This window comes from Phodopus roborovskii, unplaced genomic scaffold (genome assembly GCF_943737965.1).
Source record: "Phodopus roborovskii unplaced genomic scaffold, PHOROB, whole genome shotgun sequence".
NCBI classification, from domain to species: domain Eukaryota; kingdom Metazoa; phylum Chordata; class Mammalia; order Rodentia; family Cricetidae; genus Phodopus; species Phodopus roborovskii.
Window position 1 is genome coordinate 349,970 of NW_026126599.1, and position 53,964 is coordinate 403,933.

The 53,964-nt window shown below is 52.0% G+C and overlaps 6 protein-coding genes across 12 annotated transcripts; 2 read left to right on the forward strand and 4 right to left on the reverse strand.

The window, feature by feature from the left end:
- Window positions 1–5,390: 5,390 nt before the first annotated feature.
- Window positions 5,391–8,902, reverse strand: Mospd3 (motile sperm domain containing 3). Of its 2 annotated transcripts, XM_051205245.1 has the most exons (6): window positions 8,802–8,902; window positions 8,127–8,399; window positions 7,833–7,908; window positions 7,436–7,665; window positions 5,706–5,870; window positions 5,391–5,615 (listed from the first exon to the last, which is right to left on the reverse strand). In XM_051205245.1, exons 2-6 carry the CDS (start codon window positions 8,329–8,331, stop codon window positions 5,584–5,586), a joined length of 708 nt encoding a protein of 235 aa, XP_051061202.1. In that variant the 5' UTR covers window positions 8,332–8,399; window positions 8,802–8,902; the 3' UTR covers window positions 5,391–5,583. The 2 variants fall into 2 exon arrangements, with proteins under 2 accessions (XP_051061202.1, XP_051061201.1); XM_051205244.1 differs by lacking the exon at window positions 8,802–8,902 and having other exon boundaries at window positions 8,127–8,424.
- Window positions 8,903–12,669: 3,767 nt separating this feature from the next.
- Pcolce (procollagen C-endopeptidase enhancer) lies at window positions 12,670–18,683 on the reverse strand. Of its 2 annotated transcripts, XM_051205193.1 has the most exons (10): window positions 18,505–18,683; window positions 17,647–17,755; window positions 16,231–16,489; window positions 15,957–16,031; window positions 15,294–15,418; window positions 14,615–14,751; window positions 14,044–14,324; window positions 13,281–13,358; window positions 13,013–13,183; window positions 12,670–12,894 (listed from the first exon to the last, which is right to left on the reverse strand). In XM_051205193.1, the coding sequence occupies exons 1-10, from the start codon at window positions 18,594–18,596 to the stop codon at window positions 12,740–12,742; spliced, it is 1,482 nt and encodes a 493-aa protein (XP_051061150.1). In that variant the 5' UTR covers window positions 18,597–18,683; the 3' UTR covers window positions 12,670–12,739. The 2 variants fall into 2 exon arrangements, with proteins under 2 accessions (XP_051061150.1, XP_051061149.1); XM_051205192.1 differs by lacking the exon at window positions 15,957–16,031 and having other exon boundaries at window positions 18,505–18,682.
- Window positions 18,684–19,998: 1,315 nt separating this feature from the next.
- Fbxo24 (F-box protein 24) lies at window positions 19,999–30,819 on the reverse strand. Of its 3 annotated transcripts, none has more exons than XM_051205307.1 (10): window positions 30,717–30,816; window positions 30,289–30,381; window positions 30,015–30,198; window positions 28,053–28,291; window positions 27,456–27,690; window positions 25,668–25,826; window positions 25,000–25,121; window positions 24,663–24,794; window positions 21,035–21,205; window positions 19,999–20,454 (listed from the first exon to the last, which is right to left on the reverse strand). In XM_051205307.1, exons 1-10 carry the CDS (start codon window positions 30,717–30,719, stop codon window positions 20,092–20,094), a joined length of 1,701 nt encoding a protein of 566 aa, XP_051061264.1. In that variant the 5' UTR covers window positions 30,720–30,816; the 3' UTR covers window positions 19,999–20,091. The 3 variants fall into 3 exon arrangements, with proteins under 3 accessions (XP_051061264.1, XP_051061265.1, XP_051061263.1); XM_051205306.1 differs by having other exon boundaries at window positions 20,000–20,454; window positions 30,648–30,819; XM_051205308.1 differs by lacking the exon at window positions 30,717–30,816 and having other exon boundaries at window positions 28,053–28,268.
- A 2,999-nt stretch (window positions 30,820–33,818) lies between these two features.
- Lrch4 (leucine rich repeats and calponin homology domain containing 4) lies at window positions 33,819–46,094 on the forward strand. 2 transcript variants are annotated; one of them, XM_051205523.1, is made up of 18 exons: window positions 33,819–34,204; window positions 38,364–38,508; window positions 38,641–38,767; window positions 38,958–39,063; window positions 41,904–42,040; window positions 42,157–42,269; window positions 42,387–42,486; window positions 42,688–42,787; window positions 42,879–42,955; window positions 43,049–43,110; window positions 43,208–43,336; window positions 43,422–43,484; window positions 43,558–43,661; window positions 43,780–43,857; window positions 44,223–44,308; window positions 44,490–44,627; window positions 44,714–44,791; window positions 45,956–46,094. In XM_051205523.1, exons 1-18 carry the CDS (start codon window positions 33,985–33,987, stop codon window positions 46,058–46,060), a joined length of 1,968 nt encoding a protein of 655 aa, XP_051061480.1. In that variant the 5' UTR covers window positions 33,819–33,984; the 3' UTR covers window positions 46,061–46,094. The 2 variants fall into 2 exon arrangements, with proteins under 2 accessions (XP_051061480.1, XP_051061479.1); XM_051205522.1 differs by lacking the exon at window positions 45,956–46,094 and adding an exon at window positions 45,089–45,665 and having other exon boundaries at window positions 33,820–34,204.
- A 131-nt stretch (window positions 46,095–46,225) lies between these two features.
- Window positions 46,226–48,000, forward strand: Sap25 (Sin3A associated protein 25). Of its 2 annotated transcripts, XM_051205524.1 has the most exons (6): window positions 46,226–46,717; window positions 46,861–46,955; window positions 47,038–47,141; window positions 47,226–47,364; window positions 47,470–47,567; window positions 47,650–47,996. In XM_051205524.1, the coding sequence occupies exons 1-6, from the start codon at window positions 46,587–46,589 to the stop codon at window positions 47,941–47,943; spliced, it is 861 nt and encodes a 286-aa protein (XP_051061481.1). In that variant the 5' UTR covers window positions 46,226–46,586; the 3' UTR covers window positions 47,944–47,996. The 2 variants fall into 2 exon arrangements, with proteins under 2 accessions (XP_051061481.1, XP_051061483.1); XM_051205526.1 differs by lacking the exon at window positions 46,226–46,717 and having other exon boundaries at window positions 46,757–46,955; window positions 47,650–48,000.
- A 786-nt stretch (window positions 48,001–48,786) lies between these two features.
- LOC127237201 (insulin receptor substrate 1) lies at window positions 48,787–50,484 on the reverse strand. Its single transcript, XM_051205312.1, has 2 exons — window positions 50,052–50,484; window positions 48,787–49,886 (listed from the first exon to the last, which is right to left on the reverse strand). Exons 1-2 carry the CDS (start codon window positions 50,479–50,481, stop codon window positions 48,835–48,837), a joined length of 1,482 nt encoding a protein of 493 aa, XP_051061269.1. The 5' UTR covers window positions 50,482–50,484; the 3' UTR covers window positions 48,787–48,834.
- Between the last annotated feature and the right edge of the window lie 3,480 nt (window positions 50,485–53,964).

The following is a 53,964-nucleotide window of genomic DNA, read 5'->3' on the forward strand; positions in this document are numbered from 1 at the left end:
GGACATTTTCTCTGGGATCCCCTATGGCCAACCTCTGTCCAGTGAGGGTGGAGACTTAAATGTGAGCTATAGTTTAGGAGATGCTAAGTGATGGTAGGTAGTTCTTTCTCTTTGTAATTAAAATTTTGCATTTATTATATTTTTATTTATTTCATGTGTGCATGCAAATGTCACAGCCTATAAGTGGAGGTCAGAGGATAACTTGTAGGAGGAGGCAGGTCTCTCTTCTGTCCTGTGGGGCTCTGGGATGGCAGTCAGGTCACTAGACTTGGCAGCAGGTGTCTCGACCAGCGCTTTCTCTTTAATCATGGCCTCAGAGCTGCAGCCTGGCTTTTACTTGCTTGGTAGTGGCATAAATGTAGCTGGCATCTCCTTGTTACTTTCTTGCCCATAGTATAGTCTGGGAGGTCTCACACAGCTCCTCCGGCACTGGGAAGTAGAGATCTCCTCATCTAGAGCTTGGGATGCTCCAGGTTCTGAAGCATCTTCTCTCTGCCACCAAAACTGACTTGCTAGGTTCGCAGGACCTTGGACCTGAACTGGGATCAGAAACCTCAACTGTTACCTTCCTTTATACATTTTTCAGTGGAGTTTTACAACCCTTCTTCCCCTCTTGTGCAGACAGAAGAATGACACTCACAAAGATGAAGATGCCCACATTATCATCCCCCCCCCATACAGGTCGATAAATGTCATCTGGTAGGCAGAATGGCTATGCAGTTGGGACTCAGGGTCTCTTTCCTCCTCCTCTTCCTTCTACTTCCTCCTCCTCACCCTCCTTTTTGTTTTTGAGGCAGAGCCTCATGTAGTTCAGGCTGCATGGAATTCTCCAAGGGGTTACCATGAACGTTTGAGTCCTCTGCCTCTTGCTTCTCAGATACTGGGATTAAAAGCATGTACTGCCGTGCCTGGCTAAGATTAAAGATCTGAATTGTGCTTGGAGTTCCCAAAGCCATCAACTGAAGCTTTGCCTCTCAACACTTCAGAATGTGACTACATGGATATAGGGATTTCTTTTTTAGACATGATTTTTCAGCATATCCCTGGCTGTACTGAAACTCATTTTAGAGACTAGGTGGGCCTTGAATTCAGGGATCTGCCCATCTCTTATCTCCCATCTGTGGGGATTAAATAAAGGAATGTGCCACTACCAGCCAGCTTCTTCTTTGGAAGACCAGGGCTCACTGTGTAGCCAAGCTGGCCTTGAACTCAAGATCCTAGGATCAGCCTCCTGAATGCTAGGATTACAGAGTATGTTAGGTATTGGACCTTTAGGGCTAAGTGAAAATGAAGAAGTAACCAATCATGGTAGCACCTACCTGTCAGGCAGAATGGGCTTCTTGTGCTATTTATACATTTTTAGAAGGTGTATTTGTTTGTTTTATTTGTATGAGTGCATGTATGTACATTCACCCAGTATATGCCTGGTGCCCAGAGATGCCAGGAGAGGATGACAGATCCCCTGGGACTGGAGTTATAGATGATTGTGAGCCACCATGGGAACCAGACCGTTATCTTCTGCAAGAGCGCCAAGAGCTGTTAACCACAAGGTGTGGTGGTGCAACCTTTTTTCTTTTTTTAATTTTTTTTTTTTTTTTTTTTTTTTTTTTGAGACAGGGTTTCTCTGTGTAGCTTCGGAGCCTGTCCTGGAACTCGCTCTGTAGACCAGGCTGGCCTTGAACTCACAGAGATCCACATATACTATTCTTCCAAAAGATGTGAATTAAATTTCCAGCACCCACATCAGGTGGCTTACAACTGCCCCTAACTCCAGCTGGTGGTTTGAAGTTGAGCTGGTTTCAGGTGTTTAAATACTCGATTCTTAGCTGGTAGTTGTTTGCCTTATTGGAAGAGATAGGCTGGGGTGGGCTTGGGTGAGCTTTGAGGTTTCTTTCAAAAGTCTAATTCCCAGTGTGCTCATGCTTGTGTTCAAGATGTGAGCTCCTGGGCTACTGCTCCAGCCCCATGCCGCCTGCTACCTTCACTCTGCCACAGTGAACTTTAACCCTCTGAAAGCATAAGCCCCAAAGCCCCCCACAGCCTAGCTGGGGAAACTGATAGCGTTCATCCATGTAACAGACTTACGTTATCTTGCTGACTCTTGGTTGTCAATCAACCATGTGTCTAGTGTCCCTAGCTCTCCCTTCTCCACCACACCCCTGCATCTGAAGGGGGGCCGTGAGACCAGAGGCTACCTTCTGAAGGCCCTGTTCTCTGGCTGTGTCAGTTTACCACTCAGTTAGAGTGAGGTCTGTCAGGCCGCCTATCTCAGTAGGGGCCTCGGGGTTTCTGATCCACGGGAGCTGAGGTCATAAAGAGGCACCAGCACGGGGCTGGAGAGATGGCTCAGCAATGAAGGGCTTTCACTGTTTGCAGAGGAGCAGGGTTCGGTTCCCAGCACCCACATCAGGCAGCTCACAACCACCTGTGACTCCAGTTCCAGGAGGTTCTGACATGATCTTCTGGCTTGCATGGGTGTCTGTTTGCACATGGTACACGTACGTGCACTCAGACTAACAGAATATATATATATATATATATATATATATATATATATAATTTTTTATTTAAGCCAAAAAACAAAAAAACAAAAAACAAGTCAGCCCAGCAATGAAAGAGGGCTGAGTACACAGCCCCATTGTCAGGTGCTTGGCCAGTGGGCACAGGATTCTGTTTCATCCCTAGCATAAATGGGGTGTGTAATGATGCATATTCCTAATCCCAACATTCAGGAGGGAGAAGCAGGGTTAGGGATTCAAGGTTTCCCTCCATGACATAACAAATAGAGGCTAGCCTGGGCTACATGAGATTCTGCCATGAAACAAAAGGTAATAAACAACATAGGTCTGGGGCTGTCAGTGATGGCTCAGTGAATAAAGATGGTTGCCACCAAGCCTGATGACCTGGTTTGATCTCTGGAACGCACCTGGTAGTAGTGGAGCTTGGAATTCCACAAAGTGCCCTTTGACCTTCACTTGAAGGCCATGGCATGCTTGTGTCAGTCCCCTCCTCCAAAAATAAATAAAAGTTAAAAAAAACAATGACAACAGCATAGGCTCAAAAAGCCTACTAAAAGAGGTAAGGCAGAGCTGGCCGGGCAGTCACGAAGTTAGCAAAGTCTCCTGGGGATGACCCGTGTGTGTGTGACCCAGCAAAGGGGCTCTGTCTGCTTAAAATCGGGGTGTTTAGTGTATTGGTCAGGGTTCTCTAAAAGGAACAGGATTGACAGAATGCATATCTGTATAAAAAGTGTGTGGGGGTGGGGATTTAGTGGAGTGGTTTACAGGCTGTGGTCTGGGTTAGTCCTGATGGCAGTCTCCTGATGGGAAGACCAAGGACCGGTCCCCGACACTGGAAGTCTCAGCACTCCTGGTCTGGTGCCGGAAGCCCGGAGGACTCCTGGGGAGCTGCTGGTCCTCAGCCTATGCTGGAGTCCCGAAGAAGCAGATTCTAACACAGCGAAGGAACGCCTCAGCAACAGGATAGATGAACTGGCCAGGAGAGTGAGGGCAAGCAGGCAATGAGCAAAAGCTTCCTTCTTCCTGGGATTTAGGATGGGCCTTCTGGACTCAAATTATCTAGTCAAGAAAACCTCACAGATGTTTGCTTTTAGACTAGGTATACTGGCTGAGGGGCAAAATTCTATTGTTCCAGTGAAGGGATTTTTTTCTTTTTATGCTTAATGGTGCTTAGGAAGGACAGCAAAGTCTTAGGCATGCTGACAACTGCTCAACTACAGAGCTGAAGCCCTAGTTCTAATGGTGTGTGGGGGGGCTGGTGGTCCTTTTTCTTCAGTAAAAGGAATTGAACCCAGGGACCACACCGGGCCAGTGCTCTGCTATTGAGCCACATCCTAACACTCTTTTGGTTTCTGCTATTGTTGTTTTGTTGTCTTCATATTTTTTTGAGACCGGGTTTCACTGAGTAGACCAGGCTGGCCTCAAATTCACAAAGATCTACTTGTCTCTGCCTGTGCCAGTGTGGCTTAGCCTGCTTTTGACTTTTTGAGACACCGTCTTACTAATTTGCCCTTTAACTTTCCCTGCATCCCTGGGAATGATAGTGGGAGGAACAAGAGACTATCTGGGTATCAGGAAAAGGGGTGGGGTGGTGGCACTGGAGACCAATGACTCAATGATTAGTTAAGAGCATCTCTTCCAGAGGACCCAGGTTTAGTTCCCAGAACCAACACAGTAATCCTCAGCCATCTGCAATTCTAGTTTCAGGGGATCTGACAGCCCTTTTGTCTATTATGTATTCAGTTTTCTGCTTGCATGCCAGAAGAGGGCATCAGATCTCATTATACATGGTTGTGAGCCACCATGTGGTTGTTGGGAATTGAATTTAGGACCTGTGGAAGAGCAGCCAGTGCTCTTAACCTCTGAGCCAGTCCCCAGCCCATGATCTCTGCAAGGCACCAGGCATGCATGTAGTTGCACACACATATGTGCAAGCAGAAACACTCATACACATAAGAAGAAATATGCATTAAAAATAAAAAATTATTTTATGGGCAATAGGGGCACACACCTTTAATCCTAGCACTTAAGAGGTAGAGGTCAGTCTGGTCTACAGAACAAGTTCCAGGACAGCTAAAGCTATACAGAGAAACCCTGTGTCGAAAAACCAAAATTAAAAAAAACTAAAATGATTTTACAAGGAAAAGAGTGGGGAGGGCAAGGGAGCTGGGTCAGTCACTACTACGCCTGCCATGCAAGCATGAGGACCTGAGTTCAGATCCCAGCACCCACGGTGTCTGTCTCTGTTCCTTTCCTGTTGCTCTGAAGAGTGGTTTCAGCTCCCAGTTCCAGTGCGGTCCATCATGGCAGGGAGTCAAAGCAGCTTCAAGTCAGCTGGTCACACTACACCTGTTTCCAGAGTGAGGCTGCAGCGCTCAGTTCCCTCTCCCTTCCATCCATCCCAGGGCTGACCTAGGAAATGGTGCAGCCCACACACCGGGTGGATATTCCCACCTCAGTGAACCTAATTAGGATCACCCTCTTGATGCTCAGCAGCCAGTCTCCCAGGTGAGTCTAGAAGCTATCAATTAACAGTGCAGCTGAGTGAATGTGTAACCTCAGCACTAGGAAGCGGAGGTAGAATTCACTAGTCAGGGAACCCAGCCCATCAGTGAGCTCCAGGTTCAGTGAGAGCCTCAAAAAATAAAATTCGGGGGCTGGCATAATGGCTCAGTGGGTAAAGGCACTTGCCACCAAGTCTGATGACCTGAGTTCAATGCCTTTTAATCTCTGTGCTTGCATGTGCACTCACGACGTAGAGACCTCTGTGCGAGCACGCATGCATGCATGCATGCATGCATACACCATTTAAATTAAAACAAACAAACAAAAAAGGGAGACACCAGGAACAAGCATCCAACATTTCCAATCTTGATTTTTAAAACTTATTTTATTCAATTTGGAAAATGAATATAAATCCCTGGGTGTTTGGTAGTGGGGACAGGATGACAACGGATGGATGGGCAGAAAAGAGGGAGAAGGGGCGAGGTGCAAACATCACAGTGGCTGCCTCAGGTCCCTGCCTTCGAAGGAGAGGGTGGGTGGGGTAGGTTCAGCTGATAGTTCAGGTCCGGAGGAACACCATGGTGAGGAGGCCTGGGGGTGGGAAAAGAAAGAGGTTGCATGCAGGAGCCTTCCTCCCCACCCTTCCTCTGGAAGTGGGCCCAAGTTCTCTACTATGCTCACCTAAGACATAAGCTGCCACCAGCTTCTGTCCCAGGGACACGTGCAGGACTTGAGGCAGCTGGCTGCCAAGCTCGTCCTGCAGTGGCAGTAGCAGGAAGGCCACAGAGATGATGCCTGTCAGCAAGAAGAGCAGGAAGGAGCTGGTGGCCAGCTGCTGGGGGGCATCTGCAAAAGGAAGGACATGAGCTCTGCTGGTCCAAGGTCTGCCAGGGATCAGGATGAACACAGGAGATGAAGTTACTCTGTTTGGGGTTTGCTCGTATATTGTTTGAGACAGGGACTCACATGTATGTAGTCTAGGATAGCCTCAAATTCATTAGGTAGCCAAGGATAGTCTTGAACTTCTGATCCTCCTGTCTCTACCTCCCAAGTTCTGGAATTACAGGTGTGCAATACCATATCTGGCTTTGGTTATCTTTCTTCAGTGTGTATAGATGTGAGTGGGTGGGTACATGTACACATGTGTGTTATGTACAGAGCCAACCTCAAGTTTGGTTCCTCGGGAACATTCCAGCTTGTTTTGGGGGGAATGAGGTCTCTCAATGGGACTTCTCTGTTAAACTGGTTGACTAGTTAGCCAGCCCCAAGGATCTGCCTGTCTCTGCCTCCTCAGAACTGGAATTTCAAAAATAATGTTACCATGTCATAGGTTCTGGGAACTGAACCCGGGTCCTTATTCTTTTGTAGCAAACACTTTACCAACTGAGGAATCTTCCCACTTCACCCCCATTTTTCAAAGCCTACTGTGTAGCCCAGGCTAGCTTGGAACCTGGATCCTTCCTTCCTTCCTTCTGATCCCCTAAATGGTGGCATCTCAGGCTTGTGCCATCATGCTGGCCTTTGTGTTTACATTTTATCGCCCTCCAAGGGTACCCTGGGATGTCCTCTCCTCCTTAGAGCCTCTGTTCTGAAGCTCTAAGAAGCTCTCTGTCCTCTGGTCCCTCCACGACTTCAGTACTGCGTACCTAGTGTTCTGGGCTGTGCCATGCCCAGCACAGAAGAGCATGACCGCTCAGTACAGGTTTCTTATTGAACTGGATGTAGCTGGCACCGTATAAGAGCCACTGCAGTTGGAGCAAGGGAAGAACTTGTCCCTCTGATTAGAAGTTGGAAACCAGGACAACTGTAAAGTCGTCATGTTCGCTCACCTGATAGAAACCCTCACCAAGAAACATCTACACATACACACACCCCTGAACCTAGAGACTTCTTCAAACCTCATTTAGTCAATTTTTAGGGTAATGCTACTACTTCTCTCCCTATAGAATTCAGGAGTCTCGTCCCCACTTCGGGGCTGGGGATACTGCTCAGTAGTAGAGTGTTTTCTTGGTATGACTAGGTACGGGTGCTACTAGGTAAAGTGCTACAGAAAACCAAGAACCATGGAGAGATGACTCAGTAAAAGGCTGACAGTGTAAATATTTGAGGACCTGAGTTCAGATCCCCAGAGCCCACGGAAAAACCTGGGTATGGCAGTGTGTGCCTATAAACCCAGTCTTTGGGTGGTGGAGACAGGCAGATACTAGATTCTAGCCAAATCAATGTGCTTTAGGTTCAGGGAGAAATTCTGTCTCAAAAAATAAAAGTGGAGAGAGGCTGAGTAAAATTAACCTTTGGCCTACACACACACACACACAGAGGCATGCACACACACATGAACCCATGTACCTACCCACACACAAGAACCCACATGCACAACACCACAAACACAAAGAATCTGTTCAACTCACTCTCTGGAAGGTGTCTGGCTGGGGTTGGTCCTGTCCACACAGGAGGCCCTGGGTTGGACGTTGGCTCAGAATGTCCCTGAAGCTCCAGGGGGTATGCTGGGGCCCGAAGAACAGAGGTGATGTCTTTTCGTCCAACCACACGTCCCTCAGCCCCCTCCTCTGATAGCTCAATTCGGAATCGGTCCTGGACATCATAGTGGCTGGGGACAGGGGCCACGTGCCGTATCACACTGGCTCATTGGGAGGAAGTAAGTGAGAAGCAACCAACCAAGTGAATCCAGATCTCCTCCCCCAGAAACTTTTCCCAGAGTGACTGTAGCCAACAGGTGAAAATGTCTCAGCCCAAAGGCAACAGGTGGCAGAGACGCCTGGCTGCTCCCCTACCCTCCCCACTCACATGTCAATGCAAGACTGAGGTTTCACATATCCTTCTGCATCGAATACCGTATATTTGGCGGGCGCTGTACACAGAACTGTGGGATAAAGATACACAAAGAGTCCTTAGGCAAATTTTGCTCATGGTGGGTCACCAGAGCCCCTTCTGTCAGCCACCCCAGAGACGAACATCATTTTTACAGATCCAAAGCTGGTCATCTTGCCTCTTACTTAACTAATTCCTCTAGCCCACACAATCCTTCCATACACTGCAACCAATCCCCAGAGCCCTAGATCTAGGCGCCCATCTCTTCACCTCGGAAGCGAAGCGCAGTTCCCGTGGGGTTGTAGAGGGTCAGCAGCTGTCGGGGTCCACTCCTTTGGTCCGCCCTGAATACTAGATCCGGAGGAAAGACGAGCACCGGGACAACGGGTCCTGAGGAAGAAGGGGAGCCCCGGGGCCCCCGCCCAGGGGCCCCCGGACCCACCAGCTCCTGGTCCTGGGGCGCCCCACGGCGCATGCAGGCTCTGGGCGGTCGGACATCCGAGGGCAGATCTCAGAAGGATAAGAGGGCCTTGGAGTCTAGGGCTAGTGGCGCGAAGGACGAAAAGATCGTGGCAGAGCGTGGCCTGGTGTCACAGCCGCCTCGGTACTCCGCTAGCTGTGGATCCTGCAGCCCCAAGCCCTAACCCCTGCCAGCTGGGCCCCAGGTTCCTATAGGTCCCGCCTCCAAACCGCACCGCAATGGCCACGCCCACTTGGCTAAAATCTGGCCCGCCCATTCGCTTCCCAATCCGGGTCTTCTGGTATGGTGCAGTAAGCCCCGCCCCTTCCGGGCGTTCCCGCTCCGGTCTCCTGACGGACTCTTTCCTCTTGAGCCTTCCTGATCTCCATGTCACCGGGCTGTGCCTCCGACCCATCTCCTTAAGCTCGGCCTGTGCCCTCTCCGGCATTGCGCCTCTGAATGGCCGCTCGTCCTACGATTATCACCTTGTAGTCAAAGTTTCCTCCAGTCAACTTGTCTCCAGGCTAAGGGCGCCATCTTCCCGAAAGTTCCTTAATGCATTTCCGCCGTACGGCCTCTCTCATTGGCCAATGCTGTCTCGCTTCCGCCCAACTGTACGCTGATTGGCCCTCTTCAAAGACCAAACAGTCTTCTCTCGGAGTTAATGATTGGCTGCATCTTGAGCTAGTATTTTACGGGTCCCGAGTTCCAACACTGGTGGGATAGTAACTCGGAGAGGAGGGGCTGGGCAACGAGCTGGAGTTTATTTTTCTGAGCTCAGCAGTTACTAGACTTTTTTTTTTCATTTCCCTTTTCTTTCCTTCCTGCTTGTGCCTGAGAAAACACGTGTGCACAATGACGTAAGGTTAATAGTCAGTAATCAATAAACAGAACCGGGTGAAGCAAGAGCCTCGACCAGCTTTGGTTACACTTTTAAAAAGGGTGGGGGAGGGGTGCTGAAGGCTTAGCTCCGCAGTTACAAGGACCCAGGTTCGGTTCCAGCATTCACTTAATGTTTCATAGCCACGTATAACTCCAGTTTCATGGGATCCGACGCCCTCATCTGACCCTCTAACGGTATGTCCTTCATATACATACAGACAAAACACTCGATGTACACGAATAAAGCTTTAAAACTTTTTTTTTTTTTTTGCATGTTTGCCTGCACACCAGAAGAGGGCATCAGATCTCATTGAGGATGGTGTGTGGTTGCTGGGAATTGAACTCAGGACCTCTGGAAGACCAGTTAACGCTCTTAACCTCTGAGGCATCTCTTGAGCCCTTTTGAAAAAGACTTTTTAAAAGAGTTGCTTACGATTTCCCGTCCCTATAGGTGGATAATGGTTGCTAGGAAGGGACATTTTCTTTCTTGGGATAACCACTATTACATTTTCTATGCTCTTGGAAGCAGCCCTAATAAAACTTACCAGTTCACCAAAACAAAACAAAACAAACAAAAAAAGAACCACTAAGAAGGCAGGAGAACTACTTGGGAAGAGAATCCACAGGAATGGGGCACAAGAGACATAGTGGTGGTGAATGTGATCAAATGTATAAAAATGCCATGGGAAGGTCATCATACTTCTAAAACTAGTTATCTGTAATTAATATGGTGGTTAGGAAAAAAGAAGCTGGCGGGGAATGGGGAGCTAGAGGCAAATACCTTTAACCCCAGCACTCGGGAGGCAGAGGCAGGTGGATCTCTGTGAGTTTGAGGCCAGCCTGGTCTACAGAGAAACCTTGCCTTGAAAACAAAGGGAAAAGAGGTAGTGGGGTTTGGGGGTGGAGTAGGCACTCACTTGCCATCCCAGTACTGGAGAAACAACTGCAAATTCAAGGCTAGCCTGGGCTACACAGTAAGCTGAAGACCGTGCAAGACAAGATAATGAAATACTATTTAAAACAATAACAAAAGAAAAGGGGGGGGGCTGGAGAAATGGCTCAGGGGTTAAGAGCACTGGCTGCTCTTCCATAGGTCCTGAGTTCAGTTCCCAGCAACAACATGGTGTGGCTCACAACCATCTGTAGTGAGATCTGGTGCCCTCTTCTGGCCTGCAGGGATACATGCCGGCAGGACAGTATACACATAATAAATAATCTTAAAAAAGAAAAAGGAAAGAGGAATGAATTGGGAACAGTGAGGTACCAGAGGAAACAGTATGTGATGAGGAAAAACTCTGGAGAGCAAAGGCCCACAGTGAAACTGGCTTCTATTTTGAGAACCATCCTTAGAATTTTAAAAATTAATTCATTTATTTATTAATACTTTATCTTTATGTGCACTGGTATTTTGTCTGCATATATGTCTGTGTGAAGGTGTCAGAAGCCCTGGAACTGGAGTTACAGACAGGTGTGAGCTGCATGTGGGTGCTTGGAATTGAACCTGGGTCCTCTGGAAGAGCAGCCAGTGCTCTTAACCACTGAGCCATCTCTGCAGCCTTGTTTATATTGTGTGTGTGTGTAAGGTGCATTTTAGAAATAGAGGACAACTTGCTGGAGTGGGTTCTGTCTTTCCACTGTGTGAGTCCTGAAGAGAGAACTCAGGTAGTCAGGCTCGGCAAGAAGCCACCTCAGTGACCACTTCTCACCTCTGGGAGCACTGGATGGCAATATCTAACTTAGATTCTTTTAACTTGTTTGCTTTTTGGGGATGAGGACAAGGTTTCTCTGTGTAGCCCTGGTAAACTGGGCTGGCTTCAAACTCAGAGATCCACCTGCTTCTTCCCCGAGTGCTGGGGTTAAAGGTGTGCACCACCATGACCTAGCCCTTCTAGCTTTTTTTTTTTTTGAGATGACCTTTGTGGGGAATTTTAACTTATTTTTATTTTGTGTGCATTGGTGTTGGGTCCCCTGGAACTGGAATCACAGAAAGGTTTGAGCTGCCATATAGGTGCTGGGAATTGAACCTGGGACCTCTGGAAGAACAGTTGGTACTCTTAACTGCTGAGCCCATCTCTCCAGCCCCCCTTCTAATGTCTTAAAGCATGACAATCTTGTATAGCTCAGATTTGACATCCAACTACTATGTAGCCCAGGCTGGACTTGAACTCATGATCATCTTGCCTCCACCTCCCACATATTGTGATTACAGGAGCACACATTCAGCTTTTACTTGGGATTTCTGGTGTGTGTGTGTGTGTGTGTGTGTGTGTGTGTGAGAGAGAGAGAGAGAGAGAGAGAGAGAGAGAGAGAGAGAGGAGAGAGAGAGAGGTGTTAAGGCTTATTCTTATGTGTATGAGTGCTTTGCCTGCATGTATGTCTGTGACCACTTGCACGCTGCTGCCTGCACAGGTCAAAACAAGATATTGAATCTCCTGGAACTGATTACAGAGCCACCATGTGGGTGCTGGGAACCAAACCCAGCTCAGGAATAGCTGCCAGAACTCTGATTAGCCATGTTTCCAGCCCTACATACTCAGCTTCTACTTTGTAGTTTTCATTTTGTATGTGGTGTGTGCACATAGTATGGTGTCCACAAGTCAACAGTGGGTGCTTTCCTAAGTTGCTCTTCACCTTATTACTTACTTTTAAGTAATACTTAAATTTCTCTTTTTGGTACATCATGTATGTTTGTGGGAACATATGTGCCATGATACACATCACACAGTGCACGTGTAGAAGTCAGAGAACAACTTGTTGAAGCTCATTCTCTTCCCACCATACAGGTTTCCTGATTGAATTCAGATCATCAGGCATAATGGCAAGTGCTTTTAGCCCTGCAACCATCTCATCAGTCAATCTTGTTTGGACACCTAAATAGAAGCTTGCTGGGCTAGATTGGCTAGCTACCAAGTCTCATGGATCCTCTTACCTCTGCCTGCCCAGAACTGGGGTCACAGGTGCGTCCTGCTGTGCCTGGTTACTTTCATGGGTGCTGGGAATCGCCATATGAGCACTTTACTAAGCAACTTCTCCTTTTGTTGTGTTTTATTAAAGTGTGTGTGCACACCTGCGTGTGCCACAGTGTATTTGTACCTCTACCCACTGAGCCAGCTTGCTGGCCCTTACTATATATTCTTTTGTTTGTTTGTTTGTTTTTGTGTTTTCAAGACAGGGTTTCTCTGTGTAGCACTGGATGTCCTGGAACTTGCTATGCAGACCAGGGTGGCCTTGAACTCAGATATCCACTTGCTTCCACCTCCTAAGGACTAGGATTAAAGGAATCCACCACCACCTGGCTCCCTACCATATGTAATTAGAAGAGTATTCTGAAGGTTGAAGATACAGTAGCATCTTCAGCTGTAGATTGAGCACTTGCCTAGCTTGTGTAAGCCCAGGTTCATCCTCAAACAAAAAAGTGTTCTGAAATGCAAGATACATACCCCCACATACAACCATAGAACTGATATATGATCCTTTCCTGAGTTAGGAACATTTATTTGGATGAGAGCACCATACACGGAGGTTGCATCTGGCTCGGACCTCAGGCAGCTGGCCTAGGTTGGGAGGGACACTTCCTCTTGCTTAGGTTATTGAGGATCTGGTCCTGGTTGGGCTTGTAGGGAACCACAAAGCTCTCTGGAGGGAGGATGGGCCCTCTGCTTTCTTCCACCTGACCCATCAGCAGATAACTGGCTCCTGGAGGGGAAGGGGGGATTGAGAGCTCAAGTTAGTAAGATTTGTGACAACTTGATCAGATCTTGCACCGTTATGATTACAGTGTGCTCAGTACCCACCCATTTCCCACGCCCCTTACCTTTCTTCATGGGGGGCATCTGCCTGCAGGGCACATAGAGCTTCAGAGAGGTGTCACTGGGTGGAGAGGGCAGGTCCAGTCCTCTGCTCTTGTAAACACCAAGGAGACTGATGGTGACAGTGAGTCCCTCCCCTGGGCCTCGGACCATGGTCTTGACTGTTCCAGTCACCACTGTGGAAGGACGGGGATGAGAGATAAGAGTCAAGTGGCTAGGGCTGGACTTGGATGAGGGTGTGGGGAGTCCGGAAGGCAGGATGGAGAGTCTTACCCAGACTACTGGCACAAAAGTTGCTCTGCAAGGTGCCTAGCCGCTTGTACTGCTTTGGACAGGTGACGCTGGGTGCATCTAGGAGAGACAGTGCTGCTTTGGGGGACAGACAGGACCATTTGCCTTGCCTATTTGTCCTGTTATTTGCAGTGCTAGCAATGGAGCCAGAGTCTGGTGTGTGCTAGGTACCCTACACCTGAGCCCCACCCTTTGGCCCTCCCTGGAGGATTCTAGACAAGCACCTGCCACTAGAGGATTCTGGGACAGATATTCTACAACTGAGCAGCACTTCCAGCCCATTATTGGGAGAATACTAGGAAAGACCTACCACTGAGCCATGCCTTCAGTCCTCACTGGGAGAGTCTTCGCAAACCCTGCCCTAGCTAGTCACCTCTGAAGTTGCAACAGCCGTATAGATGGAAACTCAGAGCTCCATACAACATTGCTTCCTTGCTCCAGTTCCAGACACTGACAGGAGGCAGGCATCAATGAGTGTTGAATGAATGAATGAATGAATGAATGAATGAATGAATGAATGCTGAGCCAAGGAAGAACTTAGTGCTTCCTTAATCCATGCCCCCTTCTTCCACTTTTTTATTTTATGTATATGGGTGTTTTGCCTGAATGTTATCTGGAATTACTGATGGTTGTCAGCTGCCACATGAGTGTTGGGAATCAAACCTGGGTCCCCTGAAAGAGCAGCCAGTGCTCTTAACCACTGACCCCTCTTCTCCAGCACCTCCTTCCACTTTTCCACACTCACCCGGGGCTGCTGGAGTCTCCTGGGTATCAGGGGAGACCTTGGGTTTCTCTGCAGGTTGGGATTTAGGCTTGCTGGGTGGTTTGACTTTGGGCCCAGTTCCTGTGTTTGGGTCAGAGCGGGACTGGGAACCAAGCCTCACATCCTCCCCTGGCCTTGGAGCTAGCTCCTTTTCCACGGCATCCCGTGGCAGGGTCTTGTAGGAAGCCGAGAAGCCATCTGCGGTGACACTGAGATCCGATACAAATTGGACCAAGAGCTCATTCCCTTCAGAAGAGATGGGGCTGCAGTGGGCAGAGGAGAACTGGCTGAGGAAGACTGTGAGGCCTGTTCTGTCCCCAGTGGCCAACCTTAAATTAGTCCTCTGACACCCCAGGCCCTTGAGGCTCTGTAGACACCAGAAGACACTAAACTTTTGCCAGCTCCTATACTTGTTCAGACCAATGGTTTGGAACCCTGGAGCTCAGATCTTGCCCAGTCAGCTGAGCCTCTCCACAACCCTGCATGCCCTTGACAGCTATTCACTTAGGGATGAGTTAGCCCCAACAGTGCCCAGCAAGGATCCATCCCTCACCTAGGGGCCTTGTCTCCACAAAATTTCCCCAGCCTCTTCGAGTCATCACTCACAGCTCCGTTGAACACGCTGACAGAGTCATAGCGGCAGTACGTGTCAGGCTCCACATCGAACTTCCCAAAGGTTAGCATGATCACCTGGTAGAGGCATTGGCTGCGTAGCAGGACAGGCCAAGGTGGACCAGATACTGCCCTGCACCTCTTCAGCCCCAGGAGTACTTGGTAGTAGCACCAGTAGTCTCCTTGTTCCCTCCTTAACGTTTTCACACTGCAAGCCTAAGGGTAACACACGCGCGCGCGCACACACACACACACACATACACGCGCACGCACACACGCACGCATGCACACATACACCGCACACAGGCACCCTACAAGGAGCAACCTTTGACCTGGTGGGCAAGGCCAAGTGCATCTTAGCTCAGTCCCAATGGGTAGGGCTGCACCCCATGACTACAGCACATAGTTCCCATCAGGCCCACACACTTCCCTCCCCCTAAGGCCAGCAGTCGCGCAGTCGCATTTGTCATTTTGCTTGCTTGTGATCTGGTCTGGGTCTGGTTTTGGTCTCTACCGGGGTAAGCTTAGGGATCAGGACACAGAAGTTCAATTGTGCTGTCTATCTGCTTTAAGGATGCTGCCTGGTACCTAGTGGGTGACCTGGTCAAGAGGGTCAGTACCTGGTCTGAAGGTACAATGATGTGCCAGGAACAGCTGATGCCTGGGGGGTAATCCGACTCAGGCCAGTTGGGCGTGGTCAGGGTTCCCTGGGCCTTCTCCATCCGCCCCCCGCAAAACTGGTGCTCTGAGAAGGGGAGAGAGGGACCGGGTGGGGGCCGGTGGAGACCCTCGGTCAGCTAGAGTAGAGAGCTCTAGCCTGGGAGCTGGCAGGCATCTAGGAAGTCTGGGTCTCAAGATGAGGGAACAAGAAAGGGGAATGGCAAAGGGGGTGGGTCAGCAAATGCCTGGGAAGACAGGGCTGGGGCGCCCAACAGAGAGGAAAGATTGAATGGATCCCTTCTGGTCCCTCCCCAACCCGCCGCCACACCACGCCTCTTCCCCTAGGAGATCCCATCTCTCCGTCCCGGCCTAGCAGAAGAATCCTCTTAAGCAGGCTAGAGAGCTCTCAGGTTGTGAGGGTGACCTCCCCTCTGATGAGGTCTCTGCCTGAAACAGTCCAGAGAGACTTGTGCTGCCGGGAGGGGGTGATGGGACCGCAATCGGGATCCCAGAGCTGGGTATAGGGGGCTCCAGATGAGGCAATCCTAGTCCCCCAGCTTCAGGGTGCCCCCTTACTCCTTTCAGAGGAGCCCGATTGCGGAGGGGGGCGGGCAGTTACTCACCGTCCCAGTAACCCCAGGCCGCCCATTCCACCCGTGGGTCCATGACCCATTTCCGCCTCGCACCTGGGGGAGGCCCTGGAAGAGGGGTAGGTGGGAGCGGGAGGGGGAGAGAAGACCAGGAGGAGGGACTGAAGGGACGGTTAGTGAGAAGAAAGGGAGTAATGATGGCCCTAACTCTTGGGAATAATCTGGGGAGGGTCGAGGTTAGGGCAGGGGTAGGGACCTGAACCGGGGTGGGACAAGGAGAGGGGAAAGAGGAGGCCAGGATGCTCACCAGTGCCTGAGGTGGCCCGACCGCTGTACCAGAGCAGGAAGCCTCGGCCCCCAGTGCCTTCATCTGTTGTCATCCTTAAAGTCACCTGGTTGCCAGGGGCGACTACAGGTGCAGGCCTGAAGGTGCCACAGAAGCGTCCAAGTCGCTGGCCTGAGGTCCCAGATCCAGCAAAGACCTCCAGGGCATCATAGCGGCAGGAAGGGTGGAGCTCCATATCGAAGACTCGGAAGGACAGGGACACAGTCTGGCCCTCAGGCACCTGATAAAATGGGAAGGAGGGAACCCACAGAATCAGGTCCCAAACAACCCCAACAGTGGGCATCACCTCCTCCCCCAAGTCCTTCTTAGAGAAAAAGCCATAACTGGAAAGGCCCCTGGCCAGTGCAACACAGAGGGCCCGGAGTCTACTCCTGGCTTATGGTCTCTAGAGGGAGAGAACAGGAACAAATTAGGGGTAGGAGCATTTGTTACAAAAAAAAAAAAAAAAAAAAAAAAAAAAAAGGACTTAAACTAGGTATGGCAGCTCACACTTGTAATCCCAGGATTTAGGTGCTGAATCAGGATTGCCTCAAAGTTCAAGCAAGACCACCCTAAACTATGCAGCGAGACTCTGCCTCCCAAAACAGAGAATTAGGGCTCAGTACCCTGAGTGCACATCTGTGATTCCAGCTATTTGGGAAACTGAAGCCAGAGGACCATAAATGCATGGCCCATAATTTACAGAGACTCTATCTCAGAAATAAAAGGTGAAGGGGCTTGGGGCAATGGCTCAGTGGGTAAAAGAGCTTGCTCAAGTTCAAATCCCCAGAGCCCATATAAAAGGCCACATTTAAGACTCCACACACACCTAAAATCCTAGCCCTGTGGGGGGCAGAGACAGGAGGGTCACTGGGGCTTGCTGACCTTTAGACTAGCTCTAGATTTAGAGACTTTGTCTCAAGGAAATAGAGTGGAGAGTGGTAGAACTCTAGAATACCCAACATAGCACTCTGACCTCTACACATGCATGTATGAGTATGCACATACATGCAACACACACACTCATACACACACACACACACACACACACACACACACACACACACACACAGAAAAACAAACAAAAAACCTAAAAGTGGCTGGGATGTACCTTAGTGGTATAATTCTGGCCTAGCATGTCTTAAGAGTTCTATTTCCAGTAGCGGGGACACACACACACACACACACACACACACACACACACACACAGGGGTGGGAAGGTCAGGATGTTATCACAGCCGTGCTGCTGTGGAGCCTGACACCCTTGGGACCAAAGGGGAGAAGAGGGTTTCCCAGACTGAGTGATGGCTGGTGATGGGGAGGGTACCCTGAGCTATCAGGGTTTTGCCAGTGAGAATGATGGAAGGCAATGAGGACGGGAGGGGCCTTTTTTCTCACCGTGATTGTCCAGATGCACTTCTTATTTGGGGGGTAGAGGTTGGGGAAACCCTCACTTGCCACGTAACCCGACTCTCCCGACACGTCCCCTCCACACAGGAACACGGGTCTGGAGGACAGAAGGGGTGTCAGGCAGAACCATTGGAGAGAGGGTCATCAGATTGCGAAAGCCCAGGCAATAAGGAGGATGTACGGGAAAAGCCTTAGCTTGTGAGGCAGGGACCCGTCCAAGGACCAGGGGAAGTGGGGCTAGGCAATGGGGCCATCTCTCCAGCCCCTAGAGGCCCCACCCCCACGTCGACAGGAATTCCCGGAATCCTCCTCAGTCCTCTAGCTTTCTCTACCCCCCTCCTTGCCCTGCCAGGCAGTCAAGGACAGGAGCCGCCTAACTACTTCCAGATGTGACAAGCCATGAGGCCATGAGGGGGAGGGGGCAAGAGAGATGCGGGGAGCAACAGTGGACATACAGTTAGGGGCGCCCACCTTTGCCCTGCTCCGGGTTCCAGCTATAAGGACCAGATCTGACTTTCTGCTTGCTGCCCTGCCCCCAATCTCATTTCCTGAATGTCAGCTAAAAGACAAGTTCAAGGTCTTGGCTTTCTGGGTTCAAACTCCATGGAAAGGCTCTGGGTGGAAAGGGATACTTAGGGCAGAGGAACGGTCATAAAGGAGTAGAAGCAGCAGACAGACCAGCATGGCTCTGCAGCAGACAGGGAGAGCATGAATCTTAGGAGGAAGATGGGAATGTGAAGGGGTTGCTAGCAGAAGAGCTCGCAAGACCCACTGGCACAGCCCTCCCAGGAGTCACAAGCATTTCGAAGCTCCCTCTGGAAGCCATCCGAAAGACATGAGACCTACCTGGTGTAGTTGGGGGTCTGGCCTTGGGCAAGAGGCAGTACCCAGGCCACAAGGAAAGGCCCCAGTAGGGAGGTTAGGGCAGCAGCCAGCATTGTGTAGGGGGAAGGTGCTGGAAGCAGCAGCTGAGATCAGCACCAGCAGCAGCAGCACCAGCAGCAGCAGCAGCAGCAGGATAATCGGTACCAGATGAGGCAGCCCTGGGTGTGTGGGCGTGGGGACTGGCCAACTGGGCGGGCAGCAGGGGAGGCGGGACAGGGAGACAGCTGGGACAGTGGTGAGTCCCTGCAGGGGCCTCTTTAGATCTTGGACATATATTGATTGACTAAAGGATGCTGGGAGCAACGAGGGGCAGAGAGAACATCATCTACATCAGAAGATGTTATCTGCAACTCCACTGTGTCCTGTGCCTGAGAACCTGGTCTTTCCTATAGACCTTCAGGTGCAGACTGGACCTCTTCACCTGTTGCTGTCTCCGCAACAAGAGGGAATGTCCTTCTTGAGTCTCTTGCCATCCATGGTCCGACTGCACATTTCTGGTAGTTTCTGCTGTTGCTTAAGACAGTCTTGTCGTGAAGTCCTGGCTAGCTGAAACCTTTGATCCTCCTGCCTCAGCTTCCCAAGTGCTGGGGTTCCAGGTCTGCACCCCTTACCCAGGATCTTCTGCACAAGTATATGGCTTTCCCTTTAACACTGGCCCAGATCAGGCCAAGGCAGGAACATTCTGACCCCTTATTTTCTCTTCCAACTATTTTAAGGTACTGGAGAAGGGCTAAGGAAAGCATGGAGTATCCCTTTCCCTGGGTGAAGAGGGGAAGGAGCAGAAGGTAAGGGAACAGACGGGAGAGGCTGGGCTTGGAAAACAACAGTCAGAGAACAGGCTGCTGACTTTGGAGGGCTCAGGGCTAGGGTGAGGTACTTCCAGAAGTAGAGGTAAAGATTAGATTCCTGGGCTGATCCAGGTATGAGGACGGCACACCTGTAATCCTAGCACTCTGGATATGGAGTCAGGATGATTAAAGGTCAGCATGGGCCACACAGTGAGGCTCTGTCACAAACAAAATGAGCAGACTCGAGTTAAGGTTCCAGACCCAGCGGAGGCTCCAAACTGGGAAAATAAGCTTTGTCAACCGAGTTATTCCACAAGACCAGGCCCAATCTGCACATCAGAAAGACAACGTGAGCTTTCTGGAGTGAGTCGGGGTGTTGGCACTTCTCAGTAAACCAACAGCTGGGGCTCTCTCCCACTGTCTTTCTTCTCTCGCCAGCCAGGGCACCCTCCACCCCTTGTCTCCCATAAGGCCCCAGGGTTTCAAAACAGGCCTTCCTTTAGCCTTTTATTCTATTGTCCATCAAATTTCTCGTCCATGATAGTCAGGTTGGGGGCCCCTCCGGGGCAGCCCCCCAAACATTTAAAAAAGAATTTCCTACCTTACCCTGGCATGTCCAGCACTACTCCCCACAACTCAACCCACCTCCCACCCCACCACCCCACCACCATGTACACACAATCTTGTTTGCCACTCCATCTCTCCTTAGCCCCTAGCGCAGGGCCTCATTTCCTTCAGGAATAAAGGCTAAGAGGCAAGGTCAGCTCTCAGGGGTTGAGGTGCCCGGGCCATTCCCAGTAGGAGTCTTCTGCAGCATGTCCAGTGCCTCCCAGAAGAAATCTTTCTGGGCTGCCATCAAGGGCATCCAGCCCACAATCTCCTTCATCTTGGCCATTCGGTCCTGCAACGTGGGGCAACTGTGGATCTGGCTGAGGTATTCCTCACAGGCCTGGGCTGTTCCCCCAGGATCTTGGGGGCCTCCAGCCCCCAGAGTAGGTGCAGGGCTTCCCCCCACCCTGCTGGCTGGCAGGTCTCGATAGACTGGGCATTGTTCGATGTCGTGGCTGGACAGCATATAGAGACACTCTCTGGTGGAGCACAGGGAGCAGGCACACAAGGGGACCTTAGAGGAGAGAAGGGGGACTGAGGGAGGCTTAACACTGCCAGGCTTCCAGGGCGCCAGCTAAGCCTGATGCTATGTTGACCCCTCTCAGGCAGCAGGTGGGCGTCAGCTTGCTATGTCCCAGGACCTTGTGCTTGGATAAAGCCAGCAGGGTCAGCTAAGGAGACAGCAGGGAGTAGTGTGTGGGGCAGGAAAAGGAGATTTCATGGTACAGGGCAGATGGAAACAGCGGTGCCTTGCAGGGCTCCCAGGAACAAGCTGGGCATGGTAACACAGGGGAGCCAGGAAAACTGACCGTTTAAGGCAGGCCTGGGCTACACAGTGAGAATCTACTTGAAAAAAAGGGAGTCCAATGAAATGGTTCACCTTGCTGCCAAACTTGGTGACCAACAAGGAAGGAGAGAACCGACTTTCACAGTTGTCCTCTGCCCTCCACAGGCTCTTCCTGGCACGACCCCTCCCAGATACATTTGTGAGACTTTTTGAGAGAGGGAGGTAAGTCCTGGCTCTAGTCCTGAGGGCCACCTGGCACTACTGCTCCACCCTCCCTGTATATCCGCTTGCCTGGCCCTGCTCTGACCTGGATATGTAGCTTGACGAAGGAGGCACTCCCCTTGGGCCAGCCAGGAAGGCGGCCTCCAGCCCCACAACCGCACCCCAGCAGCTCCTTGTTGAAATCCGAGGTCTGACTCAGCACCAAGGAATGGTTGAGGCCACACCACAGGGCAATGGGCCGGTGTAGATAACGAACCTGAGGACAGACAGACAAAATGGTCAGGGGCTTTAAGGTGGGAATCCTCAAGGACTGGGGTGGGATGGGGGTGGGGGCGAGGTGAGGGTGAGGCTCCAGGTTAGAGAAGGTTGCCTGGAAGGCTTGGGGCAAAGTGCAGTCCTGGGAGTTGGAAGAAAAGAGGGTCCTGTCCCAGGTCATCTGCTCTGCTCTGCAAGCTGGCAGCTATCTGTTCCTTCCTGTATCCACAAAGCCCTCAAAGCCTGACTACATGGCTTCTGGTACTTGGTAAAAACTTTGTGTCTTGTTCCTCAGGAAATATGCTCTTCCTTAAAGACAAGTCCTGATGCCCTCTTCTGGCTTCTCTGGGTACCTGCACACATGTTTGTATGGACACACGTGCATTCTTGCATGTATAATATACAGTATAACATAAGCAAATAAATGCATCTTTAATTTAAAAAACAAAAACAGCAAGTAACAATTGAGAAGTTAGCCAGGCATGGGGAAACAGGAGGATTAAAATGAGAGTTTTCTCAAAAAATGTTTTTGGGCTGGAGAGATGGCTCAGTGGTTAAGACTTCTCTTCCAGAGGTCTGGGGTTCAAACTCCAGCACCCACATGACAGCTCACTTGACTATAACTCCAGTTCCAGGGGATCTGATACCCTCACACAGGCAGACATGCAGGCAAAACACCATTGAACATAAAATAAAAATAAATCAATGATTTAAAAAACCAGTTTTTGTTTGTTTAATTTTTTTTTATTACATTTGTTTGTGTGTGATGCAAGTGTACATAGCACACTGTCAAGGGCAGAGGACAACTTCTGCATACAGTTCTCTCCTTCCAGCAAGCTGTTGCCTGATGAACCTTTTCCACAGCTGTTGATTGTGGGAGAGGGTCATGTGCTGGTGGCAATGAGAATGGCCTCCGTGGGCTCATATGTTTGAATGCCTAATCACCAGGGAGTGGAACTGTTTGGAAAGGGTTAAAGAGTTAAAAGGTGTGGCCTTGCAGGAAGTGTGTTACTGAGGATGGGTGTGAGCTTTCAAAAATCCATGCAAGGCCTATCCCCCCCCCACACCCACACCCAGTTTCTCTCTGCCTGCTGCCTGTGGATCAGTCCCCTCTCTCTTTCTCTATACCCCCTCTTCTATCTGCCTGTGGACCAGGATATAAAGTTCTCAGCTACTGCTCCAGCACCATGCCCCCTGCCTCCCATCATGATCACGGATTGATCCTCCAAAATTAAATGCTTCCTTTATAAGAGTTGCCTTGAAAGCCAGGTGGTGGTGATGCATGCCTTTAATCCAAGCACTTGAGAGGCAAAGGCAGGCAGATCTCTGAGTTCAAGGCCAGCCTGGTCTATAGAGTTAGTTCCAGGACAGGCCCCAAAAGCTACGGAGAAACCCTATCTCAAAAAACCAAAAAACCAAAAAAAAAAAAAAAAAAAAAAAAAAATGTTGCTTTGGTGGTGGTGGCCCAGGCCTTTAATCCTGTCACTTGAGAGACAGAGGCAGGTGGATCTCTGAGTTTGAGGACAACCTTGTCTACAGAGCAAGTTCCAGGACAGCTGGGGCTACATAGAGAAACCCTGTCCTGAATAAATAAATAAATAAAAAGTTGCCTTAGTCATGGTCTCTCTTCACAGCAATAGAACAGTAACTAAGACAGGACACATGTATGGCCTAGAACTCATTGTGTAGCTGAGGATTGATGGGAGTTGTCATTTTGTATATGTTTCTCATATTGGTTAATGAATAAAAACACTGTTGGCCAATAGGAAAGCAAGATAGGCAGGACTAGGAGACTAGGAGAAGAGAGGAGGAAATAGGGAAGAATTTCAAGATGTAGGAACAACAGGGTAGAACTCTGGGCCCTCTCTCCGCTTAGATAAGACCACGTGGAAATACTTAGATTAATAGAAATGGGTTAATATTTAAGACAGAGCTAGCCAATAAGAAACACTAGCAACTGGCCAACAGCTTTGTATCTAATACAAATCTCTGTGTTTTATTTGGGGCTGGTGTGGCGGTGGGACCAGACCGGCAGGGAAAACCCACTCATAACAGAGGATGGCATCAACCCCTGATCCTCCTTTCTCCACATATCAACCGCTGGGATCATGCCTGGTTTTCGTAGTGCCAGGGATGAAACTCGGTCTCACACATGCCAGGCAAGCATTCCACCAATTAAACCCTACTGCCTACATGTGCTACTCTGTCTCAGGTTTGTTTGCTTGTGTGTGTGTGTGTGTGTGTGTGTGTGTGTGTGTGTGTGTGTGTGTGTGGTTTTTCAGGACAGGGCTTCTCTGTGTAGGCCTGGCTGTCCTGGAACTTGCTCTCTTCTGCTTCCTTCTCTTCCTCTCCTACTTTTTTTGTTTAGGGTCTTGCGCATGCTAAGCAAGTGCTCTACCACTGCGGTACATCTATCCATCTGACCAGTCTTTTATTTTTCTTTTTTAATAATTTATTTTTTGTGCACTGGTGTAAAGGTGTCATATCCCCAGGAACTGGAGTCACAGACAGTTCTGAGTTGTCATGTGGGTGCTGCCAATTGAACCCAGCTCCTCTGGAAGAGCAGCTAGTGACCTTAACCACTGAGCCATCTTTCCAGCCCCCCCTCACCAGTCTTTTTACTGTCTTGTGTGTAAGCTTCATCACTGCCCTTGTCCTCATTACATGGAATGCCTTTCTCTAGCCTCACCCGACCCCCTCAACCCACAGGCCCCCCTACTGCCATCTCCCTTCAAAGCTACGTGTGCATTTAGGGAGTGTGCGCCATGCATGTGGATATCGAGGCCAGAGGTCAGTGCTAACTATCTTCCTCACTTGCCCTCTATCGTTATGTTTTGTTTTGTTTTCGACAGGGTTTCTCTGTGTAAGCCTGACTGGTCTAGACCAGGCTGGCCTCAAACTCAGAGATCTGCTTACCTCTGCCTCCCAAGTGCTGGGATTAAAGGCGCCACCACCGGCCGCCTACCTTTTTTTTTTTTTTTTTTTTTTTTTTTTTTTGAGGCAGGGTCTCCCACTGCGTGTGGAGCTCATCAGTTGGCTAGCCTGGCTGACCAGCGAGTCCCTGGATCCTTCAGTCTCCTCCTCCCAGTGCTGGCATCCTAGGCACTCACAGCTATGTCCAGCTTTTTACATGAGTACTGTGGATCTGAAGTCCAGTCTTCATGTTCACATGACAAGCGTTTGCTCTCTGAGCCCTCTTCTCAGGCTTCATCTCACCCTTTCTAGTACTTCAACGCACCCAGGTGCCCAGCCTACTCCATCACTGAATTCCTTCTGCACACGCAGTGTGCATTGTACAGAACAGACCTTCTGGGGCCAGCCCTGGATGAGACCGGCAGCTACAGCATGAGTGTTAATATGATGGGCTTAGCCTTGCCAAGGGGAGAGAAAGTGGTATGGAAAAGTAGCTAGATGCTGGGTTAGGAGATTGGATGAGCGTTGCCAGGAAACACCCTCACCTGTGTGGGTTCCCCTCGGTCCATTTTGTCTCCCGTTCCCAACTGCCCATATCTGTTATTTCCCTGCATAAAGATCCGGCCAAATTCATCCACTAGGCCAAGATGATTGTAGCCGAGAGCACAGAATAGGACCTAAGGAGATTAAGACAGAAAGAGCATATGAGCACTCCATTCTCAGGAAACTCAGTTCCAGAACTGTCCCCTAACTGATCCCATCTGACCTCCTCTCCCTGAGTCCCTCTGTCCCACCCAGATCTATTCCTCCAGTCCCTAGAGCCCAGCCCTCTGCTCCACACCATGCTAACTGCCCACCAACCTCTCCATACCAGCATCCTACCTTGGCAGGCAGGGACAGAGCAAGCGGCATCTGGTGGTCCAGAGGGTCAAAGGCTTGAAGGGTCCCAAAGAGATCACGATACACCCCTGGGGTATGCACCTCAAAATACACTCCCCCCTGGTCTGGGGGGGGTCGGGAGCCCTCAGCTCAAAGGCAGCTTTGGGCACCCATTTCCTAGGGACAATGCCCCACCTGTGGTGACAAACTGCGCTTAGAGATGGCAGGGAGTCTCATTCAATCAACACTCCAGCTCCAACAGCTGGGAACCTAGCCATATTCACCAGCATGCCTAAGGAGTGTCAGTGTGTGGAAGATCTGTCCAAGATTGGATCTGCCCAAAATGTTTAAATTTCTCAGTGTGTGTGTTGGGGGGGGGGCACGCTGATATACGTGTAGAGGTATTGGCATTTATGTGCCACAGCGTAAAGTCAGAGGACAACCTCGGTGTTTGTCTATGCCTTCCACCTTGTTTGAGGGAGGGTCTCTTGCTGTTTTGATGGCAGACTGGCTGGCCCACAGGGAATCCCCTTCTCTGCCTTTGGGATTGCAAACGTTTGTCTGGATCCAGCTCTATGTGGGTTCTGGGGACTTGAACTTATCCTCAGCCTTACACAACTAGTAATTTTACCTATGGAGCCCTCTCCCCAGTCCTGGGAGGTGCTTCTTACCCGTGATATAGAGGGTGCTGCTCTGGTTGGAAGCCATGCAGGTCACACGAAGGTGAGGCAGGCATCGAGACACCTTCCTGAGGGCCAGCTGTACTGTGTAGGAGCGTGGCTGGTCCAGCTGGGTCTCATTCACTATCAAGGAGTAGATTTTCCCTTCATCTGGGGACATGAAGGGACGCATACAATTCCATGGAGGAAAGGATTCATCAATACCCAGATTGACATCCCATGGGACACTCAACAGAAACACTGCCCCTAGAGTGTCAAGAGAAGGTAGAGGCTCAATGAGATAACTACATAGGTAAAAACACATTGTGCAAGCCTGACAACCTGCTGAAACCCACCGTAGAAAGAGAAAACGACTCCTGCAAGTTGTCCTCTGACCTACACACACACACACACACACACACACACACACACACACACACACACACGGGACGGGAGGGGGGAGGGGGATAAAGTATGGTGACACATGCTTTTACTTTCAGCATGTAGGGGGCAGAGGCAAACAGAACTCTGTGAGTTAAAGAACAGTTTGGTCGAGCTACATAGTAAGTTCCAGGACAGCCAGGACTGAACTACATAGGGAGGCTCTGTCTCAACAACAAAAATAAAATAAGAAAAAGAGCTGGGCAGTGGTGGCACACGCCTCTAATCCCAGCACTTGAGAGGCAGAGGCAGGCAGATCTCTGAGTTCAAGACCAGCCTGTCTACAGAGTGAGTTCTGAGATAGCCAAGGCTACACAGAGAAACCCTCTCGAAAATTTTTAAAATAGAAAGAAAAAAGAAAAAAAAAAAAAAAAAAAAAAAAAAGAAGAAGAAGAGAATGGCTTCCAGCCCCCAGCCCTCAACCCTGAAAACACAACACGGAGGTACTTCAGCATGAGAGACTAGTGGAGAGCAAACCTAGTGATTAGATGTTGCAGACTCTTAATTTGAGTGTTGGGAAGAATGAAGCCTGGGCATTTAGGTTCCCGCCTGGCATTCGGAAGTCCACAGGGTCTCAGTCTTAAGGAGGGTGCTGTCAATTATAGAGGACACTGGAGAAGTGGGGAGGGGACAGCTTGGGGTATAAAGTAAAGTGCCTGGCATGCAGGTTAGGAGGGGATCAGATTTTAAAATCAGATACTCACTAGAGCAGTGATTTCCAAACAATTAAGAAACTGTTGTAATAGCGTGGGCTCCCATGCACAGTGCACGTGCAGGAGGCTCCTCGCCAGCTACGTTGTTTGAGTGGGAGTCTTACCACTACCACTACACATGGCAGACTAGCTGGCCTGCCGGCTTCTGGGAGCCTCCGGTCTCCATCTTGAGTCACACCGTATGAGTGCTAGGATTAGCGACTTGCACTACTGTGTCTAGACTTAGGTTGGCTCTGGGAATCCAAGCTCACATCCCCATGCTTGTTGCAAGTCTTTTGCCCACTGTCCCATCTACTCAGCACTCCTGTGTTACGTAGACTGGTCTCAAACTCTGTAGCTTAAGAATAACCTTGAACTCGATTCTCCTGCCTCCACCTTCCAAATACTGGGAGTATAGGCGTGTATCTATACCCACTTTATACGGCGCCAGGGGTTAAACCTGCTGCTTCATGTAAATTGATCTACACCCCCAGCCTGAGAAGGACCTTTATCTGAAATTCTATGCAGAATTCTAGAACTTCTGTGGTTGAGAGCTGGAGCATGAGAAGGTAGAACCCTCTCTGCCAGGCCCCTCTCTTGCTCTCCCCTGGAGCAGCTCCTGAAGAATCTACTAGATATTTGCAAACCACTGCTTTGTGGGTCGCACCTGTGAGGAGCAGTAGAGCCCGCTGGGTCTCCTGGCCCACTAGCGCGATCTGCTTGAAGCTCATGGAGTGGTGGAATGTCATCTTGAAGACCCGCTGCCCACTGGACTGCAGGTAGACCTCCACACAGTCACAGGCCCGGCTGCCGGTGGTGCCCACCACTGGTGGCTGCTCCCGAGTGGCCAAAACATAGAGGTATTTACGGTAAACTGTGTCACATCTTGGGTCGGAGGCAAACTGTGGAACAAGGTGAGGCTGTCTGGAATCTAGAGACTCTGAATGGGATAAAGCTAGAGCAAGTGGATCATGGGATGGGAAATGAGATGACTGGGCCCAGGGCTAAGAAATGGGAGCTTATTTAGAATTGGTGATCTAACTCAGTGAGAGAATACTTGCCTAGCATGTATGAGGTCCTGGGTTCAATTCCTGGCACCAAAAAACAAAACAAAACAAACAAAAAAAACCACAAGCAAATGACAGAGAAATGGATTGCTTTCAGGTTCCCTAAGAGAGGGCAGATGTCCTAACATCCCTCCCTAAAGGAGAGACCACTCAGGACCATTGAGGTGGGTTCTCAGCACCCAGAATTCCCTACTCACATCCTTAGCACCTCGACACAACACCACATAGCGGCAGGCCCGCTTCCACTGGATCTGGCCAAGGGTGGAGGACACCAGAGCATTTTTGAGGAAGAAGAGTGTCCCCACATAGTCAAGAATGAACACATGGTCCTTCGTGGGTAAGAAGCGGCGGTAGCCATGGGCTAGCATGGGGGCCACACTCTTGCTGAGACATCGGCGACGTCCTCCAAATGCCTGGAAATACAGGCCCTTTGTATCTAAAGACCAGAAGGAAATGATTTCAAGGCTGAGGTGACATGAGTGGGAAGAGCCAGAGCTAGGGTGAGCTAGGTTGGATTTTTTCCAGACACCCCGCTATTTAGCTTTAGCTTTATTTCTGTCTCCAGGATGAGGGATCAGACTCCTTCCTGGGCCGATACAGAAAGCTTGATTCATGCCCTACCTTTGACCCAGCACCCCAGGGCCGTACATATGCTTCCCAGTAGCATCTGTTTATCAGAAACGAAGCAGAAAGGAGAGAGAAATGGCCAAGGAAGGCCAAGCATCTCCTCTCGCTTCTGCTGTGGCTGTCTCTAAACTATGCGTGCGTGAAAGGAGTAGTGGAGTGGTCCTGTTCTCAAGCTGGGGTGATTGTCACCCCTCAGGGACACTGGCTGTCATAACTGGGGAGTCGGCACTGCCGCCTGCCTTACAATAGGACAGCCTCCACAACAGATAATTGTTTCACCTCTGCCTAGGGAGATGGCTTAAGTTCTTGCCTGGCAAGCAGGAGGATCAGAGCTGAGACATAAATACTGGGTGGGCTTCTTGGCCTGCCTGGAATTCTGGCCTCGGAAGTAGGAGACTCAGGAGTGGGAGCAGGACCCTCAGAGCAAGGTAGCTAATGAGACTACTTTCAGGTGCAACGGAAAGACTTGGCTCCACTGAATACAGTGGAGGGGTGCTGACAGCGACTCCTGATAGCAACTTTGGTCTCTACATACCTATACCCCAATGTGCACGTGTCCACACACATGCAAACATGCACACATATAGACACATACGCCGTGTACATAAACATGAAAAAAAGAGAATTACTTCATCTCAACTGTTACAAGGTGACAAAAAGCTGAGAGGGCTAAATGTGTAAAGTATTTGCTGTGTAAGCATGAGGACCTGAATTCAGAGCCCCGGCACCCATGTAAACTCTGGTATGGAATATTTTTAATGACAGTATGCATTGGTTTCAGGGAAGGGGGAAGGGAGAGACAGAAGGATTCCCAGGGCATGCTGGCCATCCTGTCTATCATGGCAAGCTCAAGGTTCAATGAGAGCCTGTTTAAAAACATAAGGCAGGGCTAGAGATGGCTCAGTGGTGAAGAGCACTGGAGGACCTGGGTTTGGTTCCCAGTACCCACGTGGCAGTCCAGGTCCAGATGATCTGATGCCCCCTTCTGGCTTACACAGGCACTGCATGCATGTTGTGCACTGACATACATGTAGGCAAAACACCACCTATACACATAAAATAAAAATAAACATTAAAAAAAAAATAAGGTGGAGAGGGACAGAGGAAGCCAACCAATGTCAACCTCTGGCCTTCACAAGTGATTGCACTAGCTTGTGCACCACACACACACACACACACACACACACACACACACACACACCACATATGCAAAAGCTGACAAAGTTAATTCTGATTTAAAAGAGGGAGAAACTCCACATCTGGGGTGTCTTTAGGGTAAGATCTGGAAGACTTAGCACGTGCAAGGAGACCTGGCTGAAATGGTACTAGAGCTGTGAACTGGATATCTGTCAGAGGTGGCTAGAGGACCTTGGAGGAAGTACTCCATGGAGTATATTTGAGAGGAACAAGTTTCCTCTAAAGAAAAGGTTGCCAGGGGGTGCAAAGATTACCAGGCAACTTGACAGAGAAGGAAGTTTCCAGAATAAGGAAGGACAGAGGCTAGGAGAAGTTGTTACTGAGGGGAAGTGTACAGTTAAGAATGGCAGCTCTCTTCCAGGGCCGAGCACCAGAGCGGTGGTCACGGATGCGTGGAGTGAGCCTTCGACAGATGCGTCTCCATACGCCCTCAGCATCACACACTTCATGGAAGTAGTGGCAGGTCTGGCCTAAAGCGACAACATCTTTGACCGGGAGGAATGAGACGATGTGTTCCACCTGTGGAGGAGGAGGAGGGAGGAGGTGGGAGAGTCATAGGCTGCACCTCAGCCTTGCATTCACAACCCTTGCCAAACCCTAAAGACTCACCAGCTCTGGGGGGAACAGCTGAACAGAAATAGGGTTCCTTCTCTCCTTTTCATTCCCAGCCTCCAGACTACAAGAAGGGCAGCTGCGCTTCACCTGCCAGAGGAGTAAGGGGAGCAGAGGGGTTCTGTGGGGGCCACACCTGTTTTCCTTCTCTGCTGTCCAAGTGCTTTGCTTTGCTTTTGTGAACTGCCTGGGGGCTCATCCAAGACCAACTCTATGCTAGCAAATCCAGCCATCCCTTCTCTCTGCAGGACCTCAAGTTAACGTCCCTCCCTTGCCTGCCTTGTGCCTTGACCTGTCCCCAGATTTCTTGCTGTCAGTCACTCCCTGCCCTTCCCTTGCTTTGCCACCTCCCTCACCCTGAGCCCCTCCTCCTGTCTGCACAGCCTGGTCAATTTTTGCAGCTTCTGTCTCCGACTTCTTCTCACCATCCTGACTGTCCCTTCCCTGCTCCTGCCCTCATCTCTCCAGGCCCCTTGGCTCCCCAGGCCCCAGGCCCCTGTCCCCGCTGCCTTTCCCACACCATGTCCCCAGTCTGGGGGACCTCTAGGGCCCGCTATCATCTAGGCCCCACCCCCATGGAGTCTGGGGCAACATAAACCTTTTTGTGACCTCACTGTCCAGCAACTGTGACCTATTCTCCTTAACCTGATCCCAGAGCTAGCTTCTGGGTTCTAGCTCAGATCCAGCCACCAGGTGGCTCATGGGATACATGTTTTACTGGAGACATAAAGAGTGATTTATTGGCAGGTGGTAAGTCCTCCTCTCTTAGGGAGTAGTAGTAGATTTTCTCACTTTTCATTTTAACTCCAGAGAGAAAAACTTGGGACTCCTGGGTAGTCCTCAGTCTCTGGGGATTTGTAGTTCACGAGTACAAAGCCAGAAAAGAAAAGTATAGGGCTGGATGTAAGTTCAGTTGGTAGAGTGCTTGCCTTTCATGCATGAAGCTGGGTTTAATCTCCAGCACCAGATACAACACAATATGGCCGTGCACACTTGCAGTCCCAGCACTCGGGAGCATCAAAAAGGAGTTCATAAGGAGTTTGAGGCCAGCCTGCATTACTGCATTATATGGGACAGTGTCTCAAAAAGAAAGATAAATGGGAATCTAACTTCCTGCTCACGAAAGCAAGATGCAAGTGAGAACAATACAACACAAATTCTTTACCATCCCATTGAAAACAAGTCCCAAGTCACATGTTGCTTTCCGGGTGACTGGTGCCATCATTGCATGTGCAAAGGATATGCTATTAAGGTGGGGTAAGGGAGAGTTTTCCCCCCCTGGAGGTTAGGGCATCTGCTAGAGCCTAGGCACTTAGCTTTTCCTGTGGAGTGACTTTATCCAGGAGAAACAGCAGATGAGGTTGCATCTGATAGGTAGGGGAAGGTCTACACCAATAAATGTAAGGAATATGGCTTTTCTAGGAGTGCCAAAGGATTGAATCCTGTTAGGAAACCAGTGTATAAGTACCTAGCTGATCCATTTACTGACTGCTGTAGCCAGATGTTCATCACCCACATCAACTCTCTTATCTGTAATAACTAGGAATACAGTTCCCATGTAGGGCATGTGCATGGCCTTCCATTCCAATACTTGCTTTCTTTTTTGGTGTGTGTAGGCTGAAACAGGGTTTCTCTGTGTAGAGCTCGCTGTCCTGGGACTTACTCTGTAGACCTCAATTTCACAGAGATCCACCTGCCTCTGCCTCCCAAGTGCTGGAATTAAAGGTATTTCCAGCTACTATTTAAACATTTTCTTTGTAAAAAGATGGTGTGTACCATATGCATGCCTGGATACCATAGAATTGGTTGTTTCTGATGGTTGTAAGCTGCAATTTGAGTGTTGGGAACAAAACCTGGGTCCTCTGCAAGAGCAGCAAGTGCTCATAACCTCTGAGTCATCTTTCTCTTCAGCCCCCTAAGATTTAATTTCTGTTTAATCATGTATGTGTGGAGGAATGTGAGTGCAGTGTCTGTGGTGGCCAGTAGAGGGCACTGGAATCTACATCCCCCTCCTACTCCCCACCCCCACAAACTGGCAATAGAAGGCTACTAAGAGTCACTCCATTGGTGTTTCGAGCAGAGCAACTCCTGCAAGAGCAGTTTGCACTCTTAATCAGCCAAATTCCTTCCCAAATTGTAATAAGTTAATAAATGTTTAGGCATATTAGCATAGCAGGTATGACTTATGAGACAGCGACTTCAGCTGCTGGTGGTCAGGCAACTTGGGTCTTGTGCCACTACAAAGGATTTCTTGCACGATGGTGCATACCTGTAATCCTAGCACTTGAGAGGCAGCCACAGGAGTTCAAGGTCATTAGCTACATAACCAGTTGGAGGTCAGCCAGGGCTACATAAGATCTTGTCTCAAGAAGCCAGTCTTCCTCTTTCCTGCCACCCAGATTGAGAAAAAGACCGAAATTCTGGGACCATGTGAGCCACAGCTATAGCCACATTGGTAAGTACCTGAAGTGCCCAGGAGGGGGCGAGGCGGGGGGGGGGGATGCTGGTGGCATGCCTCCTCACAGCGTCAACTTGCACAGACCCATCCAGGTGACTCTGGGAAAGCTGGTATAACTCCTTACCCCTTAAAGAGGAACCCGAGCTCCGGGCGAACTGTCGATCTGGATAAATTGTGGATACTGATTACAGCAGGTAATGACCCCCCACCACCCCCAAACAAAACTGAAGCTGCTCCTGTCACTGGTGGAATGGGACCGGGATACTAGAGTTCTGGGGATGAGAAAGCTGGCTAAGCAGCCTGTCATTGTAAAGACCAAATTCTGCAACTCAAGAGCTGAGGAGATTAAGGATGTAGGGGTGTAGAGGGTGTCTGTTTCCTTTTGAGCATTACAAGTCTTGTCCTGGGGGACTCGGTGGAGCTGGCACATCTGGCGACTTTCCCTGTCTGAGCTGGAAACCCCCACACCGCTCAACCCACGAGTCCCCTCTGGGACTCAGCCTCCACAGTCGGAAATGGTCCCTTCTATTGAGATGAGAACCTGCACGCTGGCCTGGGGCGTCCCTCGCCCTGTAACTTCCCGGACGCTGGCTTGCTCCCCAAATGTTCAGCTAGGACCCAGCTCCTAACACTGCTTTGTCAGCAGGCCTAGCACGCAGCGTTCAGTCTTTACCTGGGTCTCAAAACTTCTAGCTTCCCCGCCTCCTTGTTTATTGAAAGGACCATATCCTCGCCTGTGCTATTGGTGAGCAGAGCCGTCCCTCAGAGGAGAGGTTCTAATTTGTCTTCTTGACAATCACTCGCCTGTATCTAGATTGCAATTGGTCTCCTTTGAAAGAGGGCGCTGACACTCAGGCTTGCGGTCTCGGGGTCTCTCTGATCCCTTGAAGTTGAGAGCTGTTGTTCCCGCCTTCTAGGCGGGCCTCATTGGCTCCATCCTCTAGCTTCAAGAGTTCTGATTGGATGTCGCTGCTCGGCCAGAAGCCGCGGCCGTTGGAGAATGCTCCGCTCTTACCCCCTCCCGTCCCTCAGAGGAGACTAGAATCGAGAAGCTCCACCCCCTGGGCGTTTTCTGATTGGACACTTCTAACGCGTCTCTGGCTCATGATTGGTCCGCGGGGTTCCTGACCCTCTCTTCCTCCCTCCAGAGGCGACTACGGCGGCCCCGAGGTGGGGGACGGGCGAGGAGGGCCGGCCGGTGCCGTCAGTCAGGCAGCGGGAGCCGCCGAGAGCGGATGGCGGCGGTGGTAGCGGGCCCACTCGCCGCCGGGGGTGAGGAAGCTGCAGCTTCAGTCTCCGTGCCAGGGTCTCCTGGTCTTCCCGGGAGCCGCAGCGCAGAACGAGCCCTAGAAGAAGCTGTGGCCACCGGGACCCTGAACTTGTCCAACCGGCGTTTGAAGCACTTCCCCCGGGGCGCGGCCCGCAGTTACGACCTGTCAGACATCACTCAGGCTGGTGAGTTGCGTCGGTGCCCCGAGAGTGGAAGGGAACCATACGGGACCGCGACCCTCATTTGCATAGCCCCGCCTCGCGTTCGAATCGGGCCCACCCCTTCACCTGGCAGTCTTGAGTGCTTGCCCCTCGGGATTGGCATCGAGACTGCCACCTCCCTTCCCCGCTGTAAGAACCGCTGGACAATGAGTTCTTTTCAAGCTTGCACACAACACTTTTGGCCGAGCTATATGAGACCCTCCCCTTTATTTGCATATTGCGCACCTGTAGCCTGGTCCCGCCCCTCACCTGGTTGGTTTCTTCAACCCTAGATCTATCTGATCGGCCCTTAAAGCAAGCCCCCATTTATAATCTACCAGTAATTATTGCATTTTTTCATCCTTCTGGTCGTTTCCAACTTCTTCCTCCCCTCCACCTCGATCCCAACAGCCCCAGTTATCTGTTTCCCAAGGATTGCCCCTAACAACCCCACGTTTCTGCTTGCTTTTCTACAGTCTCCACAAGTCCCAGACCCTCTCTGCCATCCACCCCAGCCCCTTTATGTGAAAGAAGTGAACCTCCCGCCCTGAACTTTCCATCCATTATCCCTGTCCCCTTTATCTTCTTCCTGCCTCTGTGAGGTCACTGTGGAACCTGTGACCTCATAGGAACCCTAGAATTACCATTTCAGGTTCTGCTTTTCCCTTAGGGGAGGAACTTGAGGCAGTTTACTGTAAGGAAGGAAATTGGATCTCTTAGGAGTGCTGACCTCCTGGAGACTCTCCTTCCAGTCCCCCGCCCTCAGGGTCCCTCTAATCTTGCCCTCTCCACCCTGTGTCTGTTGATGGCAGGCCCTGGGGACTGTACTATGACAGGTGAGTCAGGCTTCAGCTGCTTAGGAGGCAGCCTATGAACTTGGGCTGGCAGCTGAGGGTGAGGAACACAGGACTGCATTCCCGAGCCCCACCCAAGCCTAGGCTGCAGTGTGAGGGCCCCTTCTGCTCCTCTCTCATCTCCACGGTGAGGGGGTGAGGGATGCAGGACTGGATCAAAGAGCACATTGCTCCAGCAGGTGCCTCCCACCTGCAGTCACACCCCCTGGCTGCCACTCAACCTCCCCTTAGAGCTCTGGAGAGATGAGTTTAAATCTCTGCTTTTTAATTCCTTTCCCCTACACAGTTGAATGAGTCCTGGGAATGGGTGAGCCCCAGGAGCCATTCTTACCCCTCCCAGGTCCCCCCAACCCCCAAGCTCCAGATTGACCTCAGCAGCTGTGTGACACTGGCCGTCTGTTCCCTTTCCCCTCCCCCCCTTGCTTGTTTTTTGACAAAGACCAAATGTTTTACTTTACTTCCTCAGGGCTCTATCTCAGTGAGTGGACTCTTGGGGAAAACTACCAAGCACTCTTAGCCCCTCCCAGCTCCTGCCCCGACCCAGCCTCCTCCTCCAGCATTCCGGCTGAGGGTGCAGCTAGGGCTCCCCCCCCCTGCAGGTTCAATTGTGTGGGAAAGTGGGAAAGTCCCAACCTCCTGAAAGCCCCTCTCTGCCTTCTTCACCTTCAGAGCCCAGGTTCTAGGCAGGTGGGTTCATTATGTCCAGCTGTCCTCTGTCTCCTCTCTCCAAGCTGGGTACTCTTAGTCTGGGACAAATGTGGGTGCGTGTGTGACAGAGGCCCAGAGTTGACTGGTGCCCTGTCCTCCACATCTCCTCACTCTCCAACCCAGACCAAGAGCTTGAGCATTGCACTGCTGGATTGTTCTGGACCCTCTTGTGCTTGCTGTGCTCCTGTGTGTTCCCTCTGTGGACACCCCTGACACCGAGGGCTGTGTTCCCTTGGCCTACTAATAGGGTTGGGGGAGGGCAGCTTCTAGCAAAGGAGAAGTATAGCTCATTCTCCCACAGACCACATCCTGTGCCCCTGAGCCCTGCCTCTTCCAGCTTGGGCTCCTTCCGCCCCTGACTTCTGCCCCTCTACCCGTTACCCCATTTCAAGGTGGTCTCCAGTCCCGTGAAAACATGTACACACACACACACAGAGTCTCTTTCTCTCTGTCTGTCTGTCTGTCTATCTATCTCTCATTCATTATTATGGGCACAAAGGAAACAGGCAGGTGTCAGGCATGGGTGGAGGACCCAATGCAAGCCTTCTGCCCTCTCCGGAACTGATTTTCCTACACCAGCTCTGTCTGTGTTCACTAGGACCGGGGCAAAGAAGAAGAGTGAGCAGTTTGTGGGGCATCAGGCTGATATCCCCTGGGACACAGATCCTACAAGCCACAACCCGATGGACTGTTTTTTAATCCGTTTCCTGTCACAAGATGCGTTTCCGTGGAGACTATTCCCCAGCTTCCCTTCCTCTTAGCCTTTGCCCCCTTCTGAAGGAGGGCCCTTAACAAAGCTCACAACATCTCTTGCCTGGGATTTTCCCTAAAAGGCCTAGACACCTCCCAGATCTGTCTGCTGAACACAACAAACAGAAACACAAGCTTCTAGGGGTGTGTGGTCTGTGACTCCGCCCTGGCGGCAGGAACCCCAGGCTTGCCTCTGGCACTGCCTCACTGAGCCGCTGTTTGAGATAAGGGTGTAAAGGCCTCTCTTCCCTTTCTCACCTCTACTACTTGCTCTGCTCAAGGTAAATGCAAAGGTCCTGACCCTGAAGCCTGGGTCAGAAGGCTGCTGGGGCTGGGGTAGGGCAGCCAGCCTGGGGACAAGGGACCTCCGGTGGGAAGGAAGGACCTCAGAGACCCCGAGAACTCCAGCTTAGCCTGCTGCCTTTCCCTCCTAGGCTTCCTGAAGCTAGCCCTTTTTAGTCCTTTGGTCCTGGAGGCTGAAGAAAAACTGGCCCAGGGCTTCTCTTCATCCCTAGAGCCGGGCTGCCTCTTGATTTCCCCGGGTTAAAAGCAGGTTGAAGCTGGGAGGAAGGGCTCTCCCTTTGCTTCCCCGAGAGGCTTCTGTGTTATCCCCTTAACCTTTCCTGCCTATCGCCTTACTGTTTTCAGCTTCTCTTTCTTGTGCTGGGATCACATCCAAAGCTTTCTGTGTACTAGACTAGACCCCATAAGAAGTCACATCCAGCCCTAGCCAGGCCTTTTTTTTTTTTTTTTTTTTTTTTTTTTTTGGTTCGGGAGTGGGGAGAGTAAGTTCATACATGTGTATGAAGGCCAGAAGAGGAGAATGTTGGGTGTGTTCTTCCATCACTTTCCACCTTACTGTCTTGAGAGCGCATCTCACTGAATCTGGAGCGAGGCTGGCAGCCCACAGCCCAGTTGTTTTCTTCTGACCCCTGCTCAGTCCCCCAGCACTGAGGTCACAGGTACATACCCATGCCCAGCCTTTTATCTGAGTGCTGCGATCTTGTGTGGCAAGTGTGTTTGCTCACCGAGCCTTCTCTTCCATCCCACAGACTGTTTTCTTACAAGCACAGCCCCCTCCTGTGGTCTTTCACCTTTCAACTCTCCTGACATCTCAGAACATAGGGACCAGGGTGTTATAGAACCTGCCACACTGCTAGGAGAACTCTTCGTTTGTCTTATTTGGGGGGTGGGGTGGACAGAGTCCAGTAGCATTCTGATCGTTGGACTTACAGATGGGAGCCACCACGTGTAGCTTCATTTGTCAATTTAAAGGTGGTGTTTATGGTCTGTCCGAACCCTCCCAAGCCTGGGCTTCTCTGACTCTGTGTCCCTCTGGCCTTCTCTTTGCCTCTCTGGTCATGTTTGTAATGTGCTTCAGTTTGTAGGAGGCTTGTAGTCTTCCCAGGGGGCCAAGCTTATGAGCGTATGCGTGAAGGCTTGCAGTCTTGCCAGGCTTATGAGCATGTGCATAGGCTTGTGGAGGCTCGAGGTCAGTCTCAGCTGTCCTTCAGGTGCCATCCACTGCTTTTTTGAGGCAGAGTCTATTCATTGAGACCTGGTCACTGAATCTGCTAGGCTGTCCGATCAGCTGGTCAATGAGCACCAAGGATCCACTTAGCCCTGCCTCTCCAGTGGTGGGATTGCAGGCGACCACTACACACCTGGCTTCTTATACGTGGGTTCGGGGGATGAGCTCAGGTCCTCACTCACATACAGCAGGCACTTTATCCCTATGGGCTTCCTTCTTCCAGTCAGCGGAGGGGATAGGGAGCTGGGCAGCTGGTTCAGGGACACTTCCCTTAGTCTTTCCTGACCCTTACTTTCCTTAGACTTGTCTCGGAACCGGTTTCCCGAGGTGCCCGAGGCAGCATGCCAGCTGGTGTCCCTGGAAGGCCTGAGCCTCTACCACAACTGCCTGAGATGCCTGAACCCAGCCTTGGGGAATCTCACAGCCCTCACCTACCTCAACCTCAGGTAGTGGAGCTTATTCTGTAGGCCTCAGAGGCCAGTGCTGTTGCTGAGTGGTCCCCGTGGCTCCCCGGAGCAGGTCCCCTGCTGGGGTGCCTTGCCTGGGAAGTGAGCCTGCTGCCTGTCTCCCTTCCACAGCCGGAACCAGTTGTCGTCATTGCCACCCTACATCTGCCAGCTGCCCCTTCGAGTACTTATTGTCAGCAACAACAAGTTAGGAGCTCTGCCTCCAGACATCAGCACCTTAGGAAGCCTGCGGCAGCTTGTAAGAATAAGGGGAAAGGTCCAGAAGAGGGACTCCTGAGGCACGCACTGGGGGCTTTTGGGGGGTAGCTAGAGAAAGGTAGGAAGTACCCTTGGGGAAAAGGATTGGACTAACAGCAAGTAGCCAGAGTGAAATGGCAGAGCGAGCGAGTTCTACTGATCCTGGCCTCATGGTGCCTTCTCTGACCTAGGATGTGAGCAGCAATGAGCTACAGTCCCTCCCCGTGGAGCTGTGCAGCCTCCGTTCCCTGCGGGATCTCAATGTTCGGAGGAACCAGCTCAGTACCCTGCCTGATGGTAAGGAAAATGAGGCAGGGGGATAGTGGTATGTGTGCTTGTGTGTGTATGTGCTTCATCAGCTAGGCTGCTTAACGAAGATGCCATAGGCTGGGGCTTCCAAAGGGCACTGAGGTTCCTCACAGATCAGGGTGCCTTGTGGTCAGGTGGGATTAGGGCCCTCTGTGGATTACAAACTGCCACCTCACCGGCTCCTTATCTCACAGAGCAGAGACAGTTCCTGAGATCTCTGAGCTCTATTTTATAGGATGCTAATCCTCTCTGGACTCTGCCCTCATGACCCTATTACCACCAGAGGTCCCATTTCCTAGCACCAATCACTTTGAAGGTTATGATTTCAACATATGCAATGGAGGGACACAAACAACTGAATTGGAGATAATGCTCTACTTTGGAGAAGTCACAGGCAGGCAACCTTTTTAAAGTAACCTTGCCTTAGTTGCTCAGGGAACTTTAGTATCTAAAGCAAACACTAAGCAGTTGTATTGCTCCTGACCATGGCAACCCTCTGAGGCTGGGAAGGTATGGGAACAGGCTAGGAAAGAAGGGTAGGAGGGAAGTCAGTCAACTGACGAGTCCTAAGGTTGGAAGGGACCTTAAGCCCCATCTAACACCCACCTCACCCCAGCAAGAGCTCTTTAAACACTAGTCAGGTGATGCTCCTGAACTTCCTCTCAAGGACTGAACTGGAGGGGTGTGTGTGGTGGGGAGGGTGGGTGGGTGGCCCTGCCATGAGAGCCTAAGCAGCCCTGTTCAGTGGGGGTAGTTACGGCAGCCCAGCACGTGATAGATAAATCATCGCCTCTGTTGGAAGCAGGTGTACCTTCTCCTGCTCAGCCAACACCGTTCTGGTTGTCTGTGCTTCCTGCATTTCAGGTTCTCCTCTCCCCACAGATGTGACTGAGATCTGAGACCAACCCTCAAAGGCTTAGTGGCTTAATGGAGGAGGGAGAGCCTTTCATGGGGAACTGCTAGAGCGAGGAGGCTTGGGAGCCTGGGGACTGGGAGGAAGCAGGGCTTTTCTGCAGAGCCTGGGAAGTGACATTTCCCTGAAGCTCAGGCACAGCTGACCTTAGAAGGAGAACATTCCATCCTTCATCCAGGCAGAGAGAGGAGCACCATATGCAAAGCCTGGAGGCAAGGGGGATCGTGATGTATGTAGCATGGATGCAGTTAGAAAGATAAGCTCCAGTGAGGCCGGAAGGTGCAGACTTGGTTTTGAAGAGCAAGAGTAATTAGTGGTCACCGATTTTCCCTGCCTCCTGCCCCTTTCTGCCTCTGACCTCTGCCTTCCAAGTCTGTTACATGTCTTAATTTTCTGTCACTGTAACAAAATTACTGAAGTTAAGGAATTTTGTTTTGTTTCGTTGAATTGAGATCGAGTCTCACTATGTAGTACTGGCTGCCCCTGGATTCGCTTTGTAGACCAGGCCAGCCTGGAACTCACAGACGTCCACCTGCCTCTGCCCCCTCTCCCCCCAAGTGCTGGGATTGAAGACGTGCATTACCCCACCTTGCTGGAATTTTGTTTTCTGTTTTGTTCTGTGAGAAATGGGCTCTTGTAGTTCAGGCTGGCCTCCAACTCAGAATGTAGCCAAGAAGGCCAGGAACTAACCCCTGCTTCTCCTGCTTTTACCTCCTGAGTGGCGGGATTACAGGCAAGTGCCACCTGTCTGGTCACTGCAATACTGAGCTACATGCATTCCAGGTCAGCATTCCACCGTCTGAGCTATATACCCAGCACTCCTTGTTTTTCTTTGGTTTATTGAGACAGGATCTCACCCTGAAGCCCAGGCTGGCTCTTAACTTGTGATATTCCTTTTGTTTTGGCCCCTCAAGTGCTGGGGTTATAAGTGTGAGCCAGCACTTGAGGCCTGAGGTCAAGTAACATAATTTTTTTAAACATTTATTTATGGTGGGTATCTGCATGTCTATATGTGCAAGTATTACATGTCTGTGGATGTCGAGAGCATCACGGCAGCACAGAACAAGAGTGCCACAGAAAAGACCACTCCTTGATGGTCCATTAATCCACGAGTCCATCCATGTAATAGCCTATTCCATTCGCCCATTCATGCAGAGAGACCCATGACCCAATGCCTCCTGTACATCCCACCTCAGAGCACTATTATCAGGGGTTTGGTGATTTAAGTGTCTAACACATGAAATTTAGTCATAGCAAATAGGGGCACAAAAAACAGGGAGTTCTCCCTAGGCCATAAAAGATCCAGGCAAAATGCTTCTTGAGTATTTTGGAACAGTGAATTCCAAGACCCTGAGCTGTGTGGAAGGTTTCAGAAGAGGTAAAGCTTGAAAGACACGAGCCTGGAAAATAGGCTTCCTGATTGATTGATTGATTGATTGATTGATTGATTGATTGATTGTGGTTAGTTTAAGCTGGCCTTAAACTAACTCGCTATTATGTAGCTGAGGCTGGCCTTGAACTAACTCACTATTATGTAGCTGAGGCTGGCCTTGAACTGTGTACCCTTCTGCAAACCATACCCACCTGACGTCAGCAGCCATGGCCATGTGTTATGGGACACGTTTGGGCAGTAACCATCAGCTGGTTTGTGTGTTGTGCTGCTCTCTTGAGAATGTAGAGTGTATTTCAGTGGAGGCGGGCAGGGGAGAGCTGTGCAGCAGCTGGAGTAGATCTGGCTCAGCTCAGATGTGAGTGGGGAGAGGAGCAGGTCACTTCTGGGAAATGGGCTGAGCCAGCCAGGGTTGGGGGCTATGATGGAGCCAGGAGTGACTGGCTGGTCAGAGCCAAGGGCAAGGAAGAGAACTCAAGGCCTTAGGCCTGTACTTCCCCTAACACTCCCTTTGCCCAACTGTAGAGCTGGGGGACCTTCCTCTGGTCCGCCTGGATTTCTCCTGTAACCGTGTCTCCCGAATTCCGGTCTCCTTCTGCCGCCTCAGACACCTGCAGGTCATTCTGCTGGATAGCAACCCCCTGCAGAGTCCACCTGCCCAGGTAAGGTGCAGCATGGATGGAGCTTGAGGATAGTGGTGCTGGTAGGTATTGTGGGAGGGTCCAATAAGGCTTGGGGAGTCAATCACCTCATTCTTATACATGTGCCCCTCGCACAGATCTGTCTGAAGGGGAAACTTCATATCTTCAAGTACTTAACAATGGAGGCTGGACGGCGGGGAGCTGCCCTTGGGGACCTGGTCCCTTCCCGTCCCCCAAGTTTTAGTCCTTGGTAAGGTCCTTGGTAAGGGGAAGGAATCTTTGTGGGACCAGAGACCACCCCTGGATTCCAGTGGGAGGGTGGGGGAGCTGCCAGCATGGAGCTGATCAGGTCTCCTTGGCTGTTCAGCCCTGCTGAAGATTTATTTCCTGGACGTCGATATGATGGCGGGCTGGACTCAGGCTTCCATAGCGTTGACAGTGGCAGCAAGAGGTGGTCAGGAAACGAGGTAAGGACCTCCTTTGTAAGGACATTTGGGGGTGTCATCAGTGGATCTGAAATCATGGCTGGGACCCCTCCTCCCTACTGTTGCCAGGAGGCTGGCTGGCTCTCCACCTGACCCCAGTCTCAGACTTCTCAGGCCTGAACCCATGTGGTTCTCAGCCCTGCAGAGAAGCCCATGTCCCATCTCTGCCTCTCTGCCTCAAAGTCCACAGATGATTTTTCAGAGCTGTCGTTCCGGATCTCAGAGCTGGCCCGGGAGCCCCGGGAGCCCCGGGGACCCAGACAACAGAGGGAAGATGGCTCTGGTAAGCAAGGGAGTGTGCCCAGGAGAGTGAGGGCTGGGGTGGGCCTGGAAGCCCCTCCTGCTTTTGCTCACTGTAGTGCCCCGGCCTGCAGGCGATGGGGACCTGGAGCAGGTCGACTTTATTGACAGCCACGTTCCTGGGGAAGATGAAGAGCGGAGTGCAGCTGAGGTGAGGACCCAGGTATGTCCCTGTCCAGGTGAAGGGGAAGTCGGTGCAACCTGGGGGACCAGGCCCGTCCAGCCTCTGCGGTTCTCTCCCCAGGAGCAGCTGCCTTCTGAATTAAGCCTTGTAGCAGGGGACGTGGAGAGGGCATGGAGCAGCAGGTATTCCGATCCCCAAGCCCACACCGCTGCCCCATACTCATCAGCCCTGCCGACCTCCCTTTCACTGAGACTGACCTCTCGCCCTATCTTGTGGCAGGCGGGAGGAGCCCGCAGGGGAGGAGAGGCGGCGCCCAGACTCTTTGCAGTTGTGGCAGGAGCGGGAGCGCAGGCAGCAGCAGCAACAGCAGCAGCAGAGTGGGGGGTGGGGATCCCCCAGGAGGGACAGGTAAGGCCTGAGCCAGGATGGCTGCTGGATAGCTGACAGATGCAAACGCTTCCCGTCCAGCTTATTCCTCGTCTGCTTTTTCTAGTGTCCGGAAGCGGGGAATCAGAGCCATGGGTGCCTCAGCCTCATCCACACAGGCCACCTCCAAGTAGGTGTCCTCCTGAGATTCACCTCCCTACGCCTTCCTCGTGGCCTTCTCTGAGTCCTTTCTTTCCCTTCAGTGGCCCACCAAAGTCCAGTGCTACCCAGCTGGGAGTTTCAGGGGGCCAGGGAGCTCCCACACCGTCCCCCGTCTCCCAGGAGTCCATTCCTGTATCTGGACCAGGTAGGACAGCATTTTAGACGGTGACTTGGGGGTACTTGGGACATAGAGGCCTGAAGGAAGAGTGGGCTACTGAGGGGATGTCTCTTTTGCCTGTCCTTGGCTTTCCCCCCAGTGACAGCTCCTGTCCCCAGGCCGCTGGGCTCCATTCAGAGACCAAACAGCTTCCTCTTCCGTTCATCTTCTCAGAGTGGCTCGGGTGAGTCTGCCCTTTCAGCACTCACCTCCTGTGTTGTGGGGTTGTGTGTCTCGGGGTGTTGTCCCTTTGTTTGTTTGATCTGTGCTGGTGTCTTGCCTGTATATACTCTGTGTGAGGGTGTCGAATCCCCTGGAACTGGAGTTACTGACGGCTATGAGCTGCCATATGGGTGCTGGGAATTGAACTGGGGTCCTCTGGAAGACCAACCAGTGCTCTTAACCTCTGAGCCATCTCCCCAGCCCCAGGGTGTTGTCCCTTTTTGTGGAAAATCTCACAGGCAGGAGGTGGAATTGGTATGAGACTGTTGGAAGCTGGCTCCGAAGTTTATGGGTGAAGCAGAGCTATCCCCACCCCCTTCCTCTTAGGCCCTTCCTCTCCAGAGTCTATTTTGAGATCTCGGCCATCCCCTCAGATTCTAGACGAGAAGGAACTAATGTCCCAACTTCGACAGGTGAGCAGAGTGATATCTGTGTAGGCAGGGGGCCCAGTGTGGTGCCTCCTCCTCTGCCTTTGTCCCCTCGGGACCCACACAGCCCTCAGCTCCTCTTTCTTGGCCTGGGACTGTCACGAAGGAGGGGAAGGGGTGGAGTGAGTTCCCTGCAGACCCCATCTCCCTCTGTCTCTGTTTCCAGGTCCTTGAGTCACGGCTGCAGCAGCCCCTGCCTGAGGACCTGACAGAGGCTCTGGCCAATGGGGTCATCCTCTGCCAGTTGGCCAATCAGCTGCGGCCCCGCTCTATACCCTTCATTCATGTGCCCTCACCTGCTGTGGTCAGTGCAAGCCGGAGGAGGAGGAGCGGGTGGGGCAGGTGTGTGGCTTTGCCTTTGCAAACCCTCTTCCATTCCCCCACCTCCAGCCAAAGCTCAGTGCCCTCAAGTCTCGGAAGAATGTAGAGAGTTTCTTAGAAGCCTGCCGAAAAATGGGTGTACCTGAGGTATGGGGCTGCTCCCTGCCCCAGGGGATGTTGGTGTGTAGGGCTCAGCTGGACACCGTGCATGGGGGGGGTGGAGTTCCCTCCACAGGGTACCTACGTGTACAGGATGCATGTGTCCTGGGCCCACGCCTCACAGCTCCTGCTCTCCCTCCTGTCCCCCTGTCCTGCATGTCTGCTTGTTGCTATGGCTTTGGCTGTAGTCCTGGTTTGTGAGGGCAAGGGTGGGGAGGTCTGTGGCTTGATGCTTCTAACATCTGTCATTTGTCCTTGCCCATCTGCCCTGCCCTCCCTTCCCAGGCTGACATGTGCTCGCCCTCGGATCTCCTCCGGGGCACCACCCAGGGGCTGCGGACCATACTGGAGGCTGTGATCCTGGTGGGGGCCAAGGCCCCTCTCCCAGCCCAGCCCTCCTCTGGTCTGGGTGGCTTCCTCCTCTTCTACGTGGCCTCCATGCTGCTGCTCTATGTCGTCTACACTCGGCTCCTGGGCTCCTAGGACCCACGCTGCCCTTCCTTCCCTATCTTCTATTTATAAGTCCTGTTCAACCATGTCCCTACCGGTGGTGCCTTCAGCCCCTACCAAAGACACTAGCGTACCCTCACAGACACTGACCTCAGAAGCCCGCTCTAGTGACCACAGTAGTCCTTTACTCCTCTCTCTAGTGCTGACGGTGCCTTCCTGTCCTCTCACTAGCCCTCGGCCCCCACAGGGATGACAGACCGGGGCTCTTTCCCGGCTGGCCCCCCCTCCCCCTCCTGGCTGCTATGGGGGAGCTAAATTATCTCTATTTTGTAGAGAGAGAACTCTATATTTGTAGGGGATGTGGGCCCATTATGGGCCCCTGGTTCTGTGTATAAACTGTATAGACTTGTCACTTCTGTGTGCGCTTGTGTGAAGCTCCTGCTGCAGCCAGGCTTTGTCCTGCCTGGCCCCGTGTATGCCAGCCTGCCTGTACAAGCATTTCCCTTCGGAAATGTCAGGCCTCTCCTGCCCCTGAGCCTTCTGTGTTACCACCCTTCTGTCATCTGCTGACAGCTTCCATGTGTCATTGGCCCCCAGGCATGGGGCCCCGTGTCTACCAGGAGCACGTCCCCACTCCCCCAACCCCTCCAACCTTGCTTGGGGAATGCCAGGGGAAAACTTAACCTGGGCCCCTCCCCCCAGGAGTCCCTGTGCCAGCCCCACCACATCCTGGAAGAGGAGGGAGCCCCTGGGAGGGGCCTCCCTCACATCGCTGCTGTCCTTCACGCCCTTCTGGAACAACCTTAGGGGTAGAGGTTAGGGCTCTTGGCCCCAGCCACCACCGGACCTGTCCTGGGAACAGATGACACCTGGGCCCTGCCAGTTAGCAAGAACTTGGTGACCACGGCCCTGTGGGTACCACTGGGCTTGGGTACCTTTAGGCTGCTTTGGTTGCTGCCCCCGGTCTGGGTGAAGTGTTGTGTCAACACAATAAAGAAAAGCCCAAAGGCCTGTAGGTTGGCCCTCAGCTGTGTGCCTGTCTGTGAGTGCGCGAGCTTCTTGGAGACCTGGGTCTTGTACTGTGGGTGCCAGGGTAATAATCAGTGATGTTTCTGTGCTGGGTAGAGGGGTGGAAGGGCACAAGTGCCCCATGGCTCTGCCGCCAGGGGGAGCCCTTGAGAACCTGGCGGGAGCGCGCCACGTGCCTGTAGAAACTGGCGCAGGCGTCGTGGCGACACCTGAGGGAGGCTAAGACTTGGGCGCCTCGCCCATGTAGTCAGGGCCACACGCGGGCACAGTGGTGGGTATTGCCTGGCGCTCCACCACACACAGAATGCTGCCCTGGCTTGGACCGTGGGGCACAGGCCAGGAGGAGGCAACCGAGGAGGCAGGCCGTGACCACGGCCGGGGCTGGAGCTCCGCACAGGAAACCATGCAAGAGCCAGGGACGCCCGTGCAGGACAGGTGAGGGCTTGGTGGGCCGCTAGGAGGCGTTGTGGGCACTTTCGGAGGTCCGTAATGGGAAATGGGCTGCGGGTCCGGCGACTGACTCAAGCCCGCATTGGGAAGGGAAGTGTGTGGAAGAGCATGTCCTTCCCTCCACACAGTCCACAGCCCCAGGCCCTCAGCCCACCCGAGACCGGAAGAAAGCTGCCGCCGCCCTCCAATCACCTGGCTCCTGAGCGGACTGCGGAAGCCCCAGGTAGGCACCACATCTTGCTGTGTTTACCCACAAGGCCCCAGAGATTCAGAGCCTGTTCTAATCTTGTCTCTTTTCTTCGTAGAACCCCTTCCTCCCCAGATGACTTCCCAGGTCACCCCCTCAAGGATGACCCCGCTGCCACTTCGGGACCCCAGCTACAAGGCTAATGCAAGACCTCAGCTGGTGGTGAGTTTGGGGATCCATGACTCTCTCCGGGTAGCAGAGGTGCCATAAGAGAGACAGAGCTCAGTCACTTCCTGTTCCCCACAGGGGGCCAGCTGTGCATCAGGCGGACAAGCATCATTGTCCGGCAGGACACTGTGTCATCCTTCCTGGCCTATGTACGATGCCTGGGGCAGCATCCCTACCTCGGGGCATCCAGAAGAAGCCCAAGTGTCCAAGGATACAGGTACTTCTCTGGCCCCTCAGCTCAGTTGGGATGTTTCTGGGGAAGCTGCAGTGAGGGCTAGGATAGGAGGCCGAGGCCACCACGCTAGCAGGCTCTCCTCCTCAGGGCTCCCAGTGACAAGCTGTGAAGATGTCTTTCTCCTGGACCCTCTGCTACCCTGTGGGCAGCGTGTCCCCCTATACCTGTCCAAGCCCCCTCAGCAGGTAAGGGAGAGCCTCCCTCCATTCTTCCCTTTCTCCTCCATGTGAGGCCTGAGAGGACAACCTTCCCTTCCTGTTTTCTCAGGCAATGGGTGCTCGGAAGCTGCTGCTGCCACCTCCCATCATGTCCTCCTCTGTGTGTGCCTCCTCATCGCAGGCCTGCTCCTCCACCTGGCTCACCGAGGCAGAGGTGACCGCCCTGACTGGCCTGCTGCAGATGAGCCAGGGCGAGCTGAGGGCTAACTCAAGCCCTCTGACCGCTATCAGCTGCTCAGACCCTGGCTCTGCCTCTGAAGACCCAGGCCCCAGTGGTGGCCAGAGCTGCTCTGGAAGCACTGACCCATGTCCCACACAGACCCCAGATACCCACCACCCGTAGTGCCCTCCCTTGGCGAGTACCGGCTTCTCCCCCAAGCTGTTTGATTGACAATAAATCACAGTTAGTTTGCAAACCAGGCTCGGTGTGGCCGTGACACAGCAGGGCGTGGGATTGGGAAGGCAGGTTGGGTTCCTTCATACCACTACACTCCTTCAAGTCTCCCTACTCACTGGTCACTCACTACCCAGGTGGGGAAATCCACTGAGCCAAGACAGTCCGGGTGCAGACCACCTTTAATGGGTGGGTTGGGTCCACAGTACTCAACTGGTCAGCTCAGCCAGGCCAGGAGAAGGGTCAGGTGAGCCTGACTGGTACCAGAGGAGGACTCAGGAGGCTTGGGGAGGGGGCACTACCATGGTCCCTGATGCTCCCATCATTTTTGAGCTGGGGCCCTTGGAGTTCCTCTCAGGCTTGCAAAAGTTAGGTGAGGATAGGTTTTGGGCTCAGGGGACACAGTGACATTTAGCTTGCAAATATGTGAGGGGACAGAGCTGTCCAAATTGGAGTGGTGATCTTCACCCATGGTGTGGCCACAGCTACTGAGACCGGATCTGTAGGAAGTGCTCAGATAAGATCAGGGTCTCAGCTGAGAAGGCCCCAGACTTGTAAGGTTTGGGGGCTTTCTGTTCGGTTGGTTGGTTTTTTGGGTTGGGACAAAGAGATTCTAGAACTTTCTTTCTTTAAAAGAGCCTCATTTCTTGGGAGAACTTGTTCCCGAGGGTTCTTAGGTGGCGCATAGTTGGAAGTGACAGTGGACAAGGGGAACATGGTGACCTCAGAGTCCCTTGCTCCCCTGTGCAAGAGCCAAGACGTACACTAGTAACTTTTCCCTTTTCCTCTCTCCCTTGACCAATGCCTGGGTCTCCTCCCCTGACTATCTCCCCAAAAGTTCTAGAACTTGATGCTGGCGTAGCTGTGTGGACTGTCCCCAGAGGCTGCTCCAGTCACCTTCAGGGGAGGGACTAGGTCCAGGTCCACATAGTTGAGGCAGCTGTCCAGGGACCCTGGCTTAGCACTGTCCATTCCTACATAGTCTGGGATGTACATGTAGTCCCCAGAGAGTTCTGAAAGTTGGGAAGAGCAGGGCTGAGCCTCTGTGGGTCCCCATCTGCCCCTAATGCTGCAGGGGGAACCCTGATGCCCAAGTTCAGGCTCCCTGGCCTTGAGCTCGTAGTAAAAAGGCCCTGGTAAAAATCTATTCATGGGCACGTACTCTGTGCCCTCACAATCCTGAAGTGACTTGTCAGGATTTACCCTAACAGGGGTGGGAGGAAGGCTTGGGGGTGCCATCCACATGTAGTCGCCAGCCTCTCCTCCCATGTGCATGTAGTCATCCTTGACTCCCATGGTGATATAGTCCCCGCCCAGATCTAGCCCCTTGTAGGAGGGTATGGGCCCCATCCTTTCCAAGGCCTTGTAGTCTTGCTTTGCTCTCTCACCCGGGTGTCTTGGTTGCATTACAGATGCAGGGGTTTCGTATGATGTCGGGGCAGGGGCTGCGGGAGCACTCTTTGGGGGATCTCCAGATGGTGGCTCAGGCCGGCCACTGGTTGCACTGCTCCCCAACCTCTTCATGGCAGCCAGGACGGTCTCATGAATGCTCTGGGCCACCACTGCATCAGGTGCCTGCATCCACAGCTCTCCAGGACCTGTGGGCGCTGAGCGCCCGAGTTCCAGGAAGAAGAAGGAGTCTGCATGGCCGCAGCGACGCACGCTGAGCAAGGACAGGCGCAGGGCCGGTGGGGGCGATGCCCGGCTGTCTTTGGAGCCTTTGCTTCCTGGCTTCCGCAGAAGGCTCAGAGCCCCAGAACCCAGGCACAGGCGATAGCTGCCGCTGCCCAGGCCTCGTACCCGCCCCAGCCCCTTGGACCGCAGTGTCACAGGCCAGACGTCCTGGAACGGGGCGAAGATCCAAGACTCGGGGGCCTCTTGGGGACTGAGACCTGGAGAGAATGGGCAAGTCACTAGGAGGCAGGGGTTGGGGTCACCGTGTCCCAGGAAACCAAAACGTGAAAGTTTAAGATTTGAACCTTTGATGATCTGGGGGAGAAGGGTTCTGGATAAGCTAAGTCGGCAACCCCCTGCCCTCCCTGTCTCCCAGGGCTCACCCATAGCCGTGGCGGCAGCTGCAGCGGCTGAGGCGCGCACCTCCAGCAGGGCGCTGTACCATTCTTGCTGCTCAGCTTCGCTGGCTGCCGCTACGCCCAGGCTGCTGTCGCTGGTGTAGACGATAATCAGGTGGCGCTGGCGGGCATCCGCGCGCTTGCTGATAGTGCAGGCACCCTCTAGGCTCACACTGCGCCGGGGTCGAGGTGGGCGGCAGCCGCTGGCGAGGAACTTCTTCTCATTCTCATAGCACTCCAGGCGCGGAGGGTCAGCACGCAGAACGAAAAAGCGGCGGCGCTGGGACTTCTGCTTCCGCAGGTGGCCACAGAGCCGCACGTCGGATGGGCAGGGCCAGGGAAACGGCGGGCCAAGGGACACATCCGTGGACTCCGGCCCGGGGGAGACTGTGGCACCCGCACCTGCCGGCTTCATCTCCAGTCAAGTGCCCTCAGAAAGACTGATTTGGATAGGTCTGGTCCCCTGAGCCACCACCAGCTTGGGAAGAGTAACAGAAACCTGGGAGATGACAACCGGTCTAGCTACCCTGCATCTCCCCACGCCCTCTCCCGATCTGAAGTTATCAAGGAACCTGTACACAAGCGTGCCTGCGCATTCCAGTGGCCGGCGACACGAGGACTCCTAGATCTAAGGAAGGCTGACCCAGCTGAGGTCGACCTAGCTGGGTCAGCCTCCCGGTTGGAATCTCCACCCCTTCAAGTTAACCCTCCCACGCCTGAGTGCAGGAATTTGAGTTTGGGACTCATAGGCTAGAGTAGGAGTCCTGCCTGCTGGAACCAAACTTTCACAGAAGGCGGGGAGGGTGGGGGGCGTCTCCACCAATCAGCTGGTTGGATATGGGGGTGGAGGAGTATCACCAGGGGCAGCCTGGGGCAATCCCCAAAGCCAGAGAGCCAGGATGCATGCAGTAGCTGCTGGGACTAGTGATTAAGAGAGTGGCTTAGCGGGCCATTCTGACAGCAGCAGCTCCCCAGGCAGGCACCACTCCGCCTAGCTTCTCCCTCTCCTTCCCCACCCAGAGATTTTTGTGCCTTTGCTGCTCCGGAGTAATTCAGGGACCATAGCTGCTGAACACTATGCAAACGCCCTAACTGAGGTTCCTCAATGAGTTTGGGGCGATGGATGTCCCAGAATAGAGAAATTAGTAGAAATTAGTAGATTGGTCCCAGGTCACGAACCGCACCCACCAGATGCCCATGCATTCAAGTGGCCACTGAAAGATGCGTGAAAGAAGAGGTGTCGTCTCTCAGGGACACCTTCAAAGTGCTCCTCATCATCAAGTCCAAAAGCTGACCAGAGCCTGATGGTGGCTGTGGTCACAGAAGCCGGGTGGTAGATGCCTGGTGACATTTGCATCCTGAGAGGTTTGGGTGGGATCAGACTTTGCATCCTGAGAGGTTTGGGCGGGATCAGAGACCAGACTGCATATTCTCGAGGTTTCTCTGTAGCTTTGGAGCCTGTCCTGGAACTAGCTCTGTAGACCAGGCTGGCCTTGAATTCACAGAAATCTGCCTGCCTCTGCCTCTGGAGTACTGGGTTTAAAGGTGTGCACCAACACTACCCAGCCAGACTGCACATGCATACACACACCATGAGTGCACACGCTTGTGCAGGCCAGAGGACTGACGACCTCTGATATCAATCCTCAAGAGACATCTCCCTTGTTTTTGAGATAGACTCACTGGCTTGGAACGTGACTAATAGATTAGGCTAGCTCACCAGGAGGCCCCAGGGACCTGCCTGACTCCACTTACCCTGCACTGAGAGTGGCATGCTGCCACTCCAAGCCTTTAAAATAATTATGTGTGTTATGCATGTTGCCTGCATGTGTAGGTCAGAGGACAACTTTTGGAAGTTGATTCTTGCCTTCAATTTTGTTGAGGCAAAGTCTCTTTCTGTGACTGTGATGTGTGCTCCAGGCATGCTGACCTGAGTGCTTCAAGGCTAGTTAGTGGTAGCCCTGGCTGTCCTGGAACTCTATAGAGCAGGCTGGCCTCTGCTACTGAGTGCTGGGATTAAAGGCCAGCACCACCACAGCCTGGCTGGTGACTAGTCCTCTATCTTGCTGGGATTATGGACTAGGATTATGACACATGCCATGAATCCCACTCTTTGTGTATTCTGAAGATTAAATGGAACAGCAAGCACTTTACCAACTAGCTATCTCCCCGACCCCTTGTATATTTTGTTTTCCTACATTAGGACCACTGGTACAGATCAAGGCACTGGTACAGATCAAGGGGTAGGGAGTGTCACGGGGCATTCTGTCAGACAAAGCTTAGATGATGAGGACTGGGCCTTGGCAGACATGGTGATTCCCGAGTGCTGTGACAATCAATCCCAGACTGTGGGGGAAAGCTGAAGGTCCAGAGAAGGTCAAGCCATGGGATCCTCAGGTAAGGGTAAGGGACCCATCTAGCAAGCAAGGGAACTTGGGTCTTTTTCACAGGCTCAAGGACAGCTCAAGCAGAGGCCCATGGCCCATTTGTAATCTGGAATACCAGAGAAATGACATTCAGTGATCGTGAGCTGGGTATCTTTGAAGCCCTGTGAATAAAATACTTGTGCAAGTTTGAGGCTTGAGCTGGGTCCTCAGGATGTATAGAAAGCTACACATGGTACTGCACAACTGTAACCTCAGAGCCCCCACACGAGATGGAGAGAGGAGACAGAAGGATCCCAGTAGCTCTCCAGCCTGTTCGCCTGGAGTATACAGTGGCAAACAGAACTCCATCCCAAGGAAATAGTCCCACTCCCTCAGGATTGATTTGAAGCTATCCAGGAAGGGTCTCTTCCTATCTTCTTCCTGCCTTCCTGTACTTTGTCATCTTGCAAACATCTGTCCTTGTGACATCTGCTGTCACACAGCCCCAAACACTCTGTGTCACTCAGCCCTGGAGTGCTGGGTAAAAGAGAGCAGGAAGCAACAGCCATCCAAGGATCTGCGGCGTGGACTAGCAAGAGTAAGATATAAGCAGTGTCAGGTGCTTGGTCTGCTGGGGACCAGGGAAAGCCTGGTGTGCCTCAATTGCTATAGCAACAACAGGGCTCTTGGCCCTCCTTAACCCCAGCAACCCAGGAAGTGGCATATTTGAGGCTCTGCTAGGCTGGGGGCACATCGCATCTATGGAAGAATTTCGTTAGCAGGGGTAGGAATCTATTTAGTAGAGCCTGTGTCAGGTCCCTGTGAAGGCTCATCCTCTGTGTGTGGGGGCATTCAGGACAGAACTATATAATGAACTCTCTCAAGCATCCCACCCTTTAGCTCTCGTGTGGAGAACATTCTAGAGGGTTGGCTTCTGCCGACAGAGCTTTCTACCCACACAGGCTGCCCATGGGTGACTGGCTGACAGATGGACCCAAGTCAGAAGGCTGTCTACCTGCATGATATTGCTAGAGCACTGGCTTGGGCCCGAACGGAGAGGACCTGAACGGGGTGTATAAGTCAAATGCATTGTTTCAGACTGTGTGCATTTGTGTACGTGTGAGAGTGCATGTGCGTGTATGAGTATGCACATCTGTCTAGATTTACAGCAGCCAGGTGAAGGCCAGGTGGAGGAGGGTGTTGGGCTCTTCTTCGCCAAGGACAGCGGCTTATCCTGTGCTCAGGCAATGTCTGAGGTTAGCCCTGGGCAGATTCTTAGCCTAGTCATCCAGCCCTGGCCAGAAGATGGGCCGGGGTCCATGTCAGACATGACAGGATGGGAAGGGTGGTGGCTAGGAGGTCCTGGGTCCAGGCAGCAACAGGAAAGTCCCTGGCACAGTGTGGCTTACACAAAGGGCAAAAGTGCCTCGCTGTAGGGCCCTTTAAAACTGAAGTGATCTGAGCCAGAGCGAGGGAAGCTGGGTAAAATATGCCTGGGACTGTGGATGCCCTCACTCCTGGCTGACAGCAGA

Excerpts from the sequence above, each read along its gene's own strand:
- Mospd3 (XM_051205245.1), bottom strand. The coding sequence starts at position 8,331 with ATGCGCCGTGGGGCGCCCCAGGACCAGGAGCTGGTGGGTCCGGGGGCC. Across the intron at positions 7,909-8,126 it reads AACTGCGCTTCGCTTCCGAG|TTCTGTGTACAGCGCCCGCC; the intron begins GTGAAGAGATGG and ends TTTATCCCACAG. Across the intron at positions 7,666-7,832 it reads CCTCAGTCTTGCATTGACAT|TGTGATACGGCACGTGGCCC; the intron begins GTGAGTGGGGAG and ends CCAATGAGCCAG.
- LOC127237201 (XM_051205312.1), bottom strand. The coding sequence starts at position 50,481 with ATGAAGCCGGCAGGTGCGGGTGCCACAGTCTCCCCCGGGCCGGAGTCC. Across the intron at positions 49,887-50,051 it reads AGCTGCCGCCACGGCTATGG|GTCTCAGTCCCCAAGAGGCC; the intron begins GTGAGCCCTGGG and ends CATTCTCTCCAG.
- Lrch4 (XM_051205522.1), top strand. The coding sequence starts at position 33,985 with ATGGCGGCGGTGGTAGCGGGCCCACTCGCCGCCGGGGGTGAGGAAGCT. Across the intron at positions 38,768-38,957 it reads TAGGAAGCCTGCGGCAGCTT|GATGTGAGCAGCAATGAGCT; the intron begins GTAAGAATAAGG and ends TCTCTGACCTAG. Across the intron at positions 42,041-42,156 it reads TGCAGAGTCCACCTGCCCAG|ATCTGTCTGAAGGGGAAACT; the intron begins GTAAGGTGCAGC and ends CCCCTCGCACAG.
- Sap25 (XM_051205524.1), top strand. The coding sequence starts at position 46,587 with ATGCTGCCCTGGCTTGGACCGTGGGGCACAGGCCAGGAGGAGGCAACC. Across the intron at positions 46,956-47,037 it reads GCGGACTGCGGAAGCCCCAG|AACCCCTTCCTCCCCAGATG; the intron begins GTAGGCACCACA and ends TTTTCTTCGTAG. Across the intron at positions 47,568-47,649 it reads TGTCCAAGCCCCCTCAGCAG|GCAATGGGTGCTCGGAAGCT; the intron begins GTAAGGGAGAGC and ends CTGTTTTCTCAG.
- Fbxo24 (XM_051205306.1), bottom strand. The coding sequence starts at position 30,719 with ATGGTGAGAAGAAGTCGGAGACAGAAGCTGCAAAAATTGACCAGGCTG. Across the intron at positions 28,292-30,014 it reads GAGAGCTGCCATTCTTAACT|ATACAAAGGGCCTGTATTTC; the intron begins GTACACTTCCCC and ends TCTGGTCTTTAG. Across the intron at positions 24,795-24,999 it reads CTCTGTCCCTGCCTGCCAAG|GTCCTATTCTGTGCTCTCGG; the intron begins GTAGGATGCTGG and ends TAATCTCCTTAG.
- Pcolce (XM_051205193.1), bottom strand. The coding sequence starts at position 18,596 with ATGCTGGCTGCTGCCCTAACCTCCCTACTGGGGCCTTTCCTTGTGGCC. Across the intron at positions 16,490-17,646 it reads AGTGCATCTGGACAATCACG|GTGCCTGAGGGCCAGACTGT; the intron begins GTGAGAAAAAAG and ends CCATTTTATCAG. Across the intron at positions 12,895-13,012 it reads GATGCCCCCCATGAAGAAAG|GAGCCAGTTATCTGCTGATG; the intron begins GTAAGGGGCGTG and ends CTTCCCCTCCAG.